Source organism: Mesoplodon bidens, assembly GCF_964165515.1.
Source record: "Mesoplodon bidens genome assembly, chromosome: 3".
Lineage (NCBI taxonomy): Eukaryota > Metazoa > Chordata > Mammalia > Artiodactyla > Ziphiidae > Mesoplodon > Mesoplodon bidens.
The window spans coordinates 94,716,041-94,772,181 of NC_138178.1; the positions used below are offsets into that span (position 1 = coordinate 94,716,041).

General features: G+C 52.3%; 2 protein-coding genes across 4 annotated transcripts; both read right to left on the reverse strand.

Moving 5' to 3' along the window:
• Positions 1-23,984: 23,984 nt before the first annotated feature.
• Positions 23,985-26,128, reverse strand: CHST14 (carbohydrate sulfotransferase 14). Its single transcript, XM_081228940.1, has one exon. It carries the CDS (start codon positions 25,910-25,912, stop codon positions 24,782-24,784), a length of 1,131 nt encoding a protein of 376 aa, XP_081085066.1. The 5' UTR covers positions 25,913-26,128; the 3' UTR covers positions 23,985-24,781.
• A 2,345-nt stretch (positions 26,129-28,473) lies between these two features.
• Positions 28,474-51,946, reverse strand: BAHD1 (bromo adjacent homology domain containing 1). 3 transcript variants are annotated; one of them, XM_081229621.1, is made up of 7 exons: positions 51,594-51,946; positions 35,861-37,303; positions 33,691-34,073; positions 32,550-32,709; positions 32,070-32,146; positions 31,225-31,325; positions 28,474-30,742 (listed from the first exon to the last, which is right to left on the reverse strand). In XM_081229621.1, exons 2-7 carry the CDS (start codon positions 37,287-37,289, stop codon positions 30,553-30,555), a joined length of 2,340 nt encoding a protein of 779 aa, XP_081085747.1. In that variant the 5' UTR covers positions 37,290-37,303; positions 51,594-51,946; the 3' UTR covers positions 28,474-30,552. The 3 variants fall into 3 exon arrangements, with proteins under 3 accessions (XP_081085747.1, XP_081085745.1, XP_081085746.1); XM_081229619.1 differs by having other exon boundaries at positions 33,691-34,070; positions 51,594-51,719; XM_081229620.1 differs by having other exon boundaries at positions 31,225-31,316; positions 51,594-51,719.
• Between the last annotated feature and the right edge of the window lie 4,195 nt (positions 51,947-56,141).

The following is a 56,141-nucleotide window of genomic DNA, read 5'->3' on the forward strand; positions in this document are numbered from 1 at the left end:
TCCTGGCTCTGACATTTTCTTAGCTGTTACCTCAGGCACATTTTTTTCAACATGTGATTTCATTAATCGAAACCTGGTGATAATAAGAACCCTCATAAGCTATTGTGGGATTAAATGAGATAATGCCTGTAAGGTCCTCAGCACAGAACCCACCCATAGCAAGTGCTCCCTGGAAGTTAATGGTTATCACCTTGACAACAAGCCCAGTGCTCCTCCCACCTTCCCACACTGCTTCCTGGGAGCCTCATCTTCCATTCACCCAGGGTTCATTCTCCATGCGTGACTTTGACCAGGAACCAGGGAACTGAATGTTGGTTCTGACTCCAAGACTAGGCTCATCCCAATACATCACAGCTGCTTTTTTTGGTCAAACATATTGTTGTCATCTTCCAACAGCACAGGGTGTGATGACTTGACAAACCACAAAGTAAATCCGGAAGTGTTGAAAGGCAGCCATGGAGTCTCATTCTGAGACCCCTCCAAAGCGCCCCCTCACAACTGTGGGCATTGTAGGAATACCTGTCACTTGGTTCTGGGACTGTTCCACCCCTCTCATGCCCTTTGCAATCTGCACAGCTGAAGGGAGGAGATAGAATGTCTCTAGGCAGGAGCTGGGGCGTTCTCACAGCCTCCTCCCTGCCTGGCACCAGTATCCCCACTTATCTGCAGTGTCGTAACATGACCCCTTCCCCCAGAGCCAGGTTGAACTTCCCGCAAGCCAGTAACAGAGTGTTTTTTACCACCCTGAACGAAATACTTTAATAAAATATGGGGTTGGAGTATTGAACCCACAAGTAGTAATATGGTGGTGCTCACACATGCAATGCACGCTGGTTAGTGACTGCCCCCCAGAGTGCTTTCTTTGCCGTCATAGAGCAATGGTTTTACCGAAGACAGGCTCTCAAAAGATTGACACATAATGAAGTGAATCTTAGTTCATTCACTCATTCAACAGATATTTATTGAGCCCCTACCACGGACCAGGTGTCGTGCAGGGTGCTGGGGACGCGATGGTGGGCAAAAAGGACAGAATTACCGCCTTCAATGAACTTATCTTCTAGAGGGGGATGTAGATAGAAATCAAATATAGAATTACAAACTGTAGTAAGAGCTGGAGGAGAGGGAGCAAACCGCAGAGAGATCTGATCTGGTCTGCAGGTCAGAGGAGGCTGCCCTGAGAAAGTAAGGACTGAGCTGAGGAGGCTTAGACTATGTGAGGGCCTGAGGGGATAGGGGAGGTATCTTGGCAGAGGGAAAAGTGTAGCAAGGATTGTGCTGGGGTCATCTCAGGTCTGGGATAATGGAGCTGGCTATCAAGAACCTCTTTTATACAAAGGCCCACTGTGTATCCTGCGGAAATGGCAGAGGGATTTGGGGGTTCAAGGTTGGACTCCGGAGGTTCCAAAATCATCTCTCCTACGGAATTCTCTGGTGATTCAGTGGTTAGGACTCCACACTTCCACTGCAGGGGGCCGGGGTTCGATCCCTGGCCCGGGAACTAAAATCCTGCAAGCCACACAGCGTGGCCAAACAAAACAAAACAAAACACAAAATCAACTCTCTTAAATAAGAAAGAGAAAAATGCTGCCCCAAACTTCTGAGAGAAGGAAACTGGGTGGGCAGGTGTGAGAGGGTTAGGCCACTTGTACCCACCATTCCAGGGCACTAGCTGTTGTCCCACTCACAGGCCAGACAGTTCAGGGTTTGCCCAGACTTGAGAAAGCTGAGCGTGGTGACAGTGGAGGAAACATCCTCCCACCCCTGCCTTGATGGCAGCAGTAGTTGAATGTCATGAGGGCCAGGGTGGTGGCCCTGGCTTCTTTTTGTCACCGGGTGGCTGGAGCAATAAGGAAATGGCAGCTACAGAATGTAGTAGGGTGGGAGAGGCAAGCACAGCGCGGGCAGCTTCAGCTGAGCTGAAGAGGGTGGATCAGGGGTGCTGGGATCTCACCCAGTGATGTCAATGTATTGGGGGCTTGGCACGAGAGATCATTGCATTTTTAATGCCTATGACTGACCTCCAGGTTGTCAGGTTGTGAGAACATAATGATAAAGCTCAAAAAATGTCCAGACTTGGGAGGTGTGTTCCCCTTCTCCCCCCCTTCTCTCTTCCTCTTCTCTTCTTTTCCCTTCGCTTTTCTTTTCTTCCTCCTTCTCCTTTTTCTTAGGGTAAAACCATGAGTTTTGGACAAGTTGAGTTGGAAGTACCTTTGAGACATCCAAGTAGTGGTGTTAATTACCAGCTGGACATGTAACTCTGTAACTTAGAGGGTGAGACCTGGGCTAGAGATCTGTGTGTGAGCTCATTGACATACATGGTACTTGAAACACTAGGCATGAATGCATGGCTGGGGGAGAAAGCAAGAGAGAAAGGGGCCCAGGAAAGGTCTTGAAGAGCCTCAACATGCCATGACTGAATGAAGATGAGTCCACAAAGCAGCCAGAGCAGTAGGGTCAGAGAGTGAGGAGGGACACCAGTAGAGGGGGTTGTCCAGAAATCTAAGGGAGGAGTGTGTTTCAGGAAAGAGTGTGGTCCACAGGGTTGAATGCTCCTGGGAGGTCAAGAATGGAGCCTGAAGATGCCCACTGGATCTAGTGAGTCAGAGGTCATTGGTGATCTTGGGGAAAGATGTTTCTATGGAGTTATGGGGGCTGGAGTTTAGGAATAAATAGGAAGTTCGGAAATGGAGACAACAGGTGTAAACAACTCTTTCTAGAAGCTTGATTATTCTGTTAGAGCATGCAGTTGTGACGTTGAAATCTGTGCATTAGGATTCACTGAAGGAGGTACCATATTTCAGTGGAAAGAGAGCCATCATTTGTCAATGGGAAATCACATACTAACAGAATTGGCGCCCCCCTTAATGAATCTGTGGAGCATTGACTCTGGTGGGATTGCTACATATATCATGGCAGCAACAAGACAAATGTTCTTCATTTTGGGTATGCACCTGTAAACCTAAACAGCATGATCTGTACGTGCAGATGGTTTTGTAAACAATTTACTGATATGGGGGCATTTTTAGCCCATTGATCTACTAGGAACAGGAAGTGACAGGAAAAGAGACTAATCACACGATGATGGATGTGTGCATCAGAATTCCTGACTCACAGCATGCATCAGCAGCCAGGTCTCAACACCATTGCCTGTGACACTTCAAACGGCACTGAGGCCACCTTAAAGCCAAGGGGGAGGGTCTGCCATGGCAACACAGGCATGTGGCATTCATTCAACTCTGACAAATGCGAACTGCGAAGGCGAGAGTGTGGGACCAGATTTTTGGAGACTGAAACATTTACTAACACCCACAGCTTTGATGCCCAAAGTCAAAGGCAGAGGAGTATTTCAGTCATTTTTGATCGCAATACTTCAGACATTTTGACCCATTTGAAGACACTGACAGCACTCACTTGGTTCTGAATAGGAATCAGCACTTTTTAAAAATCTGTGTGCATACGCCTCAAATCTCTTAACTCTAATTTCTGACACCCAAAGCGTCCATTTTAGAGGCGGATACTCCTCTTTCTATTTTATCCTTTTTACCTGGAAAGAAGTGGATCCTGAAAAGTTGAAATACATGTCAGGAGAAGGGAGAATGTTTGAAACTTTCATATCAGTGTTCATTAAGGTAAGTATCTTGACGGCACATCATACTGATGGCAGAGACGCCATACACTGAGAGCGTTGGTACTCACTTAAAAATGGCTTCAGGCACATTTGAAATGTACGTATTCATAGACTGTGCATAAATTAAAGGGAAGGGTTTTCAGAAACAGTTATCTGATGGTGACAGTTATCTATGTTCAGACATCTGGTGCTTGTCTCTCCTCATGCCTGAGCTCCTCGTTGGGTTTAAGAAAGATGCCAAAGCTGCCAAAATATCTCTTTTGCGCCCAAATTCACTTTAATAAATACTTACGTCTCCATGTCTTCGGGAGGAAGAGAATGAAGCAGGTGGGCCGAGGCAGGACACCAACGTGGGCAGCACCAGTGGACCCCGGGGTCTCCTTATTACCAGGGAGAGAAGGTGACCTCCTGCCTGGGGTGATTTTAGAATGCCTGGAAAGGACCCTGGTGGGGGGCGGGGAACGATGACGAACTGCAACCACAAAACTCCTCCACCTGTAAGTCAGGAATCCCTCTAACAGGAGCTAGAGATAAAATGTAAATGCTTATGGCTCTGCAAGAGATAATTCAGAGATTTTAATTCACCCTCAGGTGTAAATGGTGCTTCCAGAAATCTGGTCAAGCCTGAAGGAAGGGGGGTGGGAGAAAGACCCAGGCAGTAGGGCAAGGGCTGCCTCAAGGGTCCTCCGGGGGCAGGCAGACAGGATCCCCATTTTGGCTTTGGCTCAGGGCTGGGTCTGACTGGGAGGGAGGTGGAGAGAGAAACTGTGAGAGATGGGAGTGGGTTCTTTGTACTCTTGGGAGCAGGGTGGTGGGTTGTCGGATAGTGGGCACATCAAAAAGATACCACCCTTTGGCTGCCTTCTCTGCAAGCCTCAGGCACTTCTTTCACAAGGACACCTCCAATGTCTTTTCATCAGTCCTGACAACTGCCATGTCAACACAGGACCTTAAAATTTGTTGCAAGACACCATTTTGGGGTATGCTCAGAAGAATCAATCCTGTCCACTACCTTCACTTTCTGAGAGAATCAAAGTGATAGTTGGTGGGGACCAAACCAGATTTAGGGGAAGGACCCCACTGAACTCTTTTATCCCTAGTTTAATATTATGGTTTTAGCATTTGCATATATATCTTCTTAAATAACATTGAGGATCGTAAGTGTTTGTGTCTGTGTATACACGGACTTACCATTATTAACTTATAACTTTTATTTCTTTAAAAAAACACTTTTTTATGAGAGGCAATATAACCTAGTGTTTAAGGGAGTAGGTCCTGGAGCCAGATGGCCAAGGTATAAATTCCAGCTCACGTATTTGCTAGCCGTGTGACCTCGAGCGAGTTACTAAACCTCTCTGTGCTTCACTTTCCTTATCTGCAAATTAGGCATGATAACTGCACCTGCTTCCTGGGGGTGTTATGAAGATGAAGTGAAATCATACGTGGAAAGTCAGGCCAATGCCTGGCATGTAGCAGCACCTAATAAACGTCAGCCACTTTTGTTGGTGGTTTAGGGTTTTGCTTCCTATATCCTTCCAGCTCCTTAAGCCATAGTTCAAGATGTTCCTCTGTCTTCTGTATTTCCTGCAAATTGGCAGCTGGTTATCTCAGGTTTTGTGATGTTAGTGGCTGTTGGTGCTGAGTGCCTAGATCCATTAATTCACTGGGGATAGCGAAATGGTGATATTCTATAACTTATTTTTTATTTATTAATTGGGGTACTTTATTTTAAAAATGCTTCCCTTCAGCTAATACTTGGTTACCCAGTGGTAAAAGTCAATAGAAAGGCAAAATAAATGCTTTATTCTTTCTTTTTATTTACCACTTTTGAAAATAACAACTATGATTTTCTGAAGATGACTTTTTTTTAATTTATTTTTTAAAGGTTTTTTTGATGTGGACCATTTTTAAAGCCTTTATTGACTTTGTTACAGCACTGCTTCTGTTTGGCTGTGAGGCATGTAGGAGCCTAGCTTCCTGACCAGGGATCGAACCCGCACCCCCTGCATTGGAAGGCGAAGCCTCAACCATTGGACTGCCAGGGAAGTCCCTAAGTTCATAGCAATATGAACTCAAGTTTGAACGTAGCTAAGTTTCAATCAGTTACAATTATTATCATTTTTGAAGTTAAAATTGTCCCATCTTTGGCTGGTGGGAGGCTTTTTAAGTTGGCTCCTGAGTCTTTTGACATGACTGAAGTAGACTTTGATCACTTCCTTGCTACCCAATAAAACAAGATGTCCAGGATGGTCTTGTATACCTCTTACACCAGACTTGGAATCAACCATCTCTCCAAGAAACTGTGGTTTCTTTTAGTAGAAAATGGTATTTCAAGACTACAGTCTGGGTACTATAGATGCTCATTGCTCCTAGGTTGGTCACTGTTTCTAGGCCTCTTCAGTTGACAGAGCTAGGATGGATAGATCAATTGATAGATCAACCAATAGACAGATATAAACTATCTCATGAGTTCCTACTGATACTTCCAATTCAAATTCAGGACTAAAGGGGGTTTTTTTGTTTGCTTTTGTTTTTGTTTTTTGGCCGCACAGCTTGCAGGATCTCAGTTCCCTGACCAGGGATTGAACCTGGGTCAAGCAGTGAAAGCCCAGAATCCTAACCACTAGGTCACCAGGGAACTCCCCTGTTTTTTGTTTCTTTAATCTTAGGGGGTTTTATTAGTCATGTATACTTTAGTAAGAATTATCTAGACTCTTTCCAAATTGACAGATGAGAACAAGTTCTCAAGCAAGCTTAGGAAGAAAAGGGAAATTTAGTATAAGGATACACAGAGCCCAAGGACAGAAATGCAGACAGACCTCAGGAAAGTGGTGAAACCAGGGACAAGAAAGTTATCAGGGATCAGGACAGCCCTGCTCTATGGGAAGCTTCTTGCTTTTCTTTCATCAGATCTACTTTCTCCACTTCATCATCCACGTGGTTGGTAAAAGGTGTCCAAACACTTCCAGGAGATGGGCATTTTCCTGTGTTACAAACATGACTACTGGGAGTGGAGACTAGGGAAGAAAAAGGCAGGGCTGTTCCTAGGCAAGAGGGATTCTCAATCACCTGGAGTCCGTGTCATGAGGGGTGTGAGTGCATAAAGGCTGTGGGCGCAAGGGAAGGCAACCATGCTCATGAAAAGAATGCAGGACAGGGTTTTCACTTAACCTTTCCTGTATCACATCTGTATCTCTTTTCTTCCACTCCAAGAAGCCTGGTTCACAAGGATACAGGGCAGGATAAAATTAGAATATCACATAATTAATAATCTACTTTAGGACTTCCCTGGTGGCGCAGTGGTTAAGAATCCTCCTGCCAATGCAGGGGACATGGGTTCGAGCCCTGGTCCAGGAAGGTCCCACATGCCTCGGAGCAACTAAGCCCGTGCGCCACAACTACTGAGCCTGTGCTGTAGAGCCCGCGAACAACAACTACTGAGCCCACCAGCCACAACTACTGAGCCTGCATGCCACAACTACTGAAGCCTACTCGCCTAGAGGCCATGCTCCACAACAAGAAAAGCCATTGCAGTGAGAAGCCCACACGCCGCAATGAAGAGTAGCCCCAGCTTGCCGCAACTAGAGAAAGCCCGTGTGCAACAACGAAGACCAGCACAGCAAAAAATAAATAAATAAATAAATTTAAAAAAATAATAATAATCTACTTTATCCCACTTCACACACACAATAGTCGCAGAGTAACATTAATACCACCACTATCAATGTAATTACTGAGAACAGTTAAAACTCAGTTTTCATATATGTTCTCCCCATTCTCCCATTTTTACAGTTGTCTGTAGCTACATTGTATGAGCATATGGCCTTTGTGCCCTATATTTTCTGTTTAACCCTAACTCAGTCTTAGTTCTATGAGTAACCCTTTATTTAATGCTCACACCAGTCCTTAGGTTGATGTTTTTCTAGTCATTTTTATTGTCTTAATTGTGAAAATTTAAGACTATCCATCAAAATTATATTAGTATGGTTCTCCAAAGAAATACAACCAATAGAATGTGTGTGTGTGTGTGTGTGTATTTATTATAAGGAATTGGCTCAGGCAATTATGAAAGCTGAGAAGTCCTAAGATCTGCAGTTGGCAAGCTGGAGACCTAGGGGAGATGATGGTGTAAGTTCCAGTCCAAAGCCAGCAGGCTCAAGTCTCAAGAAAAGCCAATGTTTCCGTTTGAATCCAAAGGCAGGAAAAGACCAATGTCCCAGCTTAAGGTAGTCAGGCAGGAGGAGCTCCCCCTTACTCTCAGGTGGGTTGGCCATTTTTTCATTCAGACCTTCAACTGATTGGATGTGGCACACCCACATTAGGGAATGTAATCTGCTTTAATCAGTCTACCAATTTAACTGTTAGTCTCATCCCAAACACCCAGAATAATGTATGACCAAATAGCTGGGCACAGTGTGGCCCAGGCAAGATGACACACAAAATTACCCATCACAAAAGTAGAGGGCAGGAAGACTTTTTGCTGCCCCTAAAATCAACAACAAGTCATTCATTCCGCCTGCTAGTTCACAAGGCCAGACCTAGTAATGGTGCTGGTATTATATGAAAGGTTGCAATTTACAGAGCATTACATGTATTATACCATCTAAATCTCCAAACAAACCATAGTCTACAGATCCAGAAACTGAGGCTTCGAGAACTAAAGCAATTTACCTAATGTCATACAGATAAGTAATGAAGTGGGGATTTGAATACAGATCTCCTTGATTTCCAACCCTGTGCTCTTAACCACTATGCTAGATATCCTGGAAAGAACACAGGCTTATAAGGATAGAACGTGAAGTTTTTTACTCTGTGGCACACAGTTCAGCTGAGTGATATTTACATGTGTTCCAAGCCTCACAGTCTCTTTAAGTATCCTTGGAAAAAAACAGGTTTAAAATAGTAGATAACTGAGAAAAGAAAAAACCTTTCATGACCATTTTTTTTTTAGCCATGCTGTGTGGCTTGTGGGATCTTAGTTCCCCAACCAGGGATTGAACCTAGTCCCTTGGCAGTGAACGCGCCAAGTCCTAACCACTGGACTGCCATGACCAATTTTTAAATTTGCTTACTACAGTTCAAAACTTCAGGAAGCTCATTTCTCCATTTCTAGAGTTCACACAGAATACCAAATAGTGGTATGTGGATTATAAAAGCTATGATACTTAGAACTAAAGCAAGAGAAAAATAGTTTTTGACAAAATATATATATAAAAGAGCATACATAAAATATATGTACAGTTCAAAGAGTAATAAAATAAACACTCATGGACGCATCTTTCTACCTGAATTATATCTACTAATTCCTACTACTTCTGGAAATTAGAAGTAGATGGAAACATTTAGTACATGTGTTTATCTGCAGGAGAGAGTCAAAATTGCAAAATTGATTTAAGAGCTGGTCTGAACCTCCTAGAGACTTGTCTTTCCCAAAGTGGATTCAGAGGAACCCCAGACCTGTGAAAAAAGGGATTCTATAGTCAAGTAAGTTTGGAAGAGAAGTGCATATTCCCCTGTCTCCACCTTCCACTCAGATCTACAAGGGACACATTAACATATCAGGAAAAAAAAGCCCTGTAGTAATCTTTTAAATTCTGTGTAATGCTGGATTTTCCCAACATATTTGACCACCAAAACTTTTCAGGAGGCCTGTTACCACCTGAATGCAACTTGTATTCCCCTGGGGAAATGCCAGCACAGGTGCCCACTGGTGACAGGGGCATGACTGGAAGCTTTCCTGACCAGTGATGCTGATGAGAGCACAGTCTGAATGGTCAAATACCTCTAGACTCCTGAGAAAAGTTAGAGGTTCAGGAGTTAGTGGGGAATGGGAACAAAGTCACAGCCACTCTAGTCAAAGAGATGGGCAGAGACGGGAGCCAGCACAAGATGAGCACATTTGCTTTGCTGCTCCAAGTCAACATTACCTTCAAGTTTGCAACTTAGGTGGTGGTTTCCAGGAGGCCTATGAAAAATAATGCATAAGATCCTGTTATTGGACTTGTGTTTTAACCGGTAAGAGTCTCTGTCTTAGTTCAGGCTACTGTAACAGAAAACAATAGACCACAGGCTTAAACAACAAACTTTCATTCCTTACAGTTCTGGAGGCTGGGAAGTCCAAGTGCTGGCAGATTTGGTGTCTGCTGAGGGCCCTTTTCCTGGTTTGCAGATGGCCACCATCTCACTGTCTGCTCACATGACAGAGAGAGAGAGAGAGAAAACTCTGGTCTCCATCCCATCATGGGGGCTCCACCCTCATGACCTCAACTAAACCTAGTTACTTCCCAAAGGCCCCACTTCCTAATACGATTCCATTGGGGATTAGTGCTTCAACACTTGAATTTTGAGGGGAGTACAAACATTCAGTCTATAGCAGTCTCATTAGCAATGATTGCATTAGCAATTATTGTACAAAATTTTGTTGTCCCATTATGCAACAAAAGCAAAAGCAAAAATAGACAAATGGGACTACAGCAAACTTAAAAACTTCTGTGCAGCAAAGGAAACAATCAGTAGAGTAAAAAGGCAACTTATAGAATGTGAAAAAATATTTGCCAAGCATATATCTGATAAAGGGTTAATATCCAGAATATATAAAAGAACTCATACAACTCAACAAACAAACAAACAAAAAAACAAATGACCCTTTAAAACGGGGATAGGACTTGAATAGATGTTTCTTCAAAGATGATATACAAATGGTCAACAAGCACACGAAAAGATGCTCAACATCACTAATCATCAGAGAGAGCAAGTCAAAACCACTATGAGATATCATCTCACATCCATTAGGATGACCACTATGAAAAAGGAAACTCAAACAAACAAACAGAACATAACAAGTGTTGGCAAGGATGTGGAGATACTGGAATGCTTGCACACTGTTATTGGGATTGTAAAATGGTGCAACTGCTCTAGGAAACAGTATGGAGGTTCCACAAAAGAATAAAAATAGAACTACCACATGATTCAGCAATCCCACTTCTAGGTATATATCCAAAATAATTTAGAACAGAATCTTGGGACTTCTCTGGTGGTCCAGTGGCTGAGACTCCATGCTCTCAATGCAGGGGGCCTGGGTTCCATCCCTGGTCAGGGAACTAGATCCCACATGCCACAACTAAGAGTTCACACACCGCAACTAAAGATCCTGCATGCCGCAACTAAGACCTGACGCAGCCAAATAAATAAATAAATAAATATTTTTAAAAAAAATCAACAAAACCCCTCAGAATCATGAAGAGCAATTTGCACACCCACATCCATTTCAGTATTATTCACAATAACCCAAATGTGGAAGCAACCTAAATGTCCACCAATAGATGAATGGATAAACAAAATATGGTATATACATACAATGGAATATTATTCCACCTTACAAAAGAAGGAAATCCTGGCATATGCTACAACACAGACCTACCTTGAGGATATTATGTTATGTAAATAAGCCAACCACAAAAACAGAAATGTTGCATGATTCCACTTATATGAGTTATCTAAAGTAGTCAAATTCATAGAAACAGAAAGTAGAATGGTGCTTACCGGGGGCTGGGGGGAAGGGAAACGGGGAGTAGTTTAATCAGCATAGTTTCAGTCATGCAAGACGAAAAAGCTGTAGGGATCTATTGTACAACAATGTGCATTTATTTGACAAGATTGTATTGTACACCTAAAAAATAAGAGGGTAAGTTTATGTTATGTGTTTTTTACCCACACACAAACAAAAAAAAAACACGCCTTGTCTAGGAACCTCCTCAGATGCTGCTCTGAGTAATATTCCTCAAGCAGTATCCTCCAGCCAGGCCCCGGGAGACTTATTTTCCAAGTTTCTTCTAGAAAAGGAATGCAAAACTGAGTTTTCTGGGTACTTCAAGAGCCAGAATGATGGAAGAGAAACCATCCTGACCTCAGGGAGTCAGGCAGGGCAGTACAGGGAGCTGTATTTGCAAGTACGGACAAGTAGGGTACACACTGCTGGGGTGGGGAGGAAGCCGCCCTGAGGAGGGGCAGAGCTGGGGCCAAGAGCCACTCTACAGACTGGTGTGCAGCCTGGAAGCAGAGGAGGGTCACCAGGACAACTGGAAAAGCCCCCGCAGCAGTGGAAAGGCAATGTGAGCAGCTGGGACTCTTAGAGAGGGAGCCTTTAGTTCTGGGAATGACACTGCTAGAATGAATGGGACTCAAGAGTCCAACAAGGGCTACACACCATTCTAAAATGCCAACACTGGTAAATTGCTTGATATTTAATCCTCAAGAGGGTCAAAGTTAATCACCATTTTTGACTCCTTTGAGACAGACCTTAAAGTTGAACCCTTTGACACTTTGTAGGTTTTCAAATTTTTAGGTCTTACTACAGGGAAAAAAAAAAGTATATATATATATATATATATATGTACACACACACACATATATATATATACACACATATATATACACACACACAAACACTTTTTTCTGTAGCATATATATATACACATATATTATATATAATTTTTAAACTATGGCACTATAGAAAACATGACTTAAATGCCTTCCAAAGTAGATTGGGAAAGGAGGAATATTTCATGTATACCAGATGCTCAGCCCGGCCTACCCCCTTGACTCCATGACAGGAGGGCACCCCCAACTGCCACCCATGATTAGTGCTTACAACACGAGGAAGCCATATCTTGGAAAAGTCAAACTGTCCAAAGCACTCACCGGAATAACACCACCCACACACTTCAGTCCTCACAATATGGGAAAGTGACTTTGGACAAATCAAGGAATCATACACTTGACATTTCTAGAAATTACTAGGTAATTTGCTGTTTAATCCTGTATCTGGGAAGCCTTTGAAATAGAGTCACTCTAAGGCTTGAGACCCTAACTCAGTTATTCTTCAAAAGAAAAAGGGGTAAGCTAGAGAGGGAAACATGGAGAGTTACCAGTAAGTGCCGGAGCCCAGCATTTCCCACCCTTGAGGAACATACCCCCCTTAAAGGAGAAGAAAAATTGCCCAGCTCTCTGGCGTCCACTTGTTACTCAAGTAAGTATAAAACCTGAAGCTGAGGAGCCTTATGCTAATACTTATTATACTGCTGTAAAAAACAAAACAAAATTACAAGTTCAAACAAAATCACAACTAAAAACCATTCAAATTAAAGTCATTAATTTTATGTGATAAATGATATTGTGTTGCTACACTGAATTCTGCCCACCTGACTATGGTGCCGACCGCAGGACGCAGGTTCTTTGAGTTCACCTTACTTCCTCCTACCAACTTCCACACTATTTTTTTCTCTTTTCTTTTCTTTTTTGTACTGTCATCAGGGAACAGTTCTGGTGGAGCTGCTTGCGTCACCTCTGCTGTGAACGCAAACTTGGAAGCTGAGATGACGTGGCAGTACTGGATTATAAGGTAGTCGTCAAGCCATCAGGAATGTTATATGATAGTTTGTTTCGGTTAGCATCAAAGCTGAACATTCAAGATTAGAAGATGTCCCAGAATGCATCCTTGTGTCTTAAATATTTTGACAAAAAACTTCCAAAGCCTAAACCTGAGGCTCTTAACTTTTTTGTACCACAGCTCCCTTTGGTGATCTGGTGAAGCCTCAGAATAATATTTTGCATAAAAAATGATAGGATTGCAAAGGAAACCAATTATACTGAAATTTGGTTACCAACATATGAAAAAATGAAAATGTGGTATTGATATATGCTTCTTTATGAATATATTATTCACAGGATCTAGTGGCAGATCTGGTAACTCATAATTTCTAGGTAGTGATAAATGTAATTGATAGTTTGTGATATCTTCAATAACTGTAAAGTGGTATTAAAAAGTGCTATAGGGCTTCCCTGGTGGTGCAGTGGTTGAGAGTCCGCCTGCCGATGCAGGGGACACGGGTTCGTGCCCCGGTCTGGGAAGATCCCACATGCCGTGGAGCGGCTGGGCCCGTGAGCCATGGCCGCTGAGCCTGCGTGTCCGGAGCCTGTGCTCCGCAACGGGAGAGGCCACAACAGTGAGAGACCCACGTACAGCAAAAAAAAGAAAAAAGATAGCTAGTGGGAAGCAGCATAGCACAGGGAGATCAGCTCTGTGTTTTGTGACCACCTAGAGGGGTGGGATAGGGAGGGTGGGAGGGAGACACAAGAGGGAGGAGATATGGGAACATATGTATATGTATAACTGATTCACTTTGTTATAAAGCAGAAACTAACACACCATTGTAAAGCAATTATACTCCAATAAAGATGTTAAAAAATAAAATAAAATGAGACCTCTTGGAAAGTTAAAAAAAAAGTGGTATTAAAAATATCTGTGATTTCTATAAATGACAAAGTACCAATTTTACTATTTCATAAAACTATGAATTTATAATATTTTATATATTTCAGAAGAAGTTAGAGAAAATAAAGATGTAACTTTCCCCCAAGTTCTTGAATTCTGTCCACAGACCTCTAAGGTCTGTGGGGTCCCAAGGACCCCAGACAAGGACGCTTGCTCTAAATCTTACCCAAATAAAATGGTTAAAATTATGCACACATATTCAAGATTCACTGCAGGCTTAGATGATTAAGGAGCTGCCCAGGTACATGGATTATCCATCTCTCTCCCTTCACAGAGCAACTGGCCAGGACCCAAACCCAGCAGACCTCTGAACCTCTGTGGCACCATACCATGAGAAACTGGACCTTCCTGGCATGATGATGTTCTTACCTGGATCTTCTCCTTTCACCCTCTTCTCTTCAAAGATTCACTGCAGGGTGAGATGTGTATCCTCCCCTTAGCTCTCAGGAACTCCTCCCTGGGAGGAGTCCCACATTCTATAGTGCACTTGTGTGGCTCCCAAAACAGCAGGAAAGGCCCTAAAGAGACTCTGATAATCTCCTATGAGGAAGGGAGTAACCACACAGAGCACAAGGACCTCCTTAGTCGTTAGGCAACTGGTCAAGAGGAAGTAGGGCCAGGAGACCTTCTGAGCAAGAGACACCCAACCAGTCACGAGGTTGCCCTCGCTACACACCCTCTGGCTGGGAAGGGCTGAAATGCCCTAGGATTGCTAGGCAACAGGAAAGAATTCACTGATGATGGTACCCAGAAGACTGTTACACACTTGGTAGTCAGTGGCATGTGGTATGTGTATGTATGATGTGCCCCCATCACTTCCCCTGGAGGTCTAGAAGGGGGCAGAAAAAGTCAAATTTCTAAAACAGCTTAAAGGGGCTTTTGGGGGTTCCAGCCAGGCTATGAAGGCTAGGGTTCACCACAGTATGTTGAAGGCACCCCTCCCCTGGGATGTCCCTCTTCTTCCCATACTATTCTGACTTCCTGTCAAAATCTGCTCTCCATACATGGTCAAGGTGCTAAAAGGGACTGGTAAACAAATCCATCATAAGAACCCAAGTGATAAGACTTCCCAGCTGCTCCCTGCAATGTGGAGAACGAGCACAGACTGAGAACCAAGCTCTCTGCGTCAACCCCGGCTCAGCCTCTCCGTAGCTGTGTCGTGACAGCCCTCTCTGAGCCTCAGCCTCCATTTCTGTAAAACGGAGCAGTAAAATCCATCAGAGAGTCACTAGGAGCATCAAGCATGCAGGCCAACCTGAATCTAACCAGGAAGAGACCATCCGAAAATCCAAATTGAGGGACATTCTGCAAACGACTGATTTGAATGCTTCAAGATGTCAATGGCATGAAAGACCAAAAAGGGGGAAAAAAGGTGGAAGACTGTTTTAGATGAAAGCAGACTAAGAAGTCATGACAACGAAATACAGGGAATGATCCTTGATTTGGTTCAAAAAAGAAAAAGTCAAAAGACATTATCCAGACAACTGGGAAAATTTGAATATGGATTTAATACTGTTGTATTAATGTAAAACGGCTTAGGTTTGTGGTATTGGGTTACGGAGCAGAATGCCCTTTTCCTTAGGAGATACATGCTGAAATATTTTGAGAGTGAAGTATTACGATGTCTGTAGTCTGTCCTGAAATGATTCAGCAAAACTTATATACACAGACAGATAAAGCAAATGTGGCAAAATGTGACATGATGAATCTAGGTCTATGGGTGCTAACTGTACTATGTTTTACAACTTTCATGTAGGTTTGAACATTTTCAAAATAAAAGATAGGAGAAGAGGTATACAGACATCTCTTCACAGAGGGCCTGGCACAAGGAAATAGTTAATCAGCTATGATTGTTTGACCTTTGCATCTACAAAGGGATGATTTCATAAACCAAAAGAATGACTATAGAAAATGGAATGACAGGCTCTGGCACGGGATGGTGGCAGGACTCCGTGTGCTGGGGCCTCCCTGCTCTGCCTGCCCCTCAAGGGGTGATGACAGTGTCCCTGACACAGAGCGAGAGCTCCTCCTCTCACCTCTGGGAGGAGGACATCCTGGCTGGCCCAGCCCAGGCCATCGGCCATGTTCACAGCCTGGCCTTGAGACTTCTCTGTGGAAGGTAAGAGATTAGAGCTGGAAAGGACACTTTTAATCCCAGGCTTGATGGCTGCAGCCTCCCAGGTGAGGAACTTGGAGAGCAGACGGTACCTTTGTGAGAATGAGAAAGAGGTGCTCCTTCCTCTGGGAGACCCAGCCCGTGTCCAGGCACTGGCCATACAGTCGCACACAGCAGCCCTGATTAATCCCGTGTACGTAATATTAGCTTCCATTAATTGAATGCCAGGCATGTTCTGTGACTTATTTTGTTTGTTTGTTTGTTTGGTTTTTTTTGCGGTATGCGGGCCTCTCACTGTTGTGGCCTCTCCTGTTGCGGAGCACAGGCTCGGGACACGCAGGATCAGCGGCCATGGCTCACGGGCCTAGCGGCTCCACGGCATGTGGGATCTTCCCAGACCGGGGCACGAACCCGTGTCCCCTGCCTTGGCAGGTGGACTCTCAACCACTGCACCACCAGGGAAGCCCTCTGTAACTTATTTTGAAACTTCACTACTCTTCAGGACAGTTGTTATTTTGCTCATTTCAATTGTGGGGGAAAAGGCTCAGAGGCTTGTTCGACTGGCCCAGCTAGTAAGTGTCTGAGCAAGAGAGCAAGCATCTGAATCTAGGACTACTGAGCTCTCATGCCACTGCCGCTCTCCAGCCTTCTGTTTGTGCAGAGTTTTATGCCATGTCGAACTCCGTTCCTCATGTGGTCTGCAAGTCCCCATAACTCCACAAAGTAGAGAAGGTAACAAGTGAGGAAACTGAGAGAGAAGGGACTTGCTCCAGATCATCAGAGGCATGTGGCACAGTCTGGAATGTAGGAATCGGGTCACTCTGTGTCCTTAAGGGACTCCCTCCCAAATAACCATTGGAGGCTGTGACCCACCTCCTCCGGAAGCCTGAATGGGTTAGGAACAAATGAACACGGCCCTCTTTCACCTCTGCTTTAGGGAAGCCATTTGACGGTTGAAAGTTCCTCCCTTTGGGGAATTCACATGGTCATGCTTTGACTCCCAGGCTCCTCTCTTGGTTTTACTTTTCATGACATCTGTCTCTCACCTATGTTCCTGCCAGTCTGCATGGCACCCCTTCCCTCCTATATCTCAGCAAGCCCAGGACCCAGCCCTGCCTCAGCTGCTTCCTCCATCTCCCAAACCTGTGCTATTGCTTCCTTAGTGGAACATCTCTCCTTCCTTCCAGGCTTCTCCTTTTAAGAAGCAATATGCTAACCACCAGATAGATGTTCACTATGATTCTTGATTTCTCTTCCTACAGAAGTTCTTCTTCCTCTCTTCCCCTTGCAGCCCATCTATCCATCCATGTACTTCCTCATCCATCCATCCACCCATCCATCCATCCAACTACTTATCCATTTAGCCATTCATCCTCCCATTCATGTATGTACACACACACACACACTTACTCACACATCTATCCATCCATCCATCCATCCATTCATACATCCATGTATTCATCCATCTAATCATCTGACCTTGACTTATTCAACCTTTATTGAGCACCTACTATGTGCTACAAATACAAAGAGAAACAAAGTCTGGCCCTTGTCTTTGGGAAACTCCCGGCCTATAGGGTCGGGGTAGACAAGTATCACCATGGGTTGAAAGCTCCCCTAGAAGTATGTACTAGGGACCATGGGACTTCAGAGGAGGAAGGGGCTAACTGGCCAGTGGCTGAGAAAAGCCTCAGGGAGGGCCAGGCATCTGAGCTGTGACTCTGAGTCCCCTTCTTTGTTCTGTTCCTCCTCTGTGCCCATCGTTCCCCCAGTCCTCCATCTATTCACTTTGTTATCTGTATGTGCTTGGGCTGAGGGCAGTCTCAGTGGACAAGAATCGAAGACTCCTCCCCCAAAGTTGCACAGGTGCTGGCTTTTCCCTCCCGGCTTTCCTGCTTTAGTTAGGCCAGTCTTCTGTTTCATCCATCAGAGCAGGTCTCTTTTTATCACTGGACACTTGCACTCAGGCAGCAGGAGACCCCCACCACCACCTTCCAGGGGATGAGCCTGCCACTGAATCCAGCAGTTTCTGTAGAAGAGGCTCATTATAGTTCCTCTCACTGGGAGGCGGGGAGGGGTGTGTGTGTGAGGGAGGCATGCCTAGACTTCCAGGGATCAGCTGGTGCCCAGTTTGGCTTAGCTCCTCAACCGGAAAGCCTTGCCCCATTCCCCCCACACCTGCCTAGCCAAACCCACTGTTCTTGGGCCTTCCTCCAGGGAGCCTGTGGTCCTCAGCAGCACTCAGGGGCCAGCCTGAACCCCAGCTCCCATGGACTCCTCTGTTCTGATGGCCCCTCTGGTCACAATGCCTGGACTCTTGGGACTCTGCTGGGGCTCTGGTGGGGGTTTCAGGGGCAGCTCAACTCGCCAGGGCTGCAGATGGAGAAATGATCCAGTGGATACTTGATGACTTCCTGCCCCCTGGGCTGCTGTGAGATTGAAACCTGGCTCCCTCTATCTGCAAACAGTCACTGAAGTAGTGGCCCAGCAGGTCTGGGGTCACTGCAGGGCCAGTGGTAGGAGTAACACAACAGGTTCCTCCTTCCTGAGCTCCTCAAGCCCCTCATGTTTTTCTGTCCCCCAAGCCCCACCCAAAGGCTGAGGCTGGCAAAGCTTTCCTGCTGGAGGGTTGAGGGGCAGAAGAAGACCTGGCGTGACCTTGGTTCTCCTTATCTCCTCACAATGGCACAATCAGGACTAATGCTGTGATTCTCTTTGTTTCTGTGGGGACTCCCGTGCAGAGGGGTCCAGGACCAGGCAGTATGAAGAGCTCAGTAGGGGGATTCTGCAGAACACCTGATGCTCCTGGGCATGAAGATCCCTAGAAGTTCCCTTTAGGGGAATTTTGCTTCCCTCTCGGGCTGCCCCTGGCATTTAAGTCCAGCTGGATGATCATGTTGGGAGGAAGCCTAGACTGTATCCCCTGGGAATTCTGGGGCTCCAGCAGCCAGACTCAATTTTTGGGTGAATCTGCTCTCAGCTGAAAGGATGTGAGCCTATGAGAGATGGGAGCTAAGCTAAGGTGATCATCAATATCCACCCAATTAATGACAGTGACACAAACCAAAGATAATCAAAACCTGCAGTGAGTTGGGTAAACTGCAAAGAAAACGTCCTGAAAATTACAGTATGGGCATTTGGGCATGATGATGGCACATGTCTTCCAAAGCCCAAAAGAAGAGCAGGGCCAGCAGTCCTGCTATAAAGCCAAGGAATGGCCATGGGGAAGAGTTTAGTTCAAGATCCCCCAGACATCTAGAGGCTCTTGCTAGGCCAACAGCTGTTTTCTGTTTATTGAAAAGGTTGTTATGTCAACAGAACCTATGGGGACCAGTGCCCGTAAGCTGGAGTAACCAAATTGGGTCTGTGAGGCAGCCGGGGAGGTGCCCTGCTCACATCTCCTTTCAAGAGAACCTGCTGTGAGAAGTGTAATTGGTGGATAGTCCCCAGCCGTTGCACCTTTCAGTCTGCTTCAGTGTTCATGTCCCCCCATTTCTGCCCAGTGGAGGACTCCTCCAATAGGCAACCTTTGCCACTAGCCTTGCTGAGATTTTCTTAGAGCTGCACTGTAATCTGAGACTCTTCCCACCCAATTCTTCCTTCCCACTCTCCTTTCACAAGTGTCAGGAGACACTTCCGGCCTATTCCTGCTCCCTTCCCCCTTTATCCTTCACAGCTGTTTTCTCCTCTAAATCTCTTTTATTTTATTTTTGGCTACGTTGGGTCTTCGTTGCTGTGCAGGGGCTTTCTCTAGTTGTGGCGAGTGGAGGCTACGCTTCGTTGAGGAGCACCGCCTCTAGGCTGCACGGTCTTCAGTAGTTGTGGCACACGGGCTCAGTACTTGTGGCTCATGGGCTCTAGAGCGCAGGCTCAGTAGTTGTGGCGCACGGGCTTAGTTGCTCTGCGGCATGTGGGATCTTCCTGGACCAGGGATCGAACCCGTGTCCCCTGCATAGGCTGGCGGAATCTTAACCACTGTGTCACCAAGGAAGCCCCTCTCCTGTAAATCGCTTGCACGTCTAATTCTGCTTTGGCATCTGCTTCTTGGAAGACCCGACTGAACATCTACTATATTCATGGTCTAGGGTTTCCCTGGTGGCGCAGTGGTTGAGAATCCACCTGCCAATGCAGGGGACACGGGTTCGATCCCTGGTCCGGGAAGATCCCACATGCCATGGAGTAACTAAGCCCGTGAGCCACAACTACTGACCCCACGTGCCACAACTACTGAAGCCCGTGCACCTAGAGCCCGTGCTCCACAATGAGAGAAGCCACCGCAATAAGAAGCCCGTGCATTATAACGAAGAGTGGCCCCCGCTCGCCGCAACTAGAGAAAGCCCGTGTGCATCTACAAAGACCCAACACAGCCAAAAATAAATAAATAAATTAAATTAATTTAAAAAAAAAAGAAACAGAAATACTGTATTCATGGCCTGGATCTACTGGAAAGTAGATTCTCAGGGTGGGCAAATCTGGAGGATTTTATAATAGCTGGAGAGGTCTGTGGAGTGTTGGGAAAGAGGGTTAGAGAAGGACGCAAAACTTAGAGAAAATGAACACAATGCTTATCAGCAAATGCAATGAGCTGGATAATTCGTGATGCATTCGACGGAGCTGGATTTTCATCTCAACGCCACCACCTCTTTGGGCAAGTCATTTAGGATTACTTTCTTCATCTATAAAATGGGAATACTTTTACTTACCTTGCTGGGTTGTTGTAAGAAGGAAGAGGATGATGCGTGTAAAGTACTTCACAGCACGACTGGCACAGGTGCTCTCAATTCAGAGTACCAATCGTTAATTCTTATTTCCCTTTAGGAAGAGAAAGAATGTCTTTCCTCTTATTTGAAGCCAGGCAGGGACTGGTTCGATAAATAAAAGCACTGGATCCATCCTGGGAGGGGGCCCGCAGGCTTGGTCCCCTTTCAGCCTCTGGGAAAGGTGAGGGCTCTGTATTTGCCCAGAGGGCAGGTCAGCGACTCCACTTGGACCTTGTTGCTTCCTGCAGAGGGTCCGTGCGGTGTGTGTGGGACAGAGGTGGGAGGGGGAAAGGGAGGGGAAAGGACCTTAGAATCTAAGGGGAGGTGGTCTCTGGGCGGTAGCTTCGGACGCCATGAAAGATGGACCAGAAGTGGAGCCTGGAGGTGGAGTCAGGACCCAGACCTGGAGGGCCGGGCCCCTCTGGGCTCCTCCCCTCTCCTTGTTCATCACCCTCAGCTGAGAGAAGTTAAGCTGCTAGCCTCATCCCCCTTGCCCAGGAGGACTCAGTTGTCTGGGGACTTCTTCTTCAGAGTCACCAGGCAGTGGCGTAGGGCTTGGCTCCATGTGGGGATGAGGGCAGACCCAGTGAAAGGGAGAATCCCAAGAAGAAACAGCCCAGGCGTCTAGTCCCGGGAATGCCTTTGCCCCGCTCCTGGTGACCCAGAGCCTGTCACACACCCCCGGCTCTGGCCCGGGTGCCCAGTGTAAGGCAAGCCTCACTAGGGCTAGCTGGACCCGGACAACTCTCTGCCACCTCCGTGGCAGCTTCTTTTAAGAAGTCCATTTTTCTGAAAGGAAAGGTAGATGACAAATTAAGTTCCTCAGGGGCTGATTCAAGGGAGAAGAATGACGGTAGGTGGCAGTTCACCTCAGGAGGCCCTCTCCCTCTTACCTCAGGCCTTCCTCCCCACACCACAGGTGTCTGGTTCTGGCTGTCAGGATGCTCTGTGGCCTGGCACCCTTTTCCACCTGGCAGAGAGTAGCCAAGAAGCTAACCACATCAAGGACTTCATCTGTCTCCCACTCCTCCAGTGCAGGGACTGGTAAATGTCAGCTGAGCTGAATTGGGTTCTCTGCAAATGAAGGAACGAAAGAACTGCAGAGGGAGAATGTGTGCAAACACCCCTAAATCCACCCCCATTCACCCTTCTCACCCTTCATCTTCCTTAACCTCCCCATCCCCTCTTCTCTCTCCCCCCACCTTCCATAATCTCTCCCTCTCTCTCTCTCTCTCCTCTCTCTCTCTCCTCTCTCTCTCTCTCTCTCTCTCTCTCTCTCTCTCTCTCTCTCTCTCTCTCTCTCGGTCACTCTCCACACACACCCCCATCCCCATAATTTGGGAGGCACACGGACCTGGGTTGCACCTGCTCCCATAATTGGGAGGCACACAGACCTGGGTGGGACTTCGGGCAGGATACTTAACTCTCTCTGTGCCAGTTTCCACGTCTGTAAAACAGGATAACACCTGTGGAACCGGGCTGTTGTGAGGTTGAAAGGAGACGAAGCAGACACAGCAGCTGGGCTCCAGGCTGCAGGGCTTTGGGAGGGGGACTGAGTAGCTGCTATGGGTCCAGAGTGGCAGTTCCCCGCCAAGGAGGAAGAAGCTGGGGGCAGGGTGGGGGTGGGAGGCTCCTGAGGGGCCAGAAGCTCAGAGAAGATCTGACTGGTTAGCAGAGGAAGTGGGTCATGGGTCAGAGGAGCCCTGCCCAGAGGCAGCTCTGCTCTCCAGTGCTGGGTGGATGCAGTGTCCTGCCTTCTCCCTTGTCCCCACAGGTCTCTGAGGGATCAGGTGTTCAACTAGCATTTCAGAGAACACCTATTGAGCCAGCTGCTGGGGTGGGCCCTTTAACTCATTTTGTCTTCATTCTCACAGAGATCTACATAAGATAGGCATTATTATTCCCACAATACAGAGGAGCACATGGAGGCCCCGAGAGACAGGCAGCTGGTGAGGGGTAGAGGTGGGACTTGATCGGTCCAGATGACTCCAAGCACAGTGCCGTCTGTCCTGCAGCAAGATGTATACCTTGGTTCTGCTGGGTCATCGACCTCCTGTCGGCCCCTTGGGCTAGGTTCTGGGAATGTCACGTGAACAGGACAGACACAGTCTCAACTTCTCACAATTCACATTCTTGGTGGGAGAGAGTGACAAGTAACTGGACAGATACAGCAGCGCATGGTAGGTGCTATCTGAGGTGAAATCCCCAGGGCCAAATGTGAAATCCCAGGATTTCCCAGGACCTGAGGATCAGGTCCTGTACAGGGGATCAGTTAAGGCCTCCTGGTGAGTCATGGCAGAGAAACATGAGTGACTATAGGAGCCCCCTCCCCCAAATTTGGGGAATAGGGTTGGTTTACTCCTCCAAAGTCAGGCCAATAGCAAGGCTAGGTATAAGTGACATTGGCAAGGAGGCTCTTCCCACCTCCGTCCCTCACCCCCTCGGGCACCACTTCTCACCACAGTCCCAGGTCCCTGAAGTACAGCAGTTCCCACTGGGGATGTATGAAATAGGACTAACAGAGAAAAGCCAGCTCTGACCTTGAATCTCTCCCATGGGCATGGCTGGCCCAGCCTCCTATTCTCCATCCCCTGGTGGGTCTGGGATCTCTGGAGAGCAGTGGGGAACGGGTCACACTGAGGCCTGTCCTCTACTACCCTGACTGTATTCCTCCCACATTACCCACAACTTCCTCTGAATCTAAGTCAGCAAAAGACTGCCCCTCACTCAACCTCCTTGCCTTCCTTATAATTCTCAATGCCAGGAATAACCTCCCCTTGTTCACACAATGATCTCCCTTTTCATCTGAGGGCCTCCTCAGTCAAGAAGTATCCCTGCCTAAGAGGAGGAATATCTCTTACTTAGCTTCAGGGAATAATCGTGTAGATGTGCTCTAGACCTGGAGCCGTTCCTAATGGGGCTTGCCCTTTGGTGGCATCCCAGAAGCTGAGTTAGTGAACTGGTATGGCTTATGGGAAGCTCCCAAAGGCTCCATGGTATGATGATGGCCCACTGCACTAGCCCTAGCAAGTTACAACTTGTCTTACGTACTCTACCTTCAAGCTCCCTCTCCTGACCTGGGGAAAGAGACATCGGGGGGACTTGGTGGACACACAGGAGCTCAGAAGGAGAATCAGAGATGTTGACTTTGTATACAAAATGGCTTTATTAAAAATTCAGCTATTAGGAAAACAAAGCCTTCTCAAAGGTTCTATCAGAAAGTACAAATTTTAAATAAATGCATCAGAAAAGTGGCAGCCAGATACACAGGCCACAGTCACAATCCTGGGGGATGGGAGAGAGTGCCCAGAGTCCCAAGAAGAGGCTGGGCACAGGGGTCTTTGGATGCTGCAGGGCCAGGTCCTGGAAGGGCCCTTTCAGTTTTTCTTTCCTTGGAAAAAAGGGAAAGAACCCGGCAAGTGTAGGAAATTCTTAAGTCTGAAGCGGAACGATACAAAAGTCATTTATAAGGCACGACTGCTGACTCCAGCCCTGAGGCAAATGGAGTGGATGAACGGGTGATCAGAGCCACAGGGCCCCCCGCTGTGGTCATCTCCTGATTGGTGCCTCCTCTGGGTTTGGCTACAGGTTAAGTTAAGCTGGCTCAAGTGGACTGCACAATCCCGGCAGGCAGGGCCGTGGAGCCAGTCTTGAGAAGAGTTGTGTTGCTACACTAGCAAACTGGTATCTAGCCCTGCCAGGGCAAGAAGGATCACACTGGCTCCCAAGCAATCCCCCTATGGAGAGCACCAGGCCAACTGTCCAACCCTGGCCTCTGAACCACTGTGTGCACCCACCCTGGACAAGGAACTTCCAAGGGCAATTCTTTCCACCTAGGCATCTGGAGAAGCCCCAGGCCCCAGAGCCAGGGTTTCTCTGTATGGCAACACAGAAGGTGGCATTGTCAAAACCAGTCCCCAACAACTGCTGGCCCACACCCATGGTCACTTATGACAGGCCTCCCTGGTGACGTTAGGCAGTGGGTAGGCAAAGAGGGAGAAGTCCAGGATATACTTAGGCAGCACGTCCTGCAGCAGGGCCCGTGGGGCACTGCACAGGTGGTAGTGCAGGCTTTCGGGGCTAGCCGGCCGGTACCAGGCCTGGCGAGCTGGGAATCGGACATGGGGCGGTGCCCGCACCCACTCCAGCACCTGGTTGGCATCTGCCTCCAGTCTCTCATAGGAGCCCACAAAGTCGTAGCGCACGGCACAAGGCTGGCACAGGTGGTACACGGGCATCCAATGCTCGTTCATGCGCTCAGGGTCCTCGTCCACCAGGTATCTCAGAAACTCGGGGAAGGTGACATCGTCCCCCGCAGGGCTGGGCCCCGCTCCAGCCCTGTACCGCCTCACTATCTCAGCCCCATAGCGCTGCTGGTACTCTCGGATCTCGCCAAACTTGTTGCGGTAAGCAGAGAGAAGGCGTTCCAAGGGGTCCCGCACAAACAGGAACTTGAAGTAGTGCTGCAGGCGGTAGCGAATCTCATCAGGCCTTAGGTCTGCCAGGAACACCAGGTCGCTGCGGTGGTCCATCTTCAGGCGGACGTCCACGTTGTCCAGGACGCCCGCCAGCACTTTCAGCACCCGCTTCCAGTTCGAGCAGGCCACCTTGGGCACGTAGCAGTAGAGGAAGCGGTAGCGGTCATTCACGAGGATGTGGCGCAGCAGGGTGCGCCGCTGCCCCACCGGCAAGTCCCAGGGGTCCCGGGGCATGCCTGGTTGTCCGCACACTGCCCGCAAGGTCCGGTTACGGACGTCCTGCCTCACCTGTAAGTCCGAGTCCCCCGCATCCAGGGACAGCCTCCCAGGCCTGGGGACCGTCCCACGCCAGACCGCGTCCTCGCGGTTGGGAGGGTGCAGGGGAAGGGGCTTCATCTCGGCCAGGATGCCACGCTCGATCATAAGCAGCAGCCCGCTGGAGGCCACGATAACCGCGAACATTAGCATGGACGGCAGCAGCAGGGGCGGCCCGCCCAGCCCGGCCCGGGCCCTGCCCAGTGGGGCCCGCCTCAGCGCCCGGCCCAGGGGCTCGGCGCCATTTGGGGCCGCCAGCGGGGTCAGCGGGCGGGGGAACATCGTGCTCCCGGGGCGGGGGCCTGCGCCGGCCCGGCCGATCCGAGGGCTGCCCGGGAGGCGGGCTCGGGCTGGGGGCGGGCCCGAGGGCTTGGGCCCGCGGAGCCGGGATGGGGTAGGGGAGCGGAGGGCTGGCGTGAGGCCCCGGCGCGCGCGGGGTTGGCCGACTCCCGGGCTGCGGCGCCGGAGCGGGCGGCGGGCAGCGGGCGGGCGCGGCGAGGGACCTGGGCCGGATGTCCCGCCCGGGCGCTCTCCGCCCCCGGCCCCGCCGTGACACAGGCGCGGGGGCGGGCCCAGGCCGGGGGCGTGGAGAGGGGCGGGCGCCCCTGCTGCGAGGGGGCTGGGAGGGCGCGTGCGGACCCCCACCCTGGAGAGGGCGCCTGAGCCAGGGCCGTCCTGGTCCTCCGCGCTTCGGGTTCAAAAGCTGCCGAGGCCCCGAAGGCAGGAAAGACTCAGGCCGCGGTTCCCTCTCCCGCGCAGCGCGTGCCCTCAGGGAGCTGGAAGGAGAGGACCTGCACGCAACGCCCTGCCGCACACTCTGGCCCGGCCCAGCTCTTACTCCAACAGCGGGTCTGGAGGCAAGGGGCTCCCGCAGTGCTCTCCACCGACTCCCAAATTTGAGTCCCAAATTTCTGGAAGTCTTAATTGCTGGAAGCAGAGTCCCCAGTGTGCTCCTCCTACCCGCCGTGTCCTGGCCACTCCAATAAGGAGGAACTAGACGGTCAGGCACTGACAATGGCTCAGCTCGACGGTGACCCTTAGATTTAAGACTGTACCTAGTGGTTACAGTGTTTATCCACCGCGGAATGCTGAAATGTCTGGAAATGGAATCTTCTCTCCTCTGTCTTCCCTCTTCCAGGCCTGAAGAGGTGGGACACTCTCTGGTGAGGGGCCAGTGACAAGTTGGTGCCTCGTGACCACTGGTGTGGTCAGCACACATTTTGAAGGGTGAGGAGTTGGGGGGCACAGAGCAGCAGCCTCCTTGCCTGGAGTCAGGCGTGCTCAGGGGCACCGGGCTGGCCACGTGGACTAGAGACAGACATGGGGAATGCCTCGGAAGTCAGTAGCCAGCCTTTACTGATCTGAACTGGGCACCTAGCTAAGTATCCAGACTTCACCCTGTTACATGCGGGGAGCCCGTGAGGCTCTGAAACAGTGCCCACATTATTGAGTCAGGTGTCATCTGTTGTATTCATTACCTTCTTTAGTGGTCACAGTCACCCGGGGTGGTAGGTACTATGCGCATCCCCGCTGCACAGCTGAGGAAACAGGCTCAGGGAAGCTGAGACTCTGTGTGGGTTGGTCTGATTCTAAATCTTAAATTCCTAATCACGATCCTTCAGAGATGAATGGAGCACAAACACGGAGGGAGAAAGCAGCTGACCCCAGAACACACTGTACTGAGGAATTCAGAGGATGAGGACTCCTGAAGGATGAGATGAAGCTAAAAGACTCACGCATGGCCCGCCCAATCCTAGCAGTGTGATCACAGCAGATGCGCAAGGGGAAAGAATGGGAAACCTGGTGGGCTTCCAGCTCCTCAGGACAGGCTCCCTACTCTGTCTGAATGCTGGGGTGCATCTCAGGATGCACCAATTCACTGATTTAGAAGTCTGCATCAGGGTTTAGCCCTCACCGAACTGCTCCTTGCTTCCAATAGCACTGAAGGTAGATTTCTGGTTGTGGGATTATTTCTACTGAAATCTTTTTTCTTTTTCTTTTCTTTTAAACGGTAAATACGTCTTCTATACTAGGAGAGGAAAAAACCACTTTGAGAAAGTTTTCGGTAACTGCGTCACACGTGCTCATCTCTGAGCAGTTTTCTGTGTTAGCAGTCACAGTGAGGCAGTCTGAATACAGGAATAGCCACTTACTCTGGGGGAGTCCTTAGACAAAGTACTTGTCTCCACACCAGTTTCCCGTCTGTAAAGTGATGGGATACTGCCCATCTCATGGGACTCTTGTGGACAGCACACTGATGGCAGTGCTGCAGTATGTCCACGATGGTGTCTGTGCCACTAACAAGCTCTATGGAAGTGCAGCTGCCCAGACGTCCTTACAAAATGCAGGAGCGGGTTGGGCAGCCTATCTGCCTCCTAGGAACCCCGACAGCCTTAGGTCCACCCCACCTTGAACACAGTCAACACTGAGGCTTTGGGGCTAGGGCTAGGTTGACTGAACCAAGCGTCCAGGCGGTCTGAGCCCTTGGCCTCATGATGCAGCCTTCATTTCCCCAGCAAGGAGTGCCAGTTGCAAGATACCAAGGCCCTTGAACAGTTTCTGCTGGCCAGTTCTCCAGGGGCATGATCCAAGGTGATGAGGCGGTATCTTCACCATGCAACCACTTGGAGACCAGTTCCCAAGGATTTCACTCAGCCCACCACGATGCGAATAAGTCACCTCCAAGTTCCCATTCCCTCTGTCTCCTCTCCTCCCGCTGTTTCCCCGCACATTCCTGTGCTCTTTGCTTACGGACCTCAGTAAGCCCCTGCACTGCAGTGGTTAAGAATGGTGAGCCCCTCTGCACCCACACACAAAAAGATGACACGACACACAGGAAATGGTCCTTTTCTAAATCAATACAATTTCTCAAATTTATTTTTTTTTCTTAAAGAAGTACTTCTAATCTCTGTCAAAAGGGAGGTGAGGAAAGGTCCTCCCTCCCTTGTAAACACTGAAATACAGATCTGAGAAACCAGGGTCGACACACACAAAAAGTGCATTTTACAAAATATCAACTAAAATATATTTTACATGAATTATGCTTCCATTGAAATTCTACCAGCTGCATTTTCAGGTTCGAAAAAATATTTCCACATCTAAGAGATTTCAAAAGCATTTAAGTTGTGGGCAGTGGACCCTGCCTCCTGGGAGACGAGGGGCCTGATCTCCTGCTGGGTGAGGCTGGGCTCCTTGGCAGCAAGGGCCCAGCGCCCTGGGAAAGAGCAGGCTCCAAGGCTGGGTCTCCAGAGCCACCAGGGCCCCACCCCACGGCCACTCTGCCAACCTCTCTTACTGCCCCGCCCTCCTGGACTGATGATGCCTCCCTCCAAACAGCTTATTCAATACAAGGGGACCCAAGTTCCTTCCCTTCAGGTTTGGGGTTGGGCTTCCCATGTGTAAATTCACCTCTGAATGGTCCAGGGCTCACCCGAGCCCAGTGACCAATCAGGAGCAGCCATCTGCTCAGGGACAGCACAGGGCTGGGGGATCGCTGGGAGTGCCCTCAGGATTCGCTTCCACCTCCCGCCCAACTGTCCTCACCCAGTGCCACCTCCTCAGCCTGCAGGGTCTGTGTCTGCCCCTCCCTAGGGGAGGGGGACCCAGTGCTGCCCTCCTTGGCTCCTGTCCCCAGGGTTGTGGCCTGTGGAATCACTCACGAGCACGTGCCCAGCGCCGGGCTCAAGCCACACTCCCTCTCCCCACCAGGCTCCTCTTTGGTACAAATGGGAAAGAACCAGACTGCTCCAGCCCCCACACGGAGTGCCCCAGGGCCAGGGCCTAGTTCTGGCAAGGATAGCAGGGGGCTGAGTCTCCTAATCTACTCTGGGGAGCAGCATGAGGTGAGAACAGGGCCCAGGGCAACAGGAACAAACTGAAAATGCAGGTCCTTAGCTCCTAGAGTGAGTGGCTGCAGCTCAGCAGGTCTGTGGACCGATACAGTGTTGATTCTCGCTGGGATGTAAATTAGTGCAATCTACAAAAGACTAGGGTAAGAGGTGACAGGGCAAGGGGAGCCACAGCACTCCTTTGGTTTGATTTCAGGTGGGTGTGGCTTGAAAAGTCATGTGTGAAGTTCTGCAAGAGGTTTCCTAAACCTCCAAGTGTAAGGCAAGAGGAAAAGTCTTCAATAAATCAGGTAGCAATTTTCCTTGCCCCCTGCCCCCACCCCCTCCCAGCTCCCTTCTGCTCTCCCAGACATGACAAACCCCATGTTGATCAGTTAATTTCCGGGAGGCCAGACCTGCTGGGTGGCCTTCACCAGGAGGTGGACAGGAAGCTGATTCCCACAAGGGGGCCACACCCATGACTGTGAGGGCTGGTAACTTGTCCCAGCACCAGGGGCTACTGCAGGGGCAAAGGAGGAATGCCAGAGAAAGGCCCCAAGTCCAGGAAGAGAAAGTCAATGCTCTGGGAGCCAGACTTTGGCTCCCTAGGCCTCAAAGGAATGAGCTCGGAGCTGTGCTAGAATCTGGGAGAGCCTGGTCCCAGGCTAATGGGGAAGCAGCGGGTCACAGTGGGTGAGGTAAAGCTGGCTCCCACTCCCCCCTGAAGGGCCCAGGGGAGGATAAAGAAAGGGCCTGGTTCCTGAAGGACCTTCCCCCAATCCCCCCAGGGGCCATGCCCCTGAGGCTTGGCCCAGCCTCAGGGAAGACTGCTTCTTCAGGAGCCTCTGCCCAGGGGACCACAGAGAGGCGCCCTGGGCCAAGCTGAGGGCTCTGATGCTTTTCTTATACCCTGGCCTCCCCTTCCCTCCCATGGGGCCCAAACCCATAGGGACCCCTGCCCTCCCCCCACAAGAGAACCACAGGCCAGCCACCTCAGGCTCCTGTGGCCCCTTAACCAAGTGCTGTGCTTCAAGCAGTGCCCCCTGCCCTGAGCCCCACTTGCCCGTGGGCAGCCCCAGTGTGGGCGTGAGGGGGCTACTGTGGGTTCTTGAGGATGCGGCCATGGCGGAAGTCATAGACATGGCGGCAAAGAAACACCAGCTCAGGGTCCGTGTCCTCGGGCACTGTGCGGTGTGGCGGGGTGGAGTAGTCCGCAGAGGGGGGCACCAGTGCTGTCTTTCGGCTGGGGAGACCCTCGCCTCGACGCTTGGCCATGGCACAGAATCTGCAGTGACACATCATTCGCTGTCTTTACCACAGCTATCTTAGCAGGAAGACCAATTCCTTCCCCACCCTGCCCAGAAGGCTGGGACACCCCCTCCCACCTCCACAAGGGTAGGTGCTGCCTCTATCCCTGTGCTGGGGCCTATGCCCTCTCTGCCAACCATCTCTTCTGTCCCTGGGGAACCACACCTACCGGGGCCTCCCTCCCAATCACCTGTCAATTCTCCTTGATTTTTCCTGAGAGCAATACTGTAACCATCCCCGCCTCTGCAACTCTGCTCCAACCACTCTGCCTCAGAGGAGGAACAATTTTTCTTTCTTTTTTTTTCCATAAAAATTAGATGATAGAAGCAGACTGTGGGAAGAAAGTTCTAGGAGGTCAGGCCCAGTGAGTCAGATCCCCTTGGGGATCACAGGCAGCCCCCAAATAGCCCTGGGAAGTCTGAGGGGAGAGGCTAGCCAGAGGTACAGGGCACCACCCACCTGCAGTACTCAGCAAAGGTCAGCACGTAGCACTTCTCTTCAATGCAGGCCACACTATTCTGGTCCTGATGTCTCGATGCAAAGACTTCATTCTGCAAAGGCTCAAGGGGAGGGAGGAGGAGGTTGGCTACCAGGGTGGGAAGCACCTAGCTCCAGGAGCAAGGCAGACATTAACCACTCTGCTGGGACTCCTGACCTGAGATAGACAACTCCAGCTAGTGCCCAGGAAGCTAGGGAGCTTCCCTGGAATTTCAGCCTAACTACTCCTCATCAAGCAGCCCAAGGCACTCCTCCCAGGTCCTGTCCTACTCAGGGGCAGCCAAGTGCCTGCTCCAGCCTCTGACTGACATCAGCCTCCCGACCCCCACCCCAGCCCAGGGGAGGAGAGGGGAATTGGTGTGCATTCTCCCATTTAGATGAAAAGTCCCAGCGAGGGAAAAAAAAGTAAAAGGGAGCCCAGACAGGGGGTGGAGCAACCCACTCACGGCTTGGTAGACACCGAGGGGTGTCAGTAGAGTCTTTTCTCCCCTCCCTCTCCTGCTGCAGACAGTAAAGGTGTGCAGCTCCACCTCCCCTTTCCTGTCGCCAGGAAGACACAACTACTTGCTCCCATTCTGGCACCCCTGCTCTTGGGGGCTCCCTTTCTGCCCCACCTTTCAAGACAAAGGTTACTATTCCCTTCAAAACATGAATTGGGGCAGTGTTGGGAAAAGAGGCTAAAACTCAGGCCTTTCCCCAGGTTCTCTGGTGTCCAAGGTGATGAGTCCAGGGACTTGAATGCCCAGGCTGCCACCCCCCATACCACGTTCTCAGTGCCCCAGCCTCTCCCCCGCCAGGCAGCTCACCTCGTGCATGCTGGGACTGCGGCCTCCCTGTAAGTGCTCTGGTCTGTAATACCACAAGAGGCTCATCATCAGCTCTCCTAGGGGGGAAAGAGAAGCAATCAGGGCTTGAGCTGGCAGCTCCAGAGTTACTTAGATAGGCAGGCGGGCTGGCCACCTGCCCTGGAGGCTCATCCAACTTCAAAGCCTAGGCCAATTCTGCAGGCTCCAGCCACCCCTATCCCCTGCCTTGGGCCAAGTCTGGCAATTCAGTGGCCTAGAATGCTGTTAGGCATGGAGGAAGGAGGAGGAAAAGGCACTGACAGGTGAGGCAGGGTGACAGGCACCCAGGCCCCGATGGCTGGGAAGGTTAATGAGCTGATCCAACCCAAGCACAAGGCCGTCTGCAGCCCTGAACACCAGACAGACGCTGGCTTAGTGGAAGGCAGACTCTGCCAAGGGCGCAGGACACTAGTGCCAGGTCGAACTCTAGACAAGGGGTACCTGATTCCGGGTTCTCCCAGAGGGCAGAAATCTTGGCCACATAAGGTGTGGACGTCTTTCGAGGGCCTGACTTGAGCAGGACAGTGTCCCGGACTCGGATCGTCTCTCCATGCCGCTCCACCGCCTGGTAGCTCTTTCGGATGGCTGGTTCCGGTTCATCCTGAGCAACAAACCAATGACACAAACAAGGCTTGTGGGGCCGCACTCAGCATGGGGAGGGAGTGACATCCTCTCTGTGCTCTCCTCAGGGCAGTCAAATCGCTGAGGATGGGAGACTGCCAAAGTGGTTTGCACTCTGGCCCCTCCTCCCTGAGCCTGGCTTTCAGGGGCAGGAAAGGGAATCCTCATCGTTGGAGAAAGGATGAGAAATGGGAACAGGGTAAGAAAGTGGCTCGAAACTTCTGGGCCTGCACTCTGACTATCACACCCATGACAGCCGGCTCTCATGCTCCAAGCCCCCAGCACCGGGTAGGTCCTCAAGCTTCCTAATGGACAGTCTGGGTTTGACTCTTAAACCACCATGGTATAAGCAGCAAAGCCTTATCACGGGCAAATGACTTAATCTACTGCTAAGCCTGTTTCCTCATCTGTGAAATGAGGGTAGTTCTAGGACCACGGGGTGTGTGCGTACCTCACGGGGCAGCGGTGATGATGAAAGCGGATAATGCATGTAAAGTGCTTAGTTCGGTTCTGGCACCTAAGACATGCTCGATACATTTCAGTCTACATTCTTTTCATCATCCCAGATGTTCCGGTAGCACCAATTTTCTCTGCCTATCCCTATTTCCCCTATACGTACTTATCCAAAAAGCCTCCAGGGAAGTCCTCCACTTTATAATCCAGGATGAGAGGTGAAGACACTTCAGGCGGCTTCCCTAAGAGTCGGTGACAGAGATGGCAGCCACCAGCTGTGACTGACTGTGCATTCCGTGACTCCCCAAGGCACAGGGCACAGGATCAGTAGGGGCTGGGGGAGCAGGCCGGGCCAGTGTGATCAGTTCCTGGGGTACAACTGAGCTAGAACCCCTTGTCACTTCTGAGAGTGGCTAGAGCCAGGGGTTCCTGGGACCCAACTCACTGCAGGTCCTATGTCCCTACCGCCACCCTCCCTTCTCCCCATCAGCTGAGAGCTGGCACTCACCAAGACATAGACGGCTTTCTCACAGGCAGCCCCAACGGGCACCCAGCCGTTAGTGCGGCGGCGGCGGCGGCGGCGGGGGCGTGGGCGCTGGACACGAGGCTGCTTGGGGTGGCTGGGCCTGCGGGCAGCCTTGCTCCGCGCAGTGTGCCTACAGCTGGAGCCCGTGCGCAGACCTGACTTGGAGCCGCTAGGAGGCTTGGCGCTCTGAGGGCACGCGCGAGCTACCGTCTGGGGCTCCGAGGTGGGTGTCTGAAGATGGGGGACAGGCTCTGCTGCAGGTGGCACGCTGGGCACAGGGCATCCCAAGAGGGGGTGGGCAGGTGAGGCAGGGTGGCCGGCTTCCGGGAGAGGAAATTCCAGCTGGCCCAGGGACCTGCAGCCTTCTGGGAAAAGGAGAGAGGGGGGTCAGGGCAGGTAAGGATAAGCAGGGAACCCCCGGCCCCTCTGCTTTCAGAGCCTGCTTCTTTAAATTCTAAGCGTGAACCCAAAGGCCACTGAGGTGGCAGGTGGGATCAGACGCTGTTAAGGGAGATGATCAGTGCCTGGCCAAGGGTTTTTCTTGACCTTGGAGACTGGCCCACAGACATCTCCATCTCCTCTTCTAGCCTGAGAGAAGGGGAAGTAATAGGAATGGCATCTCTAAGCTCTGACTTAATCTTCCTTCTCTAAGGCTTCCACCGTACTTAGGAGCAGGGGATCTGGAGTGAGACCAGGATATGAGTCCCAGATCTGCCACTTACCAGCTGTGTGACTTCAGGCAAGTCACTTTACCTTTCCGTGCCTTGCAACAAAAGTAGTAGTTGTGAGTATCATACAGTGTGTCCTAGGTGTTTTCCTATCAACGTGTTAACTCTTCACATCCTTACAACAACCCTATGAGGTAGGTACCATTTACCCCCATTTTACAATTAAGGAAACTGAGACACAGGGTGGTTATTGGTTTGTCCCACAGTCACGTGGCTGAGGAAGTGGGGAGAACATTTCAGTCTGGCTCCAGAGTCTGTGCTCAATTAACATGCCATATGGCCTCCCATATATAAAGCACTAAGAACAAGTGCCTGGCACATGGTGCTTACTGGTGTCCCAGGGCAAGGGGCTAAGGGTCTTGGGTCCCACAGGTTAAGTGACTAGACTTAGAGAGTGGTACGGAAGAAAAAGAAAAGCCTAAAAAGAAGCTTGTTCTCATTTCTTAGAGCTCCAACTCATGCGAGAACCTGAAACAACCAGTCTGGCCAGAGTCAACCGGTCTATAAAGTTGTTTTATGGACCCCTTCAAGAAGGGATGTGCAGGGGAGGGGAGAGCCCTGAGAAGGCCTGGCCCCTCAGTTCACCAGCAGCAGGGCACACCTGCTGGCTAGCATGGCAGACCTGCTGGGTAGCATGGCTCTGGTCACCTCACTTCCACCCAGGAGCCAGGAAGGGAGCCTGGAGAGGCATGTGAGGACACTCCTGCCTGTTTGGGGAAAGAGAGATCACTTAGGGGTGTCTCATCAACTACGTCATGAGACTCTCAGGTGTCTGGATCTTGCCAAGAAGGTAGACACCAAAGCCCAGGCCCTGATGGCAGCCTGTCTGTTCTCAGAGAGTGCCCACCCGGTCTGTACCTAGCAAGGTGATTCTAAGTCTGAGCATTACTTCTCTTTCAAGGCCTGTATGGCCAGGACGAAGCTGTCCTATTGCAGCTGGTACCACCTACCGGGCCTGGTACCCACCACCCCTCCCGTGAATGCTGAACTCGGTTGGCATGCAGATGGTCTGGGTTCCCGGGAAGTAAGGAATTCTAGTTTTCCTCGAGGAAGGCAGAAGGACATGGGAACAACTTGGCAAAAGTGCTAATTTCAGCATCTAACTTGCTACTCAGAGTCTAAGAATGGGCATCCCAGTGGAGAGGGAGGAGAGACACGCCCTGCCCACTTCATCACCACAAAGCTACCTAACTGCCATGCCAAGAAACCTCCACAGACAGTGGGGATGGAGCAGGGCTGCTAAGAGCTAAACACGGGCCTCTTTCCTGGGAATCTCCTAGGCTGGGGGCACAAAACTAGAGGAATCCTCCCTTCTCAAAACCCCCGACTCTCCCACGCGGCAGACAGATGCCAGTGCGCCCCACCCTCCTGGGACACTGCCTCTCAGAGACTCCCTGGTGTACCCCACCTCCAGGAAGGCATACCTGCTGCAAAAGGCATTTTGTAGGGGCAGCCGCCACAGGTAGTGCCGATGTGGGTAAGAGACGGGGGCAACATTTCACAGATGCTGTAGCCATTCACTCCAGTATCCTCACTGGAGCAGTAGCGAGAACCCCACGGAGGGTGCTGGAAGTGGGTGCCCGCGGCGGGCACTGAGCTCGGGGCCAAGAGGAGCCCCGCGTTAGCTGCAGCCACTGGGGACAGCTTGCCCTCGGGGAGCATGGAGCAGGAGGGGTAGCCCCCACACCGCAGCCCGGCCTGGCTGCAGTACAGGTAGAAGCTGCCTAGCGCGGTGAGCTCAGGCCCACCACACAGGCCACTGTAGTCGGCAGGGTTGCCAGGCATCGGTAGCGGGGAGAGCTGGGGTGCGGGGAAAGAGGGCTGGTGCAGTTCTTGCTTGGGGGCAGGTGACTCCTCGCCTGGGCGCCCGGGCTCCGGCTTCAAGGCTGCTTGCCCACCCATCAGCAGGGGCAGGTGAGGGCGCAGCCCCAAGGGGCTCTCCAGAGCCTCGCTCAGGGGCTGGTAAGGGGGCTGGCTGGACGGCCCACGAGGGGCGGCAGATGGCCATGGCTCCTCAGGGTGTCCTTGCCAGCCAGGTGGGCCTGCAGTCTCCCCAGAGCCAGCCCCTTGCCGGGCCTTGGGATAGTTCTTGCCATTGACCTTGGCCCACTTTGGCCTCGGGGCCCTCAGTGCTGGTGGCTCAGTGGAGTGCCCATCTGCTTCTGGGTGGGCACGAGGCGGCCGCAGGGGTAGCTCCCGCTCCTGGCTCAGCTTTAGGAAGGCAGCTGCATTCAGGCTGGCCAGTCTCTTGGGAGCTGGATCGCCATCTCGGCGGGCCCCTTCATCTGGTGCTGGCTCTGGGGACAGGTCCCGACTTCCTCCTCCGAGGTCCCCCAGCCGGGGCCGCTTCTTGGAGGAGGCCCAGCCTCCAGTGGCCCGGTCACGGTCCCGGCTGCGGTGGGGGTCTCCCCCTCGGCTGCGGCGGGTGCCCATCAGGCTGCTGGTCTCTTCCCGCTCCAGCAGCAGGTTATTGAGGGCCTCGGCGTTGAGGGAGGCCAGGCGCCGCTTGCGGGGCTGGGGGAGGCCAGTGTCCTCACTGGATGGGGCCGGGCTAGGGGGCTTGGGCAGGTCAGGGGGCAGCTCATCAGCCTCATCTGCGCTCCGTGGACCAGCCACATTCTCCAGGCGGGTCAGCAGCACTTTGCAGGCCTTGGGCTTCTCGGGAATTAATGGGCGCTTCCGCAGTGGGTAGTTCTTGCGGCGCCCCGTGAGGTGCCCTGGGCTCTCAGGAGGACCTGGCTCCACACCCTCTGCCCCCTGCTCCATACTGCTGCCTTCCATCTGCAGGGGCTCCTGGCGGCCCGTGGGGCCCGAACTCAGCATGGAAAGAGACTTCCTCCGAGTGTGTGTCATGGAGTACCTCCAAGCTGCAGGACATAAGGCAGGAAATGAGAGAAGCCTGCCCTGGCCTGTTTTCTCCCCCACTGCAGCCCATCCCGCATCCCCTGCAGTAACTCTGGCCTGCCCTCACCCCATCTCCAGCTTGGATGTTCCCGGGACCGCCCCCCTTCCAGAGTGCAAAGGTCTAGCGGGGTCAGGCTACCAGCAGCTGTGCAAGGACTGGCTGCCCCACTCTCCTCTGAACCAAGCCCCTGGAGACCCTATGGAGCAATGCAAACCCCAGAGCTGGAAGACAGAAGGAGCTGGGGGCAAAGCTCTCGGTTGTCTCCACGTGTTCTTCTCCCACTAGATACTCATCGTAGGACAGGAGGAGACTGTCCTGAGGACATGGAACCAGGATAGGGGCTTGGGTGGTGGGAGCCCACCAATTCCTTCAAAGACATTATCAGCCCCCTCCCCCTTCTTGAGGCTTCTGAGATTGGCCACAGGAGGATAAGGAGATGGACAGCGAGGAGCTGAGATGAAGAACCTGCCTGCTGGGCTGTGGAGGAGGCAAAGTCCACCTGTGAGGACACCTGCCTGGCACATACAGCAGGACAGCCATAACCTGGGTATTGCTGGAAAGCCCCTCAAGAGTGAAGGCCTGGCTGTGAGGAGCCTGTGGGGGGAGGTCTCAGCCAGGCCGTGGAGCCAGCCCCACCTTAGTTCAGATTCCAAACAGCCCAGTGCCAGTGCCCGGGGGAGGGATGTCAGTAAGGCTGGGGCCAGCATTCCCAGGTAGGAAACCCAGGGACTGCACTCTAGACCTGTGGTACAGCTTTAAAGGCCCACCAGTCACTAAGAGCTGGGGAAAGAAAGTACCAAATAGAAGAACTAACTCAGGCGACAAACCCAGGCAGCCCTGTTAGTCCTGCCTTACTCCTCAGGACTCCCTCCTTGTAGGCAAGATGCCAGGCAGGGGGCAGGATGGGGGTGAGTCACAGGAAACCCAGAGCCCCAGACAGAAAATGCCTGCGACCAGGCATCATCCCTTAACTTTGCTTAGCAGACACCCCCCCAACCTCCAACATACCTGGGCCCCCCCAGGCACCCCCTAAATGAAAAAGGCAGCAGGCTGTGTGCAGGAAGCTGGCACAGCCCAGGCAATGGAGAGCTGAGGGGCAGGGTGGGGGGGACGGACACTGCCGGCATCGGTGGTCAGAGACTACTATGCTGTTCACTCCCTACCTACACCCCAACAAAGCAAGATGCTGCCGAGTAAGGTGTCAGACGGAGGAGCTCTGCCCTCCCCAGCACTCTGGGACCCCTCCGGCCCAGCAAGCTTTTCAGCTAGATTTCTCCGCTGCTATTGTTATTCACTCTCGCTCCACCAGAGGAGCTGGGAGCAGTCCCTGCAGGGCCAGGATTTAACCCTGAACGTCCCAAGCCTGAGGACTCCCAGGGAATCCAGAGCCCTTCCGGTAGCTCCTGTGGCCTTGGGCCAGTAGCTGGGGTCACTGGATACCCTCTACCCTCTCTCCAGAGACATGCCACACTAGTTGAGAAAGAGTGCTCCAAAAACCAGGCTGAGGGCAGCGGGGGTGTCCCTCACCCCTGAGAAAGAACTTGGAAAACTGGAAAAGGGAGGCGGGGTGCCAGGCATTGCTCTGGCCACGTGCGGGGACCTGAATACCCAGAGACCAGGCCCCAGGGCAGGACAGAGAGTCACAGAGGCAAATCCATTCATTCCTGAAGCACAGACTGGAGTGCTCCTGAAAAACCCCAGGCATCTGCTAGGCTACCTAAGACTCTTTCTTTCTTCTAATCAGAGTGTCCACCCATCCCTGAGTGCTCAGCACGCTTATTAACCCTCAGAAGAATCCCAGTTGCTTATAACCCCAGGCCCTTCCCTCAAGGGCAGGGCACCCCTGTGCCAGAGGTGAAGGAGCAGGAACAAGGAGAAGCACATCCGTATTTCCTAGGGAAGCGTGCGCCCAGCCTTCCCCCACCCCCAAAGGGCCTGGAGAAGGAGGACAGTGAATAGACCACACAGCTGAGCAGGGGCCAAAGCCCCTCAACAGGCCCCAAGTTACCAGAGGAGTCAGGCCTGGGAATGGCCGGTGGCCAAGGCTGAGGTCACCTGGGTTTATGGCCTTTAAGGACATGGACACCAAGCAGAGTAAGGAGGGGTGGATGGGAAAGGGAAAGAGAAAGCGAACACGGGAGGTGTTTCCAAGCCTAGCCAATGAAGAGCTCTTAGCGGACCATGGTCCTTGGTCTGCCCTCGCTTCCCCCCACCCTCAATTTGCTGGTAGACTTGCTACATGGATGGATGGCCCAGGGATTCTGGGATACTTGGTCCCACTCAGTCTTTCCCTTGCAATATGAAAAAGATTTGGAGGAAAGCCTTCCACTTTTGGGAGCCTGTCCCCAGAACCTGGGAATTTGTTCCCGGCAGAGTATCTCGCTCTTTCACCTCCCTCTTCATCCCTCAGGGACACCCACTGTCCCTGAGGCTGATGATCCCAGGAAGCTTCTAAGTCACAGGGTGCAAGTCACATTTTCAAATCAAGCATATGGGCCTCCTGCTAGCCTCCCCTGAATTTGCCAAATCCCATCACCCGCAGAACTCCTAGCTTTCACGTGGTGCCTAAGGCAGCAACGTCACTCACGCTCCTGAGGAGAGGCTGGGGACTCTGCTGCCTACTGCACTGCACTCCAGGCTGAAGAGAGTCAGTGAGTCATGCTTTGAAGCCAGATGGACGTGTGAGAACTTCGGCAGCAGCTTTTCCCTGGGGTGGGGCTGGGTGGAGGGGTGCCCAGACTGCCAGGGCCCCTCCAATCTGCAGGGGTGGCCCAGCTCAACGGGGCAAGAAGATCCCGGGAAAGCAGGAGGCCTGGTTCCCATTCCAACTCCACCAACCATCCTGCTGTCCTGTCCCTCCCACTTACACACCAGCTCAACCAGGAACTTTCTACCACTACCAACAGACAAGGGTGCCTTGCTTCTCTCAGACTACCCTCCTCTTCTCTGGGAAGCCCTGTCCTCCCAGGGGCAAGTAGTTCAGGCACCCTTGGGAGAAGGCTCCTAGGAGGGACTCCCCAGGGCATCTTAGAGCTCACCTAGACCATGTCAAGTGAGCCCTCACTGAAGAAAACCAGTCTGAAGCACAGTGGCCGGCCAGTGGTCCTCCGAGCCAAAGACCCAATGAATCACAAGTTGAATCCAAAATCACAAGCCTGACCAGGGCTGGGAGAAGTCATCTCCACAGAAACAGAAAAGGAGGGAGACCTTGTCTTTTGCCCTCAAGCTGCAGCAGCACCTTATATGTAGCCCCCACGGCCCACCAGGGCAGGTGGAGGACACCCAAGGTACTGTGAACAAGGGCAGGTCAAAGGCCTGGAAGAGATGGGCTGTGGGCCCCAGAGGGGAAATGAGGGCAAGGGTGGGGGCCTGGATGAGCAGGTGAGACCAGATCACTCCCCCAAGCAGAGGCTGCCCTGGGGCAGAAAGAGGCCCTCAGCCTTGGCCATGGCTCTCCCTAACTTACCCAGCTCTAGGCCACACCCACACCCTCATCGTTAGGGGTTCAGGACCCAGGGCTCTGCCCCACTGCTCTTCCTGAAACCTGTCTTACCCACTGCACTTGCAATTTTGCTTTTCAGGCTTTTTGGTTTATTTGTAATGGGAGGGAGTACTTGGGGTGGCGGGAGCGGTCTTAGGTAAGAGCAGACCAGGTGGCCCCCTGGGTGAGGGTCAGGAAGAGCCCTGACCCAAGCCACCTCCCTCCAATTACACCTAAAGCCACACAGTGGGCACTGAGTTAAGTAAGCACTGCCCACTTCTGCAATCTGTCTTGGAAAAAATAACCCCCTCCGCCACCCCTCAACGGAATAATACTTTTTCACAAATACTAGGTTTCTTGAATCTGCTATCAGAGAAGAAAAGCAGCAAGAGCACAAAGGCAAGCTCCTGTTCTTTTAAATTTAGTTGATGTCACTTCATGGAAAAACAGAGAGGTGAAGCTGCTGAAATTCTTGTGATAAAGCCAGATAAAGATGCGCTGGTATCTCTTGAACCCCCCAGAGCTGGTAAAATGGAAATAGCCAGAGCTTTAAGTCAGCCAGACCTGGACCCAGCTCTGGCCCTCATGAGCAACTTACCTAACTTTGTTGAACTTCAGATGCCTCATCTCAAAGAGACACATCAGAAAGAACTTTACTTAAGAGTGGTGGTGAGAATGACACCAGGGACCACGCAGGAGCCTAGCAGAGTAGGAACCGGGCGGGCCAACATCCTGGGGATCCCCCTCTTTCAGACCCACAGACAGAGGAGGGCGGCCTGCCCTCAGCCCTTGAATCTCCACATTAGGAGTCCAGAACCACCAGGGATGGTGAGAAATCTGAAAACGCAGCCTGTACCTGACCCCTGCTCTGCTACCGTTCCATTGAAAACACCCGAGTGTCCACCCCGGGAAACGCAGCAGTGACACCCCTATCCCACTTGGGACCCAGTCTGGGGTGAACTCTGGGGGGCTCGGTTTACAATGCAGCGAAGAGGGCAGGGGCAGAAACTGTATCCCACAGACCCTGAATAACAGCTCCACGCCTCCAAGAAACAAGAAAGGCGAGATCTTCAGATGCTAAAGGCCCAGGGGATGGGGTCAGAGGGCACTCGCTCTGCCTGCTGCTGCCATCTGACTGTAGCTTCAGTGCAGGTTCCCAGAGAGAGCAGAGGCCTTGGCTCCAGCAGCTCAGAGCTCAAGCCCCAGGGTACTGCCCCGAAGAGAGGGCCTCCCTGGTGCCCATTCAGCCTCACTTGCTGTGGGTACTCAATTCACTCTGCAGTCAGGCTGGGACCCTACAAACACCTGGGCAGGAAGCACGGCGCCTGACCAAAGGGAACTGGCCTGACCCGTCTGGATGCGGCTTGTTTTATAGACTGCCCTCGGGTCTTGGCCATCTGAGGAGCTGGGCCCGCCTGCCCTGGAGGCACCAAGCCTATCTCTGGCCTGTCGACCACCTGCTCCTCACACTTCACACGGGGGCCTCCCAGGAGCCCAGAAAGGCAGGAGCAGCAGTGCAGGGGAAGGCCCACCCCCACCCCACACAGGGTCCGGTGCAGCCACCGGCCCAGCCCCACAGCTGGGCCCCACCTTTGGCTACTCCTGTCCATGCTGAGCATCCCAGCGGGAGCGCCCAGACACACGGGCCCAGAGCTACACCCGAGCGTCCAGAACCTCCACGTACTGCTGGCTCTGGACCCAAGGCCAGATATCACATCTCTTGTTAACTGTAAAAGAACATGAATCTCTGTGGGGAGGGAGGGGACTCAGACTATGAAATGGACCTCTCCATTTTTACATTAGAAGTGCAATTAAGTATAGGAATATAGTAACAGTAGAGTTGGTGGAATCTCCTTCACCTTCTCACTGGAAACAGCCAGTTTCTAGTCTCAGGGCAAGGCTCTTCTTCCCTGCACGTAGGGGGCTGAGAGTGAGGGAGACAAGACTTACCCCTGGGACCTATAAGTCACTATGTACACACAGACCCGAGTGAGGACAGCGGGCAGAGAACACTGTATTTTAGTCAGACCACGGTGCTCTGCTCTAAGAAACTCAGACCTGACAAATTAGAAGGTAATCACGTGCAATACAAAACGAGTCTGTAGAGGCTTTCTCTAAAGGCACATGTCCCTACTGAAGGCAACCTACCTTCCCCTAGCTTTTTCCCAGTGTCCAGCTCCTGTGTGCACGAGGCAGACCTCTATGTGCAGGTGTCGGTCCAGCTAAGCCAGAGCACCCGTCGCTCACTCCCAGGCACACGGCACCTCTTGTGACCTTTGCTCATTCAGCCAACGTTTGCTGGCCCCTCGCCACAGCTCAGCAAGGTGAGACCCACACGGGGCTGGAAGCCACTTCGTGCCACTGCTAATCCTAAGTGGGCTTGGTCAACGGCTTGAACTTCTCTGAGCCTTGGTTTCCTTACCTACACAGCAGGGTTGTTATGAGGATCAAGTTAAATAAGAATGTGTGTCAAGTGCCTAGCAGAGTGCCTGGTATACAGCAGGCGCTCAACACAAGCTCATTCTTTCCCCATACATGTCAAGTATCAGGCTAAGTGCTGAAGCAAAATGCAAAGCAGACTGAGGAACTGGAGCTTGGGCTGGTAGGAAGACAGAGGACAAGACAGTGTGACAGGGCTGTGACTGAGGGCTCGGAGCTCGGTGCAGAGAGCTTGGCTCCATGGCAGCTTCCCAGAGGGCACATTTGAGCCAGGACTTTCAGACTGTTACTGAGGGTCTACGGTCTACTTCTTGCCAGGTGTACTAAGCCCAATGCGAAATGGGCAGCACTTTGAGAAATGGGCTTCCTGAACATTTGGAAAGGGCGGGAGACAAATGCAGCTTTCCCCGGACTCACCACCATAAGCTCTATACAGGATTACTCCAGGCTGGGGGACAGGGAGCGCCAGGCTAAGGCCCCCTCAGACCCTCCCACCCAGACTCCACAGTGCACAGACCAGGCCAGAAGCAAATCTCCTCCTGGAGCAGGACCCATTTGCTCCCGGCAGTTAAAGTGTGGAAAAAAATAAAGCAGGAACAGGGACAGGGAACCTCAAGGCTCAGCAACAGGTCAACCAGGAGGAAACCTCGTGTACTGATGCACCGTTCTTCAAAAAACACAACAGCTCACCAGCCTGCTCCGGGCACCTGCCCAGGAGTGGCAAAGGATATGTGCTGGTTGAACCACCAGGACACTCCAGGAACCAGTAACTTAGATTTCTAAGATGGCTTGCCGAGACTGGAGGTGCAATCTCTTGTCCTGAACACAAGAAACTGGCCAGCCAGGCCAACATGGGAGCTCTGCCCTTAGCCTCCCCAGCAAAGTGCTGATGTCCTGAATGAAACAGCCGTGAGGAACAAGACCCAAGACCAGGGCTTCCCAATACTCCCACAGCACGAACAGAAACACAGGCAGCCAACCTGAATATCTCACGCCTAACCAATTAACTGTTTAGTAACACCCCCATTATGCAAGCTCTGCAGGGACAGGCGGGCTCTGCCTTCCTTACCAATAAATCTTATCCACAGGGCTTAGTAAGAGCTTACTGAACAAATGAAGATCTGGGTGCCCACCTGCTCCATCCCATACAACATTTCCACCCTAGACTGATGGCACAACTTACAGCCCAGAGAAACTCTGACCTCCAAACTATCCCTCATCCCCAGGAGTCCACCTTGCCTCTTCAATATAATCTACAGCTCAATAGGCTACTTTAGGAATTCTCTTATATTACACAGCACAACCTTCTTCCACTACTGTCCTCTTTCTTCTCTCTCCCAACCTGCCCAGCTATCTAAGGAGAATATTCCTCTCGTTCCACTTACTTCTTACAGTCACCGTCACTCTCTTTCATCCTTGCCACCCCCCACTCCCGGTGGCTGATATCACCTCACCCTAACATGGAGAAAACAGAGGCACAGAGAGGCAGAAGAACTTGCCCACACTCCCACACCATAGAGGGCAGAGGCGGGGCGGCTGGTGTCAGTCCCCAAGCCCACGCCCCAAACCGCAACACAGGACGGCTGCTGAGTCACAGACCAACATTCGAGATCAACTTGCATGTGCAATTCTGCTTCTCTGTGCTCTTTTAATTATTGGCATTAACACATTATTCATTTTTCCTGATTTTTCACCACAAAAGAATTGAAAATGTACTATGATTAAAAGCCATCTATATACTGGCCAGAGAACATAAACATAATTTTACAAACTGTTTCTACAGAAAAGTCTGCTCAAAGTTCCCAATATGCTCTTAGATGCATTTCTGAAACAAACCCACTTTATACCCTCGAAAGGGGTAAGGGCTACAAAGACATGTTTTCTTGATTTTTAACAGTCAATCCAGGAAAGGAGTCTACAGACTGCCCCCCCCACCCCATGCATCTAACCACGTCTCGAATCAGATGAAATCTCCATCACGGACTGCAATGAAGACTGAAATTTGGTCATCACACTCCAAACAGCCATCTTAATATCTGAAGACACATTACCTGACCTCTTGGCTACCTCTTTGGGCCGAATAAGTCCAAGTCCTTCCAATTTTCTCTGACGATTATCTCTTACAGTCACTTCATCTGTTTTACAATACTTTTCTACTCTTTGTCCCAACTGTGTGAACGCCTCCAGGCACAGAGCAGGGGACACCCCTCACTACTGAGGAGGGCCTGCTGACCCTGACTATAGCAGAATCGTGACTCCATCTTCCATTTTGGAATACACGTCAGGATATCCTGGCATCAAGCAACACCCTAATACCTTTGCTGTGATATCTGCAAAGATCCTCTAAAAACTAATAATTCACCTCTAGGGAATTCCCTGACCATCCAGTGGTTAGGACTTGGGGCTTTCACTGCTGAGGCCTGGTGGGTTCAATCCCTGGTAGGGCAACTAAGATCCCACAAGCTACAAGACACAGCCAAAAAAACAGTAATAATAATAAATCACCTCTAAACCTCCTGGCCGGATGAGAATGTGATTAACAAACTGAATTTTCCCCAAACATTTAGACAGGCAGCTGCCGTTGGAGAAGGGCCACGCCTCTCCTCTGCAGGTAGGAAACTGAAAGAGCTGCATGTAAGGAGGGCTGGGGCCCAAACAGGCACTGAAGATGGAAGGGAAGTATGGGGTGGTCAGTACCACTCCAGGTGAGACCCTAGGGTCACAAGAGGCAGAGACACACCAGGTGTCTTAACACACCAGGTGTGTTAAATCCCCCACCCCCATCCCGCAAACCTACTGGAACAGAAACATAAGAAAAAAGATGAAGACCTCAAGTTTCTGCCTGGCATTAATCCTGTTAACTAAGACGAGTCACTTGTCATTTTTTCATTCAGGTAACTTGGTTATGGTGCCTCAAAAATAAGTTCCTATTTCAAACCTCAGAGAGGCTGAGAGACAAACCCATTCTCTTATTCCTGGTGCCTGCAGAGGGCCTCAAGGGCAATGTTATTGTTATTGTTATTATTACTGGTTGGACTCTGAGACAGGTTAATAACCAACCATCTTTGCAGGTGTTTCCCACTGGGAAAAATGGAATCTGGATGAAAATGCTTCCCGGGACATCACACAAAGTCCTGGATGTGACTTTGCCCTGAGGCCTGCTCACCAAACCCACCACAGTCAGATCCCCAGCCGCTAGACCAAGTCCCCTAGGGCAGGACACCAATCCCTCCACTGCAACCCCAGTGCCAGGCTAGTACTCAGCCACTCTGCAAAGCCAGCTCAGTGGAGTCAAGGGCACTTGTCTGGCCCTGAGCAGGCCGCCTGCAGCCTCAGCCTCACGGCCACTGCTGCCGCTACTCCTCCCTATTAGCCAGTTTACTGCTCATTAGTGGCAGTACCAGGAGGTGAGCAGGGGAAACATAAAGGAGCTGAAATTCAAACCAGTCTATTTTACTCCAGTTAGGTGCCTCCCCTAAAAACAGGCAGGATTTCATCATCCAGGACCTCCCTATCCCCTTCTCCGGGGAGGTCGAAGCAGCCTGAAGGGTGAGGTGCTGCAGAATCTCAGGACCCCAGGTGCCAGGAGCCTATGCTTCTAATCATCACAGGCTCTTGACTACACGCTGTATTGTCCACCTTTTCAGGGTTAGCAGGCACTTCCAGCCATGAGGTGGCCCATCACGTCAAGGCGGGGGACCTGCAGAGCAGGAGTGCTGGGGCTGCCCTCCGTGTCAAAGCACACTCTTCTTGTCCCTCCAAAGTCCCCAGCACAATGGCAAGTTCACAAAGGAAGTGAGTCCTGCCAGACTATGCTAGCAAATTCCCATAAATACTCGGGCTGGGGTAGTACTGCTTATGTAAAATGCTTCCCCATTGAGAGATGCTGCTTTATTTACATTCTTCACAACCCATTCATAAAAAGGAGGCCCTTTAATGTTGGGGCTGTTCGTATAATGCTCCATAAACCCGGCAGCTTCAACTGGCGGCCTTAGTTCAACACAGGCAACTTCTCAACTCCAGAGACATTTTCCCCTTAAGCTTTTTTTTTCCTCTTTAATGACACCTTGCGACAGGGCGCTGAGGCCAGATGTTGCCGGAGCAAGGCCAAGAGGAGTAAGAACAGATAAAATGAAAACACACGAGTCCTCCTGAATGCTGGGACAGAGGTGGGGAGGAATGAAAATAAAGAAATTGAAAATCCCCACAGAACTCCAATGTGAACTCTGTATGCTTGGAGGCTTAATCCCTTCCAGGTTTACTGAAACTTCCTTTATGGATGTCAAAACGCTCCCCAACTTACACCTCTATGTACCAGAGACAGTGTGGAGGGGATTTTTTTTTTTAACCCTTAGAAAAAGGTTCTTTTTGGTTTTTAATCTGCATTGTGGGTGAATAAAAAAAGCAGAAATTTTCTCTGCTTCTTTGTAAAAGTGTTCCAGGGGCTGCTAGATCCAAGAGGGGCACAATTTGCTTAGAGTGGAGAAACTCAGACCATCCTCAGAAAGAGAGGAAGGGCTGTGTTCTAGGACACACAGCACAAACAGCCCAAGCAGCTGAGAAGAGAGGCCAGGAGATGCATTCTGAGGTAACCTGTCTCCTGCTACTGTAGAAGCAAGGCGAGAAGTAGTGCTGATTTTTTTTTTTTTAATTGACGGGGGAGCGGTCTGCATTGCCATGGCAACTGTGAGGGGTGGCATTCCTGCTTGGAAGGGAAATGCTGGTCCATTAATCATCAAACTGGGGCACAAAAGGGAGGTTTGGGGGAAAGGGGATGGATGCGGAATTTATTTTTTCAATGTCTAGACTCAAACCAGTCACCAGTCCTCTCTCCCATTTCTCCCATGGCCCAGGGTTGGTGGTAAACAAAAATGGAAGTTCCAAGAGAGCTGGGATCATAAGCTGTCCTTTCTGATGGGTCAAGTGTGGGACTGATGGTGCCTCCCATATCAGCGATGACTCTATAAACAACTCCTCCAACATCAGTCCCCAAAGCCCTGTCCACACGCCAGACACAGGAATCTTCCTTTTCTGTTATCAGAACCGTGTTTTCTCCCCAATTTACACCCAGGATTGAGAAGGGATAAAACATATGGATTCATTTAGCATGGACAACAAGGAAAATTGCATAAGAGCAGCAAAGCCGGGTAGCGAGAATGGCCTGGTAAGGTAGGAGGAAAACAGGATTACAGTCCTTTTCCAATTCATGTCTATATCGTATCATGTGGGCAATCCACAGCACAGACTCTTCACCAGCTGGAATATCAGAAGCAATCATTTGCTCCCCATGCTAAAGCACCCCAAACACACCCTATGTATATGCCTTAAAAAGGTCAGAAACCACCAAGAGCTCCTATACTAGCATTTCTAAGGAAACAGAAGGGAACGCTTCCCTTCCGCTCCCACTCAACTAAGCAGCCAACTGCATTTATTCATTCAATAAAAACGATGTGCACAGCACTATACCAGAAATCCTACTAGAATACTCACACTCACACAAAGGTTTAATACTCACACTGTCCTTGTCCTTAAGAAACTTCCAACTGACAAAAGCACTCAAGAAGATACCATGTTATAAAATCCAGGGTCACAATCTCAGAGGCAAGCAACGCTGGCCTGGAGTGGTCTGAGATGAAGGATGAGAGTAGGGTTCAGGCAGGAGAAGAAGAAGGCAAGGGGCTCCTAACTGGGGACAACTGGCGAAATCGGCAGGAGCAAAGATGCAGGGAGATAAACATGCACAGCGCAGCATGGCTAGGGGAGAGCCTTAAGGGACACTGTCTAGGATGAAAACTGCAGGAAGAGGGGAGTCACTGCAAGTTTGTGGGTAGGGGAGTGACATGGGGAAAGGAGTGCTTTACAAAGAATGATCTACCAGCTGTGTACAGACTGGATCAGAAGGGCCAGAGGAAGCAGGAGGGACAGGGAGGTCATGACAACAACATAGGCCTGACATGGGAACAGCAGGGCAACAGAAAGGAAGAAAGGGAGGGAGATATAAAAAAGAGAGAAACTCTTCACTGGCTAAACTCTCCAGAGCAAACCCTCTTAAACACTTGATCTGACTGACATGAGTCTCCTGCCAGGTAAGAGCCTGTCAAAGAGGGAATCATTGTTTTGGCCATTCTCCTTTACGTTCTGGTGGCCAGACAGGTCACCCCCTTCTGACTGCCACCAAAAGAAATCACATACATACTGGAGAGCCCCTCAGGAGACACAAAGACCTTGAGATGCTGCATCATCCTCTGGATCTTAGACATACAATTAAATTCTCTCAGAAAAAACTTTAGTCTCCTGCATGAGGTAATACCTCCCTTTCCCACAAGCCTCAACTCCACCCAGGCTGGGGTCTAGACCCTCTTGGGGAGGGGGATGGAAGGTGGCCATGAATTAATTCCATGCTCAGACTAAGCAAGGGTGACAGGCGGTTTTCCCAAGGAGGGATTACAGTCACCCACAGCTGGGAGCAGCTCATAACCAAAACCTTCCTGGGGTGGGACCCAGATTTTAGCAAATATCTACATTCTAAACACCCTAAGTCTCCCTGTTTTTGTGGTCCCAACTCTTCCATTAAGTATGGGATCACAGGAGGGCACAGGAGCTCTGAGTGGGTTTTTATATATGCAAAAACAGCATCCAGCTTAGAGCTGGTAACTGGTGGGGTCAGAAGCACTCATGGCTTAAGCCACTGGTTCCCAAATGTCCTCTATTTGGCCAAGGACAGTGGTGTTCCTCCAGGACATGTGGTCTCTCTGGGGCCCTTTTCTCCTTTTTGCAGAAGGCATGGGGGTGGAAAAGGTGGGAGGAAAGTCTCTCAGGTGGTAGAAAGGAAACCTTTTTTATTTAATAATTAAATTCCTGCCTGGGTTTATAAACTCAGCTTCTCATTTCTCTATGTGAGTACCTTCTTTCACTAAAGAAAAGTGCTGAAGCCAGTTGTCCATGGATTGCTGGAGCACTTCTGGGATGTATTTCCTAGTCCCCAGTCCAACTGGTCTTCTGCCCTCTTAAGACTAATGACAATGGGCGACTGGGAGATGTCCCAGGTGGGATTAACCCTCTGCCTGTGGACACAGTCTTCTTGCTGAAACCCCTCAATCCTGGCAGGCTCTAGAGCTGCTCACCGGACTCTCTCCTGGTGAGTCCAGCAACCCGGTCGCCACCGGCCAGGCCCACCATGTGCACACCCCCACCTCTGCCCCTATGCCCCACTGGGTCGACCCACTCTTCCCAGAACAGAGAGGTGATCCGGGGCTGGAGCCGTGAGCCAGTGCCGCAGCTCCTCCCGGCGGTCGTCCCGGCCCCCGCAATCCCCAGAGCAGAGTCCGGCCCGGTCGCCCTCCCCTCGGGGTGGGTGGCTCGGACCCGCTCCCCTCCCCGACGCCACCACCTGCGCCCGCTCCGGCGCCGCCTTTGTCCAGCGCTTCGCCGCCAAGCGGGCCCCTCGGGCCCGACCTGACCCGGCCCCCGGCCCTGGAGGAGAGGCGACGAGGCAGGCAGGGCCAGGCCCGGCCGCGAGCACTGGGTCCCGCTGTCACTTAGAGGCGGTCTGACAACTTCGATCCCCCCGCCCCACCTCGGACTCGGCCGCTGCTCCGCACGGTCCCCGCCGGGCCTCCCGCGGCCCACACTCGCTTCTCGAACCGGTTCCCTTCCCTCTTCGGCGCCTCCCTTCCTTCCAGTCCGATCGGGTCTGGTCTACACTACCCCCCGCCCCGGTGTGGCCCCCATCCTCTGCCCCCCATCCAGCAATAACCGGTCAGCTCCCTGCGCGGGAGGGCGCCCCCCACCCTGTGCTGGCGATCCCGCGGCGCCGCCCCCAGCCGCGGCCCCTTGCCTCGGGGACCGCGATGGGGGGAGGGGGCACGGGGGGGCGGGGGCCTCGCCGCCCGCGCACTCAGAGGCGAGCCGGCTCTGCCTCGGCGGAGAAACGACCGGCGTCCTCCCGCCCTCCGCCGCCCGGGACGCCCGCGCCGCCGCCGCCTGGCCAAGCTGCCACCCTGCGGCCCCCACCCACCCCGCCCCCGGCCTGCGAAGCGGGCGGCCCCCGGGGGCTGTCACCTCGAGGCGCTCCGCACTCCCCGATGGCGGGACCGTGGCGCCGGACCCGGGGGAGAGAGGCGGCACGAGCAAGCGGGCGGCCGCACCTGCTTCGCGTCGTCCGTCCGTTCGTCCGTCCCTTCCCGGGCTGGCGGGGGCGGCGGCGCGGCGCGCTCGGTGGGGCGCGCTGACGGGCGACCGGTCCTCTCCCCTTCACTCGTCTGCCTCCCTCGCTCGCTCCCTCCCGCCCGCTCGCCCCTTCCCCCCTCCTCGACTGCGGCCCCTAGCTCACCGGGACGGCGGCGCGGACGGCGCGGCTCTGGGCTCCCGCAGGCCCCGGCCGGGCTGGAATCCGGCGGCTGGAACCCCCCGGGGGCGCTCAATTCCCGGGCTCCACGCTGCTGCGTCAGCGCCTCCTCCTGGGGGCCGGGGCCGGGCGGGCGGAGCGGGGGCCGCGGTCGGGCGGGGCCGTCGGGGGGGCGGGCGCGCCTGGCCGGGGCGGGCGGACGGCGGGGGCCGGACGGGCGGGGCAGGCAGCCGGACGGGCAGGCGGCGGGGGCCGGGCTCCGGGATCCGCTACGCCGCTCGCGGTTCCCCCACAAACTCCCCGAGAGCGGAGCCTCCGCCGCCCTCCTTCCTGCTTCCTCGTCCCCAGCCAATCAGCAGCGCGCCCCTCAGCCAGCTCCGCCAATCAGCCGCCCCGCCCTGCGCTGGCCCCGCCAGCCAATCCGGCCCTCGGCTCCCCCTCCCGGTCTCCAACCAATCAGAACCGTGGGTCGGTCGTCCCAACGCAGGGGGCAGCACGAGGCGGCCGCGGGAGGCGGTGCGGGGAGTGGTGGGGCCTGGGGGGAGGGGTACGGTGCCAAGGGTGGTGGAGGGGGTGGTTTTCTTAGCCGGCTTCTTGGATTTTCTCCTCGTCTCCAGAACATGAGCTCGTATCCCATGGTGACCCGACCCTGGAGCCCCAATCCCCTAGCTGCTACCCGCCCCCCCCCGAGAAATCTAATCTCACCCCCGCCCTGGCCGTCACCTCTCTACATCCCTCGTCCCCCTTCTCCTCTCCAGCACCCAGTGGAGAGAACTGCGAGCCAAGGAACACCCCCACGCTCGCCAGCGGCTTCTGCCCCCAGGGCAAGGCTTCGGGAAGACCAGCCGAAAATCAAGCGAGGACAACCCCCCTTTCCTGCAGAAAGGGCCCCAGACTCCAACGAAAGGGCCCCGACTGCTGAGAAGCCCCTCCCGCCCTTGCCTCATCTTTCCGACTTCCCTGCCTGCCACGTCTCCTTTCCTTTCAAGCAAGGTCGGTCCTGGCTCGGTAACCCCTCACCCGCATCTCTTTTTCCTCTTTCTCCCCTTCACCTACCGCCCCCCACTCCAGCTCCTAATTCACCCTTCTCAGAAGCAGAGTGTGGAACCCTCATCCATTTCCAGCCGACAGGAGAGCCTGGTCTGTGAGTCCTTGACACCCACACACCCTCTTCCACCACCGCGGGGAACATCAGAGCTCTCCGGGGGAGGGAGGAGGGGGTGGGCAGCCTGACAGCCCAGGCTGGACTCCCTCTCTCGCGTCCCCAAGCCAGGATGGGACCAAGTGTGGACACTTACCTGGCTTCCCCCTAGTCACCGAATGCTGTGGCTCCGTCTCACACCCACAGACGTGCCTTTCCAAGCCCGAGCACGCTCGCGGGGTCAGCGGGGTGGGTGGGCACAGCAGGCTGAGGTCACACGGAGGTGTGGGAGGTCCCTGTGAGGTGCGGGAAGGGGCTGTGTCTTCGGCACCTTGTATCGCCAGAGCCGGCAAAGGGCTTCACTTCAACAAGCACTGGATGCGCACATAGTAGGTTCTTGAGAAATGCTGAGTCCACCCTAGAACAAAGCCTCATTCCCAATTCAGGCGGGGGAGGGGAGCTTTGGGAAGTAAAAGGAGGAGCGGCAAAAAGGGTAGTGTCAAGTCACCAGAGCCTGGGAGCAGCCCAGGGAGGGGCTGAGTGGAGGAACACCTCTGGCAGAGAGAAGCACCCCCAGTGCTGGGGCTGCCTAGGCAAGAGGAGAAACCCAGCCTTGGAGTGTGGCTGAGGGACTCCCCCTGCACCACACATAATGTCTAGCCTTTCCTAGACCTTGAGACTCAGCACTTTAAGAAAATCAGGGCTGCGAGCCCCTATGGCTGGGAAATAGAACCCTAAAAGACGGTTTGCCATCTGTCTCTGGAGCTGTCAGTGGGGCCCAGACAGTCTTAGCTGTGTTGGGGGACATGTTTAAAGGAGAGGGCCACCCAGGAGGGTGTGAATGGAAGCTGAAAACTAAGACTGTGGCACAGCAACTTCTCAAAGGGCCAGGGTCTCCTAAGACAACTGCCCCTACTTCTCCCACCTCCCACCCTTAGGGAAAGCAAAATCCCCAAACCTATAAAAGAACACTAAAGGATTTCTCCCTTCCCTGAGCCTCCCAGGACAAAGATTCCTAGCAGTACCCCACCACCATCAGGCCACCCCTACCCCCACCTCACAAAATACCCCCTCCACCTGTCTGTCCCGTGAGCTGATGTCCCCCACCCCTCATCAAGAGACTGGTGGTAGAGGGTAACAGCAGAGGTGGCTGCTGGTGCTGAGCCATGCCATCTGGCAGACTAGAGCCAAGGCAGAAGAGGGGAAGGGGCCCCTGTCAGCAGCCCAGCCTATGGTGACCTTGGCTTCATGCCCACTAATGGGCAGGGATTGAGGCCAAGAGGGTCAAAAAAGAAATGTACCTAGTCACAGGAAAAGGAGACCCAAAGGGCAGGAAGCCCATGCTTGGCCTAGGAAGTGGCTGCAGGGTGAGGTTGGAGGACTGGACTTCTCCCCAGCATCCAGGAGTGAAGATCCAATGGCCCTAGGCTGGGGGAGTGGGGAAAGAGTTGTCTTTATTTGGGGCCCTGGTGGGAGGAAAAAAAGGGAACATTGAATGGAGAGGAGGCAGAGTGGTCATGAGAGCCCATTCCAGCCTACCCAGCCTGCCCAGCCTGCCCAGCAGCTGGAGGAATTCTACTCTCAGAGCCTCCCCCATGTGAGTGGCTGTCTCCTTTGCCCCAGGAAGCTCTCACTATGGTTTGGAGACAGAGGCCGGCTGAAGGCACTTGATGTTCCTCCTATGCCAGCCCACTAATCTACCTCTGTTCCCCATCCATTTTGTCAGTGCTGGTCAATGAGCCAGCAAAGAGACCAGGGGCTGCACACCCTGCCTGTTCCCCAAGGGACCTTTTGGTCTCTCTTCTTCACCCCACTTCCAGGGACCTCTTCACCTGGGCTTCCTTCCTTTCCAGTCCAGAGCCGATTACAGGTGTGGAAGGGCTCCACCTCTTCCTCTAAACCTTTCCTGAATGAATGCTGCCCCCCACCCCACTCCACCAAGGCAGCTGTGCCAACGCCTGGGGCCCCTCACCTTTCCTCACCCTGGCACACCCAGTAGCCCAGAGGTCCCCCACTGAAAAGGATTTGCTGCTTCATCTGGAGAAAGGAATGGATTCATCAGGTCTCCAGAGCCACCCCTTCTCTGCCTCCAGGCAGGGGGCTCTCTCTACCCAGTCGCCTCCAGACCCATCAGGAAGGGTTAACTGCCTCAGAACGGGAGAGCAGAGAAAGAGAGATGCGGAGAGGAAAACATCCAGGGCTGAGAGAAAACACGCTGCACACCCCTCCCCCACCACATACGACCAGACTGACAGCCGGGACAGACTGGCTGCTCCGTCATCTCCAGTCCAGCCGCCAGGCACCTCCCCCACTGCCCGCCGCAGTCCCTGCAGATCGCCTGCCCTCGGGTCCAGCCACCTGGCACAGGGCAGGGCACCACATCGGGGCAGCGCAGTCCTTGCAGTGGTGGCGGTAACCACTTTCCCCTTCCTCCATTCCACGCCCTGGTCCTGTCTTTCCTGGGAGTGGGGGGCAGCTGTTTCCTTGCCTCCCCCCGAAAGAGTGCCTGAACTCTAGGTGTCAGGATCACTGACTGAGCTACCTGGTCCCTCATCCCCACTGGACAAACTGGAGGTCACGGTGCCTTGGGGCAGGGATACCAGGACACCAATTAAATGCGGCTGCAGCACTTGCCCCCCTCCCCCGTCGCAGGAAGGGGGGGGTGTTGGTGAATAAAGAAAGCTGGACTTTTATAGTCCTTTTATCTGACCCACTCCCTCTTAAAGGGATCGAAACCCCCTGCTTAAAGGGATCTCCAGAAATTATTTGCCCCCAGGCAAATCCAAGTGCAGCCGTCTGTTTGGTCTTTACCTGCTGGGGCCCCTTTCCCTAGGGATGGGGGAAGCAGAAGTGCTCTCCCTGTGACTCTGAGCTGGAGGGGCAAAGCCCCCTCCTGCCGCCAAGGAGCCAGCTGTTGAGCGCCCAGCACGGAACAGGACCTCTCTTTCCTCTAATGGCACCCACTGCCACAGGAATGAGGGGGAGGTCAAGGTGAGGCAGGAGCCTGTGTGGGCCCAGTCTCTGCATAAGAGGGAACAAGGGGGGCTACATGTACTCAGACCTTGGGGAACACATGTCCATGGCGCGGTGTCCAAAACCCCCATCTGTCCAGTGCTAGCCTCCAGATTGCTGGCCAGGGGAAGTCTTTGCAGGCTGCCTGCCTCCCGCCGCCCCCCGAAAAAGCTGTTTCTACGTTCTCCTTCCTTTTCACAACTCCCAACTCCCACCCTTCTTAGGGCCTCAGGCCTTCCCCTTGGGGTGCCCTCTCTAACCCTTACCCAAGTTGCCTCCACCGAGGCCCCAACAACTGCAGACTAAACCCCATTTCAGGCTCTTTCTTGTCCTTGTCGTTGAGTCCCCGGGGTTCGTCTCACCCCCGTGGGCCCTCCAAC

What these genes read in the sequence shown, in the direction of transcription:
- CHST14 (XM_081228940.1), bottom strand. Translation starts at nt 25,912, where the DNA reads ATGTTCCCCCGCCCGCTGACCCCGCTGGCGGCCCCAAATGGCGCCGAG.
- BAHD1 (XM_081229621.1), bottom strand. Translation starts at nt 37,289, where the DNA reads ATGACACACACTCGGAGGAAGTCTCTTTCCATGCTGAGTTCGGGCCCC. An exon ending in CAAAATGCCTTTTGCAGCAG is followed by an intron (nt 34,074 to 35,860) that starts GTATGCCTTCCT and finishes TCCTTTTCCCAG; the next exon opens with AAGGCTGCAGGTCCCTGGGC. An exon ending in CTGGGAGAACCCGGAATCAG is followed by an intron (nt 32,147 to 32,549) that starts GTACCCCTTGTC and finishes TTTCCCCCCTAG; the next exon opens with GAGAGCTGATGATGAGCCTC.